This window comes from Siphateles boraxobius, unplaced genomic scaffold (assembly GCF_051911475.1).
Source record: "Siphateles boraxobius isolate OS27281-9 unplaced genomic scaffold, OSU_SipBor_1 41, whole genome shotgun sequence".
Classification (NCBI taxonomy): Eukaryota; Metazoa; Chordata; class Actinopteri; order Cypriniformes; family Leuciscidae; genus Siphateles; species Siphateles boraxobius.
In genome coordinates, this window is record NW_027509042.1 from 11480947 (window position 1) to 11532460 (window position 51514).

General features: G+C 37.7%; 3 protein-coding genes across 6 annotated transcripts; 1 reads left to right on the plus strand and 2 right to left on the minus strand.

Moving 5' to 3' along the window:
- Nucleotides 1–1230: 1230 nt before the first annotated feature.
- On the minus strand, nt 1231–18567 carry stk35l (serine/threonine kinase 35, like). The gene is made up of 3 exons (XM_077198421.1): nt 17899–18567; nt 10204–10959; nt 1231–3483 (listed from the first exon to the last, which is right to left on the minus strand). Exons 1-2 carry the CDS (start codon nt 18359–18361, stop codon nt 10235–10237), a joined length of 1188 nt encoding a protein of 395 aa, XP_077054536.1. The 5' UTR covers nt 18362–18567; the 3' UTR covers nt 1231–3483; nt 10204–10234.
- Nucleotides 18568–28869: 10302 nt separating this feature from the next.
- Nucleotides 28870–37933, plus strand: cnga3a (cyclic nucleotide gated channel subunit alpha 3a). 4 transcript variants are annotated; one of them, XM_077198432.1, is made up of 9 exons: nt 28877–29131; nt 30797–30929; nt 32669–32785; nt 33025–33201; nt 33609–33668; nt 34003–34209; nt 34349–34450; nt 34533–34639; nt 35625–37351. In XM_077198432.1, exons 2-9 carry the CDS (start codon nt 30829–30831, stop codon nt 37022–37024), a joined length of 2271 nt encoding a protein of 756 aa, XP_077054547.1. In that variant the 5' UTR covers nt 28877–29131; nt 30797–30828; the 3' UTR covers nt 37025–37351. The 4 variants fall into 4 exon arrangements, with proteins under 4 accessions (XP_077054550.1, XP_077054547.1, XP_077054548.1 ...); XM_077198433.1 differs by having other exon boundaries at nt 30811–30929; XM_077198434.1 differs by lacking the exon at nt 33025–33201.
- Nucleotides 37934–38393: 460 nt separating this feature from the next.
- ube3a (ubiquitin protein ligase E3A) lies at nt 38394–49007 on the minus strand. Its single transcript, XM_077198431.1, has 11 exons — nt 48563–49007; nt 47512–47594; nt 45431–45744; nt 44072–45318; nt 43794–43938; nt 42394–42599; nt 41428–41592; nt 41167–41322; nt 41001–41074; nt 40638–40781; nt 38394–39769 (listed from the first exon to the last, which is right to left on the minus strand). Coding segments are annotated over exons 2-11 (2574 nt in total). The 5' UTR covers nt 47514–47594; nt 48563–49007; the 3' UTR covers nt 38394–39648.
- Nucleotides 49008–51514: the final 2507 nt, after the last annotated feature.

The following is a 51514-nucleotide window of genomic DNA, read 5'->3' on the forward strand; positions in this document are numbered from 1 at the left end:
AGGTGTTTGGGTGTTAGTGTATGGGAACAAAATGTCCTCTCACGCATGACTGCCAAATACAATGGATAACAGCAGTCAGCAGAGGATTTATCTTGTCTGAACTGATTAGTAGAATGTGACTGTTTGTGGTATCAGGCGACAAAAATCAGACAAGCATTTAGTAGCCAGACCGTGGAAATCAAACTAAAGTCCGGTCACATCACCATGACTCTGGACTAAAGGATTACATTAGGATTTATGTTTTGTCTGTCAGGGCTTAAACAAGCACATATGCTGTTGCTCCTCCACATGCAGCCAAAACAGAGCCTACCCACTAAGTCATGGATTCTACAAGACTCCTGAAGGTGTTCTGTGGTTTCTGGCACGAATAAATTAGCAGCAGATCCTTCATGTCCTGTAGGTTGCGGATGGAGCCTCTGTGAATCTTACATTTTGATCCCACCGATGCTCAACTGAATTGAGATCTTGGGAATATTGAGGCCAGCGCAACACCTTGAACTCTTCATCATGTTCCTCAAACCATTCCTGAACAATGGGCGCAGTGTGGAAGGGTGCTTTATCCTGCTGAGAGAGGTCACTTCCACCAGGTAGGCGCTTTAGACAGAGTAGATGCACTGTGTGGTGCAACGCATTCCTCCCATAACATCATTAAAATTTGTGTGTGACTTGAGCAGCTCGGACCAGACAGGATAGCCTGCGCTGCCCTTGTGCATCAATGAGCATTGGGTCGCCCTGTCCCCGGTTTGATAAATTCTCACCACTGCTGACTGGTAGCAACCCACAAGACTTTCAGAGATGGTCTGACCTAGTCGCCTTGCCAAATAACAATTTGGCCCTTGTGGCTCAGATCTTTATTTCTGCATCCAACATGTTGATTACAATAACTGTTTGTTTGCTTAATTAATCTACCCAGATCTTAATATGTCATATGTGGTCTTATTAGGAGAAGATCAACGATATCCGCTTCACATGTGACTGGTCATAATGTTTTGGCTCATCACGGTATATTGTACAACATCTAATATTATGTTTCGACAACAAATAATCTTTAATCTATTCAGTGTAATTTATACCGGTTTGTCCTAACAATGGTAGACAGGACAGTGCTATTTTTGCAATTCCAACAATGCACCTTTAAAACAACTTCAAATGTAAATATGTTAGAAAAACTCCATAGTATTCGGTAAATTGTCATCTTAAAAAGTAACAAACATTAAAAACACACGTAAGTTATGCTTTTACATGGTTTATTGATCAAAAACATCAAAACAATAAGAGATGCCACCCTAAAAGAGTGAAGCTTTCAACACAGCTCTAGTGTGCTTTACACAAAGGAAAGTCCATAATAAAAAAAATCAGACTCTCACACAAAAAGCACAGTGCTCCACAAAAAGGTCATTAAATGAGCACAAAAGAGTAACAAAAACGTCAAGGTCTGAAGAGGCTATAGTTAAGCAGAGCAGCATCACACAGTGTCAGAGAAGGAAAGCTTGCATAGATGAGTGTGTTGGACAGTCAAAATTGGACCACAAAGAATACAAAGAAAAACATAATTTGAGCAAAAGAGAGGATACAACAGGAAGTGAACTTCTATTATGCTTGGTTCACTCTCCTCAGTGCAAGTGCAGTCTAATACTGTGATTCGTCTGACTGCTAGGACAAAATTCTGTTTCTGCCCTCTGAAACATCCAAACTGAAAAGAGGAGTAACTGAGTGAACAATAAAGAAAATGTAAAAACATTTACCAACTCTCACCAGGATTAACTGACCCTCATTAAACATACAATCATTTAAAATGCCGTTCGGGAAAATGAATGTGGATTTAAAAAAAGAAAAGAAAAGAAACAATGCGCCCATTAAAAACAAAGAGCCTTTCCTGATAAAATGAAAATGTAAGCGATAATTAGTAATAGACCCCTTTTGTTCCCAAGTGAAGGACCAGAATGTTACAACTCAAAACACCTTAAACCTGAGGGTGATTCAATCCCAAAAAAATTATTTAAAAATCTTGTTCTCACAAGCCTCAAGTTTCTTCTACAGCAGACAGCAATAAGCAGTAAAAAAAAGAAAAGGGAATAAAGTTACTAAAAGCTTGACATTATAGATTTATTACTCAAAAAATATATAAATAAATAAATCATCTGGAAAACATTAACCACCATTTTCTCCAAAAAACAAAACAAAGCACTGCTAGTCCATTTAGTGAAGTAGTTACTAAAACACAAGAGTGCTGAGGTAGAACTATAGCACACACAAACCGTCAAGCAAAATCACACTTGGAAACAGTCAAACACACACAGACACACCAACTTGTTCTCTATGAAGCATTTAGGAGGCAGATGAAAGAATCCAATGGAACCACTATGAAGATCCCATCCTGTTATTGAGAACAATTCCAAGTAATCAGCTAACAAAAAGGAAATATTCATAATCAATCCATAACCTTCTCTTCCAAGTCCAAAAACAACTAATCCTTGAAACTGTATAAGTGTATCTGTGCAGTAGGGATGTTTACATAGTTGACAGTGGCATTATAGATGGACACCAGAAACAATCAATCTTTTTGGGCAAAAAATAATCTCACACAATGTAAAACTGGCACCTAAATGGTTAAACTACACATGCCTAATATGTAAAGTGTTTAAATATTAACAACCTAAAAGAAAATCTCAATATCACTAGGCTTCAAGGCACCAGAATAAATCTGCATTCAAGGAGGGGAAAAAATCTCAATACTGGGCTTAGGCTAAAGATGAGCATTTTAATAATTTAAAATCAAGTTTTGAAAGTTAGTCTTTAATTATCAGAATTTCAGCTATTGCGATGCGACATAGCAAAGATAAATATGATCAAGTCCAGGAGTTTCATTTTTAACTCAAGAAAGAACAACTGGTTGGACAACTGTAAGACGTGTGAAGTTCGGTGACGTGATGAGCATATATATGTAGATGCTTGAGCTAATGTCTCTGTACTGCAATTGTTTTAAAATAAAATAAAAAACAAAAATCACTGGAACCTAACATCTGTGAATTGTTTGTGCACTAAAACTGAAGTCTTAAAAACTTGATAAAATAACTGAAATACTTCTGTTGACTGTTATTTATGGCAACATATTGTTTGGAGAACATGAGCAACTAGGGAAGCTACTAGGGAAACTGAAGAGTCCTAGCCCTTCAGTAAGACTAATAAAGAGCTTTCTGGTTTTAGCTTGATTGTACTCACTGTATCACATCATTGTTTTTAGCTTAACTTCACTTTAAGTGATGTAACTGATGATTGAGTTAGGCTGAACACTTCTGGGCTTGCTGAATGACTCGTTTAAAACACTACTGTAAACAAAAAAAAGTTAAAGGTCAGTTGAAAATCTATTTGTATTGATGTTCAAGTTGAGCACTTCGTACTCTTCACATTAAATCAGCAACGGAAGATTCACAGTTGTCCAAACACTGTGGCCCCTTCTGGATTGATATGGAAAGGGAAAACCTAAAAAGAATGAAAAGAAAAACACACAAAAACAAGTCATTAGAATTGGTACTTAAAATAGTCACACATTTGATTATAAGGGCTTTTACTAAGAAGATGAAAAAAATAATAATAAAAGATGAAGAAAAAACATGTTTTGACCAATTAATTAATTTTTCAGTCATTCATGATTACTACTGTATAGGGCTGCCCCCTAATAGTCGACTTGAAGAGCCTTGGTCGTCCAAAATTTTATTAGACGGTTAGTCACAGAAAGAAAAAAAACCTCCACAGGAAGTGGCAAAATCACACAGTCCGTGATGGACAGATTGTTAATGGCAGGAAATCCAAAATGCATACTATTCATCAACCTCAAATATGGCTTGTCACTGGACACATGCAAGCAGTAGCAACTTTACAAGTCCGCTCGCACTAATGTTAACCTAGATAAATGTGTGCTATTACTAGGCGCATATCTGTGTTTGTGTGGAGAGCGCGCTTACTGCATGACATACAGACATACATGAAATGTCTACTTTTAAATGAATCAATTCAAGTGGAAAACAAATATTCCGATTATGTAATCCGTATGAAACGTGCATATATGCATTTCCACTACTGCGGAGATGACGAGTCAGCATCATCCGACTTAATCTCTGCAGCCGAAAACACAGAAATTATATAGCTATAGGCAATTAAAGGCTCATTATTATGATTTATGTCTTTTTAATGTAAAAGTGTCATTAATTGACTAATCGCTTAAATGAACGACTACTAGTCAGGCCCCAAGGCCAGCCGTGCTACTGGGTAAGGATTTCAAACACAGCAATTCCCATCCAATTAAATGTCATACAAAAAATAAATACAAATAAATAAATAAAAAATTCACCCAACAAAAATCTATCAATCATGATTTTCTGATATTTCCAGGTTTTCCACTGACCACAGGAACCCAGATGAGAGAAAACGACTTTTCACAAAAAGAGAAAGAAAAAGAAAGAGAAAAAGAAAAGAGGGGCCATGCATTTTCTATATTTTGAGTGACAGGCTAAAAAAAACCCACAGGAGTGGTGATGTCATGATGGCGTTGCATAATGCCTCAAATGGGTTGCTTGTTGAATAACCAGATTTACAAGCATTCAAACACAACACAAATAATGTAAGTCTTTGCAGGCTATCTGTCATTACAGTCAGCACGAGCGCCTTGATCTTAGCTGCATACAGTGTAAAGACCTCACCCCTCCTCCTCATATCCTGCGGCTCAAACTATGTGCTGAGTCAGGAATAGCTATTAAAGCCCCGCTGCAGTCACTCGAACTACAAACCAGACGCTGTTTCGGGTGCAATCCCACCCTCTCTCACGTCCCACACATACACACCACTGTCTGAGAGCAAATTATGGCTCCATCATGCATGCAGTATTCTATTCCGCTTTGAATGTTGCAACGGTAGGAGAAGGAGAGGGGGGATGGTCAACAAAAGACGACTGGAGGTAGAAGCAGACAGCTGTAATGCCCTCATAATGGCTGGGGCCCTGCCTTTCATATTCATTTACACACAAACAATATTTAAGTGACTGATATTCAACCCTAAAATACATCATTTTAAAAACTATGTTGAGCCAATCCAACTTAAAAACAAAACATTTCACAGTTTTACTATGAAAATAAATGAATGATGTATAGATATTAAAAGTGTGGTCAATATCAATACACTGTTAATTATATTAATGCTATAGTTACTAAGCACTAAAAGATCGATATTTAAATCAAATACTACATATTGTGCATCCCTAATGCATCACTACCTGTCTAAATTCTGGTCTCTGCAAGGAACTGTCAGTTGTGTGTGGCATGTCGAAACAAAATTTTTTCCATCTTTGAACTAGGAACAACTCCCAGTCTCCTGGTCTGCCAGATGAGCACTGTCCCCTTGAGGCAAAGGGTATGGAATAGAGAGAGAGATGAAGGGATGGGGAGTGTTAGAGGACGGGTAGTGGTGAATTGGTGTGGTTGTATAACAGCTATTCCAGAATGCATTCATAAAAACAAAAGAGGCTCTTATAGTTAGGGATGGCGAAAACAAAAAAAAATTCTTGACCGACCACCGAGCCTCATTAGCCGATTGAAACCGGTTAACAGATTAGTTTGAAATATGCTACGCTATTTGAAATAACAGCCATTTCGAGCCGCGCCTGCAATTTCGCAACTCTGTCGCATCTCTCTCTGCCTCCCGCTCTCTCTCTCTCACACACACACACACACACACACACACACACACACACACACACACACACACACACCCGGCGCCGCGCTTCCACTCACGTCACTTTTTTTAAATCCCCTACAGCGCGAAACATTAATCCCGCAAAGTAGCCTACGCGGCCCCGAGGAGCTTGTATGTAATCGGAGGACAAATGGCTCCTTAGTTTCGAAATGGTTTGGGTACAAGGTGATCGCGTTGAAAATAAAGGCATTAGTCTAGCGTTAGGAGCTCATTTGAAACATTGCCCCGGCTCATTTAAGAAAATGACAGCTCCGAAGAGACGCCGCTTTAGTTTGAGGTAACGTTAGTAATAAAAATAATAAAGAAAGATGATGATCATCATCACCTTATCTGTAACCACTGAAATGTAGATATAATGTATTTCCAAATCTAAGCCCATCTTATGTGGAATGTTGCCTAATAGACTGCAACACGATAAAACCAATGGATAAAACCAGCACCTTCAGAATGCGTAAAAGACGCACCGGCCAAGGCAGGTCTGACTCACTGTGTGCCTTCTAATAACGGACAGAACAAGTCGCGTTTTCAGGTGATGCATCATAGATGATGTAGGCCTACTGTATTTAAGCACTGTATCACACAAGTTGCAACTTACATCGGTGTCATTCTTTTTGGTGAAATGGTCCCACACACTTCTTTTCTATGCATGCTCCATCCTGTCGTCTGCCCTGGCTCTAACCTCGAGTGTTTTAGCCTGTAGCCTTTACTTTTCGCAAACCTTGTGAGCGCGCGAACCCAAACGCTGTGACCTCGCGACAAATGTTTTTATTGGTTTCTTAAAGTACAAACAGGCGAGTTATGAAAAATTAAGGGTGAGGGATTTGTTCACTTCACACAAAAATATATTGGAATGAGATGGCTAACTGTAGTAGCGTTTAGTCCACTGTCTATAATAGCCTAATTTAGAGATAACTTTTTTTTTTAACCGACTACTAACAACTTTGATCGGTTAACGTTGATACGGTCAACCATCGGTCAAACGGTCATCGGTTAGCATCCCTACTTATAGTTAGGGCTGGGTACCGAGTTCGGTACTTTTTAGGTACCGACCGAATTGCCTCGATACTACCGAGAATCGAAACATGTCTTGTTTTTCGGTACCTAAGTGGTTAATCTCGTCAACGTCAGTGAAACAATAAGCATGCAGCATGATTGGCTGTGGCGGAAAAACACTAGTTTACGCGGCTGCCTAGAGACGTGGCTCGTCGCACGTGAGGCTGTAGTGTGTGTGTTTTTGTGTGTGTGTGTGTAAGCGTCTATCTATCCCAACCCAGATAGATAGAAAATATGTGGAAATGATCAAAAGTGTACCTACCTATGTCAGAAGGCAACACGGTAAATCATAAGGCACTTAAAAGCGCATAGAGTACACTTGAGTAGAAAGTTTATCCGTCTTCGACTGCAAGAACTGGAGCGCGTCACAAATGAACCGAAACTCAGCGTATAGGATACTTGCCTCACAGACTTGAGGAATAGTCCTATATACGGTAAAAATATATCTATTTTTAAACGAAACAATTCGAAATAAATAGTTTGATTATCTAATCCATATAGGCGCGCACGTGCGTTCACTACTGCAGGAATGACGAGTCAGCATCGCAATAATAATCTTTGCCGCCAACACACTGTAAACACTTGTTCATTAATAAACAATTCAAATATCTCCTTGCTATCGTTTCCCGAAACATCCATAATCATTAGGCTACTTTCGCCAGTGCTTTGCAGCAAGCTTCATGTGTGCTGAGCGCGAGGCATATATCCCGCCCCCAGTAGCCTATATATTTAATTAAATTCACATTTATTATAGCATTTTTCACAATACATATCGTTTCAAAGTAGCTTTAGAGAAAATGCATGTGTCTAAATTAGGGCTGGGAAAAGATTAATCGCATCCAAAATAAAAGTTTGTGTTTACATAATATATGTGTGTGCACTATGTATAATTATTTTGTGTGTATATATATATATATATATATACATATATAAATACACACACACATGCATGTATATATTTAAGAAATATTTGCATGTATATACTGTATATATTTATTTATAATTTATATTATATATAAATATTTTATATATAAATAATTTTTTTTTCTTATATGTATACATGCATGTGTGCATTTATATATACATAATAATTATACACAGTGCACACACATATATTAAGTAAAAAACAAACTTCTGTTTTGGATGCGATTAATCGCGATTAATGTTTTTCCAGCCCTAGCAATTTAGAGTGATCTGTTATCAGAGGTGACTGTGTATTGCATTTCAATTCATTTTCATTGTTAAACAATGCATTAAGAAAAATGAGCTAATTGAAGTAAAGAATACATGTTGTTAAATGATTAGGAAACAGAAAACTTTAGCATTGGTCCTTTTTTTACATACTCAAAATGTGTAAAAAAGTCTACAAACTGACTGAAAAAATAAAAGTTTTTTTTTTTAGGTAATGTTATATTGTTAAAACTGGTTTCATAAAATTGGTATTGAAAAAAGTATCGATCAGGAACCGGTATCGAAGTCAAGGTATCGGTATTGAAAATTTTGTTACGATACCCAGCCCTACTTATAGTACGCCAACAGGAGCTCTCTGAACGTCTGAGAAAGAATCACATCATGTGTCCTGTCAAAACGCATAACACTGGTAATATATAAAAAGAACAGAAACAACTGGCAATTTATCCCCCATTGCTGTGGAAAGACAATGATGATGTTATCCAAAATCAATAATACAACCAACTTAAAGGTGCAATGTGTAATAATTGAGGATGAAAATATCCAAAAAATGAGCTACACACATCAAAAGAATGAGAAGAAATAAGGGCGATGATGTCATTAAAAAAATGACAAGTTATAGTGCTGCAGAGATATCAACCTGAATAAGCATGTTAAATTACTAGCCACTGCCCGACGGGTGTCATAATACCAGTTTCGGCCATGGGAGGCGGTATGCGGGCAACGTAACCACCAGCCAAACTGCAATACACGAATAACTTGCACGGCTTGTGGGCGTACTTGAACCTGATGTGTTTGATAGTTAGCTCTACCCACAGATCCGATCCGGTTTTCACCTGTTATCTACCAGAGCCCGTCTCTACCAAGCTGATGATAAAATGTAACATTAGCTAATTATATTATGTTTATTAAATTGCTTTCCTGAGGTAAATGTGACATATTTGTTCTCCAGCTATGTTATTGACCTCTGCACGCTGATTAAAAAAAACGATTGGTCGATATTATGTATGAGGAATACATTTTGGTAACTTGTAGCCTACTGTATCTTTCAACAGTGTTCGTGTTTTTTTACTATTAGCTAGTAGAGATGATCGGTTCACCTGCGCTAGGGATCTGTCGTGTACGCCAAAACGGTATTTATTGTTTGAATTGCGTAATAAAATTGACAGAATCTGAGAGCTGAGATTTGTTTATATCATAACTAACCTGCTCTGTCTAGTCTGTCGGTCTCCGTGTCCTCTTTGCTTTGCGATTTTTCTGTGCGTGACAATATTGATATGTGGCGTGACTGACAGCGCGTGAAAAGTGTCAATTGTTTGTGTCTCACGGTGAATTCGTGAGAGTTGGCAGCTCTGAATGGCACTAGCTTGGTCAACATCAGCAAATGCTGTCTGTCAAATTAATGTAATTCAAACTAACAATAAAAATGTAATATGAACAAAACGAATATGAACATATTCACTGCTAAAGGTGAAGGGGAGTAGCTTGAAGATGTCATATTTAAAAATCACTTGACATCAACCAACGTTCCTCTGGAGTCAAACGTCCTCTATTAGGAGTTGGCTCGGCTTCGGCTATGGCTCTAGGGTCGTTGTGAAGGTAAGGGCGGAGCATAGAGACTATGCCGTTTCTCGTTTGTTACTCGAGAGTAATCAAAATAATCACACCCCTGGGACAGCCATGTGGAAAAACAGATGATGATGTTAAGGATGCATCAATATAAAAATTCTGGCTGATATCATCAATAAATTCCTTGCCAAATGTTATAAACTTAAACTAATTTGTTAAAAACAATGCCCTAAAAACCGTTACATGTGCGCACAGCACTCTTTTAATACACAATATAAACCATTATAGGTATTTGTGCTGGAAATAAGGTTATGATGCCAACTTTTTGGATGCCATTAAAATTTCACATCACCATTCATTTCACCATCACAAAAAAAATCAGCCTAACTAATGTAGGCCGAAGTAAAAAGTAAACAGTCAGTAATAAAATAGGAACTAGGACAAGTAAATGCAATAGAACAAAGATTTCTAATGGTATATCGCTCACCCCTGTGTGTAAATGTGTTTGTCTTTAAGAGAGATAATATAGTAATTGTTATTAGCTGTTATTACTGCATCTGGAAACAAGAATCTTCAAACAAAAACATGAAAGCCAAAAACTGTATCTGTACATTTATGGAAATTTCACTGGCAAAGACATACCTGTGTGTGCATTCAGGTCAAAGTTCAGATTTTACGCCGCACATGTGACCTTTCCCATTCTGCTGTGTAGCTCTAATGCGTCTGGTCGGTCCTGAGGATTGACGGCCAGCATGTCTTGCAAAAGTTTCCGGAGCGCCTCGGACATGTGTGAGCGTCTGCGCTGGGGAATACTCAACACCATCTTTGGATTCTCCAGAAGCGCCTCTCCAACCGGGACAATGTCAGAACCCTGCCGCACATACGTCCCGAGCAGTTCCCTCTTCGATTCAGCGTCAATAAACGTGATTCTCTCGATCATGGCCCAGATAATAATGCCCAGAGCAAAAATGTCTGCTTTGGCTGTGTAATGCCCTTCCCACACCTCCGGTGCCATGTAAAAGTCTGAGCCGCATGCCGATGAGAGCCAGAACTTGTTGATGTTAATACTATTCTTGTTTTTGTCTCGTCCCTCCTCTGGGTCCCGTACTCCGGCCGCAAGACCAGCACAAACTTTGCTCAGTCCAAAATCAGCCACTTTCAACACAGGTGTGCCAGAACGCTGGGAAATGAGGATATTATCTGGTTTAAGGTCTCTGTGAACAATGTTGTTTTGATGCAGGAATGCCACAGCGCTGCTCAGCTGCATCATGAAGCTGGCATTGGTGAGGGGATCGGGCCCACGAGACAGGATGAACTGATTCAGATCCCCTCCCTCGCAGAACTCCATTACAAACCAGAGGTAGCAGGGCTCATCAGGACATGACAATACACGCTCACCTGAAAGTACAAAAAAACAAACAAAAAAAACCTAGAGATTAAAATAATTGAGTGTGTTCAAATCAGTTAACATTTTCATAAAACAATGGGAATTCAACAACAATTATCATTTTCAATTTAAATTACTTCAGTTTCAAAATGAATGGTTTAAGCTAGAAATAGTTGGTTAATGACTTTCTGTGACTTAGTGCATGGTTTTTGGTTTTGATGTCATTGATGTTAATGCACACCAACAAGTTGCATTTAAAATTCTGGGAAAACAGACTAAAAATATTGATGAAATACTCTATAAAATGAGAATGTTCCTTTCCCTAATAAGCACATGCCTCTGCAGGCATTAAATTGTGGCTGTAACATAAACCAGAGACTGTATAAGGTAGAGAAGGTCCACTCATTAATGACTTTGAGAAATTGTAATGCTCAATATGGCAGCTGTAATTTCGCCTTACACTTTAAAGCACCAATCCTCTATTATGTCTTGTTGTGCAGTAAAAAGAGCCAATCTTTTTCTTTGTTTACTCTAATGCACATTAGCACAATTTATGACACCATTGTTGTCAAATTGTTGATTTGAAATGTAACTTGACAAATTATTACATAGGTTTTAATCTTTTCCCATTCAAGTAGTGTGAGCTGTACATGCATGTCTGGAAATGGCTGCCCAGGGTGTTATAAATATGGCCGTCAAGTGAACCGATTTGTCTTAAAGGGACTTTGATGTAAACTTTAGGCTTTTAAAGAAGGGTTTGGCCCTTCACTATGTAACGCACCAACCTTCTGCTTTAGGAAAAGAAAACAACCAAAAACACAGGAAAAAAAACTGTGGGAAAACCTTGCACATAACATTAAAGTAAACATTTTAAGAGGTGAGAGAATAAGAGCACCAGACAACAGGAGGAGTTAATGCAATGGAAAGAGGTAATGGAAGAATTGCTCAGTTTCATAGGCTGAATTGTTGTGCAACCAGTTTGAAGCCATTTTGGTTTCTTCTCACAGGACTGGACTAGCTCCCATATGAACAACAAAGACTGACTTGTATTTCCTGATACAAGCCAAAGTGCCTTAGTGTAAATGTGGCCCTGTGCTTTCATGGGTTTTATTTTAATCGCTTCCCGTGTCTGTTGAGCAAGCATTACCTGAATCTGCACATGCTGCAGTAAATATAAATAAAACACATTTGTGAATCACACAGTTCTTTTTCCAGGGTAAGGGTGCTATCATCACAACACCACAAAAAAAAGAGTCTAAAGCCAGGCATACACTGTGGGATTTCAGCAATATTTTTGTTAAATACCATCTCTCAATGTACGAGTAAATCACATGCAATGTAAAGCCAAAGCTCACGATTTATGTGCTCACACTATATGGTACGATCGTCGAGCTGCGATCTGACCGTTGACAATATACATGTGAACTAAACATGTGGGACCCGTTCGCTTGTGCCGTGAGTAGGGCTGGGTATCGTAACAAAATTTTCAATACCGGTACCGATACCGATACCTTGACTTCGATACCGGTTCCTGAACGATACTTTTTTCGATATCAATTTTATCAATATAACATTACCTAAAAAAAAACTTTTATTTTTTCAGTTTGTTGACTTTTTTTACACTATTATTTTGAGTCTGTAAAAAAGCACCAATGCTAAAGTTTTCTATGTTTCCTAATCATTTAACAACATGTATTCTTTACTTCAATGAGCTCATTGTTTCTGCCTTAACTTAATGCATTGTTTAACAATGAAACTGAATGAAAATTAATTGAAATGCATTACACACAGTCACCCCTGATAACAGATCACTCTAAATTGTAATTTAGACACATGCCTTTTCTGTAAAGCTCCATTGAAACGATATGTATTGTGAAAAATGCTATACAAATAAATGTGAATTGAATTAAATATAGTCTACTGGGGTGCGGGATATATGCCTCGGGCTCAGCACACGTGAAGCTTGCGCAAAGCACTGGCAAAAGTAGCCTAATGATTATGGATGTGTCGGGAAACGATAGCAAGGAGATATTTTAATTGTTTATTAATGAACAAGTGTTTACTAAACGTGTTGGCTGCAAAGATGATTATTGCGAATTTGCGATGCTGACTCGTCATCCCTGCAGTAGTGAACGCGCGCGCGCATATATGGATTAGGTAATCAAACTATTCATTTCGTATTTGTTTCGTTTAAAAGTAGACATATTTTGAACATATATAGAACTATTTCTCATGTCTGTGAGGCAAGTATCCTATACGCTGAGTTTTGGTTTATATGTGACGCGCTCCAGTTCTTGTAGTCGAAGGCGGATAAACTTTCTACTCTCGAGTGTATTCTGTGCGCTTTTAAGTGTAGATTTACTGTGTTACCGGTCTTGGCAGCAATTATCTTGTCGAAAATATTGCATTGCGTGCTTATGTCATCGAGTCGGGTACATAGGTACACTTTTGATTATTTCCACATATTTTCTATCTATCTGGGTTGGACGCTTACGCTTGCACACACTACAGCCTCACGTGCGACGAGGCACGTCTCTGGGCAGCCGCGTAAACTAGTGTTTTTCCGCCACAGCCAATCATGCTGCATGTTTATTGTTTCACTGACGTTGACGAGATTAACCACTTAGGTACCGAAACTTGGTACCGAAAAACAAGACATGTTTCGATACTCGGTAGTATCGAGGCAATTCGGTCGGTACCTAAAAAGTACCGAACTCGGTACCCAGCCCTAGCCGTGAGAAGTGGTTCCACTCGCATAGTTACAAAAATGCTTCGCGAAAGTGAAACCTGAGCAGTGAACAATGAGAGGCAGCATTTATTTTAGGCTTTTTTTCTCTTTCTCTGTTATATATATATTAGTGCTGGAAAACAATTAATTTCATCCAAAATAAATGTTTGTGTTTACATAATATATGCGTGTACTGTGTATAATTATTTTGTATGTATAAATACACACATGCCTGTTTATATTTAAGAAAAAAATCTTATTTATATATAAAATATTTTGTATACAGCCTACATGCAAATATTTCTTAAAAATATACACACATATGTGTGTATTTATATATACAAAATAATTATACAAAGTATACACAAATATAGGATTTAAACACAAACTTTTATTTTGGATGCGATTAATCACGGTTAATCGTTGCCCAGCACATATAAGCTAGTATATAGCTATTTCATGCCGCCATGGTTTAATTTCTGTTAAGGCCGGGAGACACTAACCTGACGCTCGGCCGTCGAGACCATTGATGTCGAGACGGCACAGACAGAAGACTGATCTAATGTAATGTTATCCTACCTGAGCATTCCAAAATGGGAATATTTCCATCATAACATGGGCCACTTAAAATGAAGAAAGTTATCAACATAACTGATAGGCTATTCAAAATGGTAAGCAAGCACTGCTTTGTTAACTTTCTGTGTACTTCTTCCTTGTTTCGGTTTCACCTTTTGAATGACGAATATAGACTATTGACACCTGCTGATATATTAACTGCTGACAGTTAATTCCTTACACACAGAACGCACGTGATAGTTTGCAGTTGGCTGTAGTCTGTGCTGTGTGTTCAAGCGTAGCTTTTTGGTCCAGACGCAGGCGACAAAACCGTCGGTTTCCGTCGCCACTGGTTCTTTGAAGTCGGCTTGGTGTGTCCCAGGCTCTAAACATGACTTAGAAATCTGCTCAAATTTGTACGAAATTCAGTGTATGCTTGGCTTAAAGCAGTGGTTCCCAACCCTGGTCCTGGAGTACCCTCAACTCTGCACATTTTGTATGTCTCCCTAATCAAACACACATACATGTTTCAACTCATCAGCTAGAGACTTTATTGCTAAAGTTATTCCTAAAACATTGTTTACTACTTATATATATATATATATTAGAGCCCGACCGATATATCCGATATATGACCTACATATAATATTATGCATTTTCCTAACTAGCGGTATCGGCATTTATAATGGCCGATAAATTAATAGCCTATTTTAAAAAATGCGGGTGCGGTGATTCATGTAAGGGTGGCGCTGCCAATAAAGCACCTAAAAGCTGTCACAAAGAACTGGCAAAAGTAATGATTGTGAATACATCAAATATAGCAAGGATACATTTTAATTGTTTATTAATAAACAGGTGTTTTCAGTCAGTGTCGCTGCAAAGTTGACAACGCTGACTCGTGATCTTTAGTGAACACGCCAGAGAGAAATGCACATTTCATACGGATTACAGTAGAGAGCTGCAGTCTGTCTTTCGCTTTGAATTGTTCTGTTTAAAAGTAGACATTTCAATATAAATATATTTCTCAGGTTTATACACTGAGTTTCGGTTCATTTATGCATGAGGCGACCTCCAGTTCACGCGCCGACGCCTCCGTGTCGAGATTATCCATTGTCCGCTATATTTACTTCTTATTTATTAAATCCAGGCAATTGGTTAATGAAACATTGATTAAAATTAAGATACAATTAATACAACACGAAATTCACCTTAATGAAAGGCTTTGTGCTTTCGGTTTGAGGTCTATGTTAAAGTTTTAAAGCACTTTAGTGCCACTTTCAGAGCTTGTCACGTCCGTAACACTGTTTTTTCCTCATAAATGCGAACATGAAAAATAAAATAAAATGAATATTTTATGTTCTATTGAGAGCCAACCCTTCTTTATCCGGTGGGTAGTAGCCTATTACTTTTGATTTGCGCAGTGTAATTCACAGAATTGATTTCTCTGCTACCAGCCTCTATCACGTATTGTGTGAGCTTGTGACTATTGCAAGCGCGCAGCTGAGAAGTCCTGATTATTGTCTGCTATATTTACTTGTTATTTATTAAATCCAGGCAATTGGTTGATGAAACGTTGATTAAAATGCGTTGCGTGAGCGACAAATCTCCGACAGTAAAATGATGCCCCATTCTGCTTTGTAACAGGTCGCGGGTAAGCAGCTGTTGCAACGCGAGCGATAACGGCCGCGTCCGGTGTACACAGTGTTAAAGCTCATTCTGCCTATAACGCTACGTTACAACATCAAGCAATATTCCAATAATTTATATAATTATAAGACTTTATGTTTCACGTTTAGTGCATTTAGCTTACTACTTATTTAAAATAGTATAAAAGTACTGTAGCCTACATATGTAATTAAAAACGTTTTAATTATGATATTATTGATTTTACTTTAGTAAAAAGATCTGAGTTCTTCCTCCACTGGTAGAGATTAGAGTAATTAAGACTAAAAATAGAAGATAATAAGGTTTTGTCAGTGACACTTTTGATATATTTATTGATACAAGTTAAGTTATAGCCTATATAACGTGACTAAATTAAAAGACAAAGTCGTTAGTGAAGATTATGCAACAGTATTTAGAATATAATATAATATAACATGCAATGCAAACTAGTTTGGTTACAGCTCAAATGTATCATTCTCATTCTATCATTCACCCAGCCTCCATTACATATCTTTGTTACACAAGTGTTTGATCACCACATTTGAGTGGTCATTGCAGAACTTTTATATTTATTCTGTTTATACTGTGTATTCTATATACAGTACCCATCAAAAGTTTAAATACACCAATAGGAAAGTGTACAAACTTTTGACTGGTACTGTACTATAATACACATAATATTGCTACTGTATTATAATAAATAATATCGGCCGATATATCGGTATCTGGCTTTTTTTATCGGCATCGGCCCCCAAAAATCCATATCGGTCGGGTTCTAATATATATATATATATATATATATATATATATATATATATATTAGTAGTAAACAATGTTTTAGTAATAACTTCAGCATGAAGGTGGATTGTCTCAATATTGCGTTGTCCTGTTGAGAAGATTTAATTTTGTGTTTTATGGTCTCAAATTCCATACACTGTGGTGCACCAGAAGTTGCAGTGATTCAAAATAGCCTACATCAAAATATATTTGAGTAAAACAAAAATACTGACTGCATCTGTAACAAAACACCTGTTATTTAAGCAAGAGGTAAAACTCAAAGGGTCGGGAGTGGGACTTTCAGTTATTTTCACATAACCAGTTGCTTTTAACCCATCATTTTAAGCCATATACAATAATTTAAACAAAAACTGTTCACTACAGCAATACTTGACAAGACCACCATAATCACTTTGCTATATTTAAGACTGAAAACTTCATCTAAAACAAGTCTAAATCAATGCCTACTGTCTTGTTTTCCCATCAGAGACTACACTTTTGAAGCACTTAAAATCATTTATTTATTCATAACATATAGCCCAAACATCTCTTCCTACTTTCACTTCCATGTACACTAAATATAGACTAGACCAACAACTTCCAAGCAAATGCCTCTAGAAACACTAGTATTATACAGTACAAAAACCTGCATCATAATTCAGATCTACACGTGAAAGCAGTCACACAAAGACAGCCCAACACATTACGATTAATGAGATCGAATTGGCCTCGATTATCTGACCTAAATCACCACTGCCTCTTTTTCATTTGTAAGATAATTTACAGTTGTCATGTAAGGAATCAAACTTCCTGCATTGTTCTAACCCGGGATAGCGTGTGGAGAAGGTTTGACCACCAGCACCTCCCCCACTTCAAAACTCAAGAGTTTCATAACCGAGAGGAAGGTGGGGGAGGGCAAATTTGACCGACATTTGCCACATTCTTACATAAAATGTAAATAATCTTAATATAGAACAAAGACATGCGATATAAAAAAGGTATAAACGTCATCAGCCGAACCCCATATGACTCACTGAAAAACAATGGATTCTAAACGGGTTTCTTTCAGATTACAATAAAAAATGAATCAAAATTGACATGATTCAGATTTTGAATGGCCAAAATGTAATTACTACCAAATAAGTGCACTGTCACAACCAAAAGCTACTGTTAGCTCGTGACAAACCATTCTTCAACCGCTGACCTTCTAGAACAAACATCTTACCTTTCAACGAGGTCTCCACCAACCTCAAATACTGCTTTGAACGCTTATTGCCATGGCTCATTTTCTGGGCCACCCCGTTCCTCTGGAGCACACACTCCTCCAGCTGCACCACATTCTCATGGCGTTTCTCCAGGCTGGTCAAAGCCCAAAACTCCGCCAGTGCTAACTCCACATTCTCAGGCGCGTCACAGCGCAGCTTCTTCACCGCCACTCTCGCACCTGATTTACGAGCAATGGCCTCGTACACAACGCCATAACTGCCCCTGCCAACTTCACGAAGCAAGCTGTACCGCGGTGCAAAAAGCCGCCGTTCAAGACCACAGTGTTTACCCCGGTCCAACACGTCTCCCATTGTCTCATTGTTGTCTATGTTGTCGACGCTGAGCGAGCGCAGGACACTGGCGCTTTCGGTTCTGTTGCAAGCGTTCCGTGTCCGTTGCCGCTCTCTGTTCTTTGCATCCATCCCGCCTCCTCACGTTTTGTACGTGCGTTTGGAAATATCTTTCGCGTTCATATTTCTAGATCAAGAGAACGTTCAGCAGCTCTTAAATATTCTTTGACATCTGCATTTTAGTCTTAAAGTAAAAGTGGGGTATCGTGATTCGATCGCAGTCGAGCTTCTAGTCTGAACTGAATGAACCTTGAATGAAGTGAGAACTTGACTGGATCATCACACTTTGCTGTACAGGGGGGATTACTGACCTATGAGAACACACGTGCAATGCAAACTAAATACATACGTGGACTGCTATCACCCTTGTTGTGGACTAGATTTGGTTTAGTCCTTCCAGCATGTGCTCTACTACAGCTCAGCGCACACACGTGGTCAGACACGATGGGGAGCATTATGAGGCTTCCCATCAGTCGAACATAAATAAGAAATATTGTCACAAGTTTATGAATCAAACGGATAGCAGAATGAACAATTAAAATGTAAAAATTATTTGTAAATGTATTATCATTAAATTAAAAAAGTTACAAATGTGTGAATAGTTAGGGAAAGTCTACTGGATAACACATTTTTAAAGTTTATAATTTTGTTGAACTTAAATTTATATTTAATAATAATAATAATATTTGTAGGTTATTATAAGACGATAAGCTTTGCGGATAAAGTAAATCAACGTTCAGATATTAATGGACAGGATTTACATGCATGGATTACATAAGATGACAACATTATGAGGTGGCAGATTGCTCATTCTCCTTTTAGAATAAACGAACATTGTCTTTGTTCCTTTTTTTATGTTGTTAACTATTTATGTGCATCGGCATATAACAGTGATTTCATTTAAAAAAGTGGACGACCCAGACCTAAAAAATGACCTCAAATGTCATCACTTATCCACATTCACATACAGGCGTGAGGGCATGTCTGAAAACACTGCCAACATCAATGCCTCACTGCTTACATGGGTCAATGTTTTGTTTGTCAGTGAGGAAATCTGAAGCACTTTATATAGGTTAGAGCAAAACTGTTTCTTTTGGAAACTTCCAGCTTGCTCCAAAAGGATTTTTATTAAACATTTTAATTTAAATGTTGTGAGTGTTCTTTTAACACACTCAAAGACACACACACACACACGCACGCACGCACGCACACACACACACACACACACACACACACACACTATGGGTTGGGTGAGGGACAGTTTCGTCCATCAACTGATCCAAAAATACATTTAAGTTGAACATGTCATTCACAATAACAACCAATTTTACTTCCATAATAGGTAGATTTAATTGTATCCATTTGCAATTAAATTGACTGTAAAAGTTCAAGTTAACAATGGACTGGTGAAAGAAAACACGATTAAAGAAATGCATTGTGGAACATCTCCCAAAGTTATAGGGGTAAATCATTGGGAAAAACTGATGGTCTCTTGCACCACCTACTGGTTTTAAATGATATTATCATTGAGTTGCATCCTGCATGAATGCATTTTGCTCCAGATTTACTAAACAGGGCAAATTAGCGTGATTCCGCAATCCTATAAAATTGTTGATGGGCGTGGACAGTTCTGCGGGTAATGAGTACTTTTTATACAGTAGGCCTATCCAAACATATACAATTTGGAAAATCCTGACTATAAAGTTAAATTGTTTTTTAAATGAGCGGCAGTAATTCAGTGATGTTAACTACTCAACTTTTTTGTCAAATTTTGCCATTTTGAATTTTTAAAAAAATGCCACTGAAATGTTGTTCCATTAGGGAAGTCCTCCAATGCCTCTGGGCCGCCTAGACAGTTCCCCTTTCCCCCACCAGCCACGCCCCAACCGGAAACTCTGCTAACATTTATATTTTATACTGGGATGTTTCTGGGGTGCAAATGCTTTTTCTTAGGATAGCAGTTGCCACCCCATGCCACCCCGTTAAGCACTAACAGTGCTCGTCAATGTCAAAATGATTGAGATGGCCACTGAGACATTTAGATGGCTATATTTTTAATTGAAAATAGCAATAGGTCAGGTCAGGATTGGTCAGCTGGCAAATTGGGAGCCTTCCAAGATGCCAAGACATGGACAGGCCATCGATCTCAGCACACCAGACACTAAGCTGAGGAATGAAGAGATAGGAACCTCTGTGGAGGCTGTGGTATGAACAGCCTTCACATGAACCTATTAGCCTGCCATGAGAGTAGCTTCTGGGACCGTGACAGGCAGAGTTGCCAAGTCTGTTTATAATAGCCAACGCGACTTTGGGCTTCTTTTTTTTAGTAAGTCGCATTAAAAAAATCACGGGTCGCAGGTTGCGGTTTGTAGGGGCTTATTTAAAAGCACACAAACACACACACACACACACACACACACACACACACACACACACACACACACACACACACACACACACGGTAATGCCGTGTGGCCTATCCAACTCACTCTCCATATTCCAAAGCTACATGAATGAGGTGTTGCGGGAGTACCTCCAATGCTTCGTCATCGTCTACATCGATGATATCCTGATCTACTCCCGGAACCTGGCCGAACATCGTCACCGCTTGACGCAGGCCTTCAAGAAGCTGAGAGAACACCACCTCTATCTAAAGTTGGAGAAGTGCGAGTTCCACACACCATCTGTCCAGTTCCTTGGGTACATCATCGACCAACAAGGTATCCAGATGGACCAGAGGAAGGTGGACACCAGCCCCAACCTGTCTCCGTCAAGGAACTCCAACGCTTCCTAGGCTTCGCCAACTTCTATTGCAGATTCATCCAGCATTACAGTCTCCTCAGCTCACCTCACTCCTCAGGAACCGGCCCAAGTCTCTGTCCTGGAACCCCTTGGCCACCGAAACCTTCCAACACCTGAATGATGCCTTCACGACTGCTCCAATCCTGGTGCACCCCAATCCATAACTCCCATTCGTGGTCAAAGTTGATACGTCTACCACCGGGGTTGGAGCAGTGCTATCCCAGCGGCAGTGTGAGCCTCCTCGACTCCATCCATGCGCCTTCTATTCTATTCTTCTATTCCATTCTTCTATTCTATTCTTCTATTCTTCATGCACATTTGAAGCCGCAGAACTCCTGTTCCATCAAGTATTCCGTCATTATGGTCTAACAGAAGACATTGTATCGGATAGTAGATCGGATAGTAGATAGTAGATAGACATTGTATCCTTTTTCAAGGCCGTTTTCAAACTCCTCGGCATCTCAGTGGATCTATCATCAGGTTACCATCTGCAAACCAACAGCCAGACTGAGCGCCAGATCCTACCCATACTGCCACCAGCTCCAAGACAGCTGGAGCCGCTACCTCCCCTGGGTGGAGGATGCCCAGAAATCCTTGCACCAATGCACCACTGGGCTTACTCCGTTCCAATGTATCCTCAGCTACCAACCTCCTCTCTTCCCCTGGTCTGGAAAACCCTCTGAGGTTCCAGCTGTCAAACACTGGTTCGAAGAGAGCGAGAGGGTATGGGACTCAGCGCACATGCATCTCCAGCGGGCAGTGTGAAGACACCAACTCTAAGCGGATGTCCGTAGAGCTGAAGCCACCCAATACCAGCCGGGACAAAGGGTTTGGCTGTCCACCTGCGATATCCGTTTTCGCTTGCACTGCCGTAAGCTGAGCCCCCGCTACATAGGTCCCTTCACTGTGCAGAGGCAGGTCAACGAGGTGACCTACAGGCTCAACCTTCTACCTCACTACTGTATTTCACCTTCATTTCATATCTCCCTCCTGAAACCCTTCACTGAACCTCTATCCTCTTGTCCTACAGAACCTACCAAGGACCAAGTATACCTCCTCCTCCAGATGTCGCTGACGAGGACCTCATGTACCGAGTCCATACCATCCCCGACTCACTGCGGTGGGGTGGCCGCCTCCGTCTACAGAGGATGCGATAAACACACGCCCTTCATACTGCACTTAACCATCTTGAGCAGCAAGGGACCTATGTAAGAATGATCTTCGTAGACTACAGTTCAGCGTTCAATGCAATTATTCCAATCTCTCTTTTGTCTATACTGCTGTCTTATGTAATGTGCAGTATGTCAACGTGCAATATCACCACTTGAACACTTTAATTATTAGGACTTAAAACAAATGCACTAAATAAGAGGTTAATGTGAATAAGTCTGTAAACCATACTGCATAGTCTAGAGTTTATTTCTTGTGTTGGTTATATGGTTGTCAAGTTATAAGGTTATATGTATGTCTTTCAAACATCATTCAGGAGCAGTGCTCATAATTTCTTTGTATGCAAACACAATGACAATAAATGCTTTCAGTTCAATTCAATTCAATTCAATTCAATTCAATTCAATTCAATTCAATTCAATTCAATAGACATAAAGAGAGAGAAGTAGCTCCGGCTGCAATGTTCTTCAGGACGCATGCAGTTCTGTTTATTATCCGCTAGCGCCAAAAGTTACAGACTGCAGCTTTAACATAGAAGAAGAGATGTAAATAAATAGGGAAACATTTTATACAACTTTTATGATAGAAATGTCAAACCACCGACAGAAACATCCATTGATGCAAACTACTCAACTTTTTTCTCAAATATGGCAGTTTTTAATAAAAAATGTACTTGATTCATGTAAGTCCTGAGCGGGACGAGACAAGAAACATTTTATGTTTTGATATCAGGCATACAAATAAAAGTGCATGTGTTAATATTTTAATGCAAAATTATTATTTCCTAACTAGAAATAGATCTAGAATTTCATTGACTGTTCCATTTCTTTATGCTTTCTAAAAAATTGGTCCCCCAATTTATTCAAGACATGGTTATAACCTTGCAGGAGCCATCGAATGCAGTAGCCTTTCAGCATACAGAATTGAGTTACTGGTACTGTAAAAAGACCCCTCCCAACCAATTACACGAATCACACTAATAACCTATTTGGGATTCAAAATCCCGAATTTCGCCGAAAGGTGACGAGATTAAATCCCTGTGAATAAACTTTGTGCCTCTGTGTCATCTTATTCAGTTTCAAAACAAGGTTTATAGATGATAGGGAATTGCTGTTAGAAAATGTGGTCCTTATGTTTCCATTTATGTCTAATATAGATTTAGTCTGAATAAAATGAAATTAGTTTAGATTTTGGCATAATGGGGAAAAAAACATGAATTATTAACAAATTTATAATAATTTACTATAACTAAATACTACTAAAGGCAACATTGTATCATTTAATTGTTGGATACATTTAAAAGGTTTATATCAGCTTTATAGTCAGGTTTTAATTAAATATGTTAACCTTTTATAGAGAGGGGTAATGTAAAATGGCTTAAAAAATCTATCTTTTTATTATTTTGCAGAGCATCCTGTAGATGGCAGTGATGTTATTTTAGTACACCGGTTTCTTCTGAAGTGCATTTGCAGTAATTGATGAATGAACCTAATCTTTACATATAAATAATAAATTTTTGTAAGATTACAGCAAACATTTTTGAAGTGAGTTTTAAACGTCCAGCCTTAAAAGCAGACTTAAATGATATAGTCAAAGGTATTCATTGGGACTTCCCTGCTCAGTGAACCTGAAAGTGCTTGGAAGATATTTTTTTTCACTAACAAAGGATCCAAGGTATTTGTAATTATGCAAAACGATGCAAGTAAAAATTTGGTGTAACCTCAATGCTTTGCATCGGAAAGAACATAAATTATGTGTGACACATTAAAATGAAAAGACATTGGAAACATTTGTCTGCTGTGTGTGTAGTGTAGCCTTGAAGACAGAAACCAGAGAACCAGTGGCGTAGGGAATGAGTGTGTTGTACAATAGGCTGGTATGTGCAGCTCTGAAGTGGGCAGTAGTGTGCCACACTCCTTGGTTTTGTGTGGCTGCCATGGCAACTTAACAATTACAAAGGCTAGCTACATTTATGCATGTTTTTATGTTTGGTTGTTGTTGTTTTTAAATACCAACCTCCTGAGTAAAAATAAAGTAAAAAATAAAATAAAATTGTCTAATGACATAGATTAGAATTATTACTGAACCAATAGGTTTTACCTTCATTGTTGGGGGGTGCACATCGGGCCCAAAATCGGGCTTAAAATCTTCAAGAAGTGTGTAGCCAGCATTAAAAAAATAACAATTTTTTCTAGTATGAAGAATATTTTAATAATAAAGAACTTTTTTGTACTATAAAGAACATTTTATGGAATGGAAAGATTCCATGGAGGTTAAAGTTTCTGCATAACCATAGATGCCAATAAAGAACCTTTATGGCTAGAGTTTTTTAAGCTTGTGCTGATGATCAAACATTTACTCATTTTAGTTAATTGTTAACAACATACTGAACTGTCAGTCAGGAAAAGAGTCAATCATTTTCCCATCCTTTGTTTGAGATTGCTGTGATAATGGAAAGACGTGATGCTGTGTGCATGTTGAGGGATCTGACATTGCTTTTGCCTCTGTCCACCACTTCAGTTTGAGAGGTTGTTGAAAAACGCAATCACTGCAGGAGTGATCAGGACACAAGGAGAAGAGAAAGGCTTGATGCTGATGGAGGATTAGGCTTACACACACACACACCTCCACACACACATATCACTTCACTGCAATTACTCTCTCCTTGAATTTGAAATGCAGAGTGATTGGCATGATTACATTAATCTCTTCATTGTTTTTTCCTATATCATTACCAGATACTTGTTGGCCTCAAAAAGAGTCAAAAACCACTTTGCGACAGGACATCTTTATAGGTCATTTTATTACTCCCTTGGGATCTAATTATATTGTGTAGTTTGAGTGTATAAATACAAAAGTAGACAAAGTTTTTTTTAGTTTTTTTTTTAGAAGTTCCAATCTCAACTCAACTCAATTCATGCTAAGGTCTCCTAAATCTAATTTTAATCGAAATGTTGTGAAATTCAATATATTTTCAAAGCCTTCTAATCAGCCTGGCTAAAATGAATTCCTGTGATGGGTTCATGTTTGCTGCTGTGGGAAGGTTGAGGCAGGTGAGTGTACAAGCATTATGGTTGCCATAGCAACCTCTCATCACCCTAAGAACACTTGTCATAATCAGCACGTCTGTCAAAAGAGGGAAATCTGTCACATGGTCTGATTTGAAACACACAGATGTCCCATGCACTGCAAAAAAACTGATCTCCTAATTCAAAGAAAGATTCAGAGATAAATAACCATTAATTTTTTTTATTAACTTAATTATCAGTGATATATTGGGCACACTTTAGGTCTCATAAGGATTTTATTGTATACATGCTGATATTAGAATTTGGTCATATATGTAAGCCAATATTGAATTTTCAAGAAATCTGAAGAAAAACATTCACTGTAATAAAAAAGAATAAAATTAAATCCGTGCATACATAAATTAGTTTGTATTATTTGAAATAAATGGAAACTGTGAGCTAATCAATCATTTCCACCAGCAAACAACATGTATAGCAATATTCTAGTCTTTTTGGGAATAATAAAGGTTTAACTAGAATATAGCCTAGATGTTAATTGGAAAATGATGTGCACGTCTATAAAAATAGAGAGCTGTGTTCTTAGTTAGAAACTGGAGGATTATTTAACAGGTTGTTGAGCTGATTCTGTAGGTTGGAGATGTAGAGCAGAAAGGGATAACAGCGTTTAATGCTCCGGGTCAAAGCTCTTCTCTTCAAAGGAACAGCAAAACTGCGCTGTAAAACTCCATCTAGCCAGCCTTCTTCCTAGCGTTATTCCCGCTCATTTGCAGGGTCCGCTTTCCACACATTTGATTTGGCACAGGTTTTTACGCCGGATGCCCTGGGACAGATACAAACATATAGTACATATTGGTTGTTTTATGGGACTAAACATACAACTCCTAAAGCAAGTACAATTTATATCCAAGTACTTTGAAATGTATATGCTAGTGACTACAGCAGACTGACTTTCTAATTAAGCATGTGTTTTACAGCATTCCGAAATGTACAATGGTATTAAACAGATCCACTGCGCAGCTGTTTTATTGTTCTATTTTTTTTATCAGTTCTGGCTGTGAGAGAGTGAGCTAAATAAAAAAATCCAAAAGAGAGCAAATCAAATGAATACGTATATCGGGTCAGTCAAGGACCTCCTGCTGACCTTAAGTGAATGACAGTTGCAGTGATTATAAAAGAAGCATTTTTTCCCTCTGTATGGGAAATGCAGGATTTCCAAAGACCTTCTGCAAACACAATACAATAGCATTCTGCTCACTTCATAGTTCTATAGCACGGAAAATCAAAGGCATTATCTCAGTTTCCACAAATGCATTATCAAACTTTCTACACAGGTTCAGTTCACATGAGGTTTTAAAAAACAGGCATGTGTGTGAATTGGAGTCATTTGATTTTGGGTGAAACAACATGGATGGAGCACACTGGCAAAAAGTTTCAGTTTATGTCGAATGCAGTCTTGAAACTATTATAGAGTGAGTGAATGCGAGTGAGCAAGAGAGAGAGACACAGATAGGCAGACAGGCGGCTGTGTTTAGAGATAGTGATTACCTTTACCTTCTGGCTGCTTGAGCTATAAGAGGCTTTTAATTGATCTGAATGTGTCTGTACGAGATTCCAAACAAACACCATGAGACTCGCTGATAGTTTTATTATCATAACTGAATACTCAATTATTACCTTAATTTTCATTCAGTAAGTATATATTTTTAAGTTAATGACCATATCTGTTCATTCAGTCCACAGTATAAGCTGCATTTTAGATCAGTTACACACAAGAGTTAATCAGTATGTCCCAAGTTCATTACTGGTTGGAATAGGTGCCTTAATCTGAGTGAAAATTGAGGCCACAGTAGCACAACACTTGCGCCCACAAATGCTAGTCAGATGTGGCTGCATCACTAAATGACTCCAGTATATAGGGTCTATTTAGAGACAAAACCTAGATAATTACCCAGCTAATCATGGAACCTGTGTGAAAAGCAAATCTGGATCAGCTCACCAACACACTATAGAAAAATATTTCTTACGGTGTACTACATCATAGCTTTTCCCCTAAAGGCTGCAGCAGTGATGTGCTGCCTCTGTCACTCAGTGTCCTCGTGACATGAAAAGCTTTGCAGCAGCTGAGCTGAAGACACTTAGCTTCCTCTGAGATGAAAGAGGACTGCTGATAAGGGTAGCACTGCAGTAAATCAGATTGGTGGAATCTAAGAGAAACGTTTGGCTGAAAATTGACTTGTTTCTGATCAAAGTTTGAGCATAATTATTCATATCTACACTCAGAAAAAAGGTACAAAAGTTGTCACTGGGGCGGTATCCAAAGGTACATATTGGTACCAAAAGTGCACATATTAGTACCTAAATGGTACATATTGGAATCTTTTGAAAGGATACCACCACAGTGACAGCTTTTGTACCTTTTTTTCTTAGAGTGTATATGGCTACCCTTGAGGGAAGTGTAAAAAATAAAGTGTACCGTTTACTTGTTTGAACGATTAATGTGTCATGGTCTGCATTACAAATATAAATATTAAATGAATGAATAAATAAATAAATAAATAAATAAATAAATAAAGGGGGAAATAAGAATACTATCATTCAGAGCTCAAAAATATCTTCCTAGATTTCCATCAGGTTAGAACAAAGATTGATATCGATTCTATTCTTTATAATTCATAGTTACGAATTACAAGGCTCTATAGTGCTGCTTCTGATATAACAAAATGTATGTATTACATATATGAATTCTTTAGTGTCATTTTTAAGAGTGCAAATGAGGCAAAGCAAACTTGCAAACATGTGAGGCTCACAATCACATCTAGGCCTATCTTAGCCATCAAAAAAGTAATTACAATAGGGTATTTCCTTGAGATCTGTGAGACTGTGACAGATGGCAGATGTTAAGGGGCGAATTAGTCCTTATTAGGGGAACCTAATGTCACATTGGCAGGTGACATGCTATTAAAAGTTATGTCTTTGCAAATGTTTCAATATAGTATATATTCATTTCACTCACTCACTCGCATGTGCTGTAAGGTCAGCTCAGTTTAACTGATGCTCACACAGTATTTCAAGGACTGAGGCCAAGAAAGAGTATTAGGTGGCTCAGATAGGCACTCAGGCCTAATCTGGGATTACCAATACAGCTCCGCAGATTGCCTTAAGGATTTCTCAGGTCTCATTAGCATGGCTGGGATGACCATGTTGATGCCAGAGCTGGTGATATCGGTATAGTGCCACAAATGCCTGCCACTTTTTTCAGTCGATCTCTAATCTCTCAAAGTGCTGGTTCATCAGGACAAAAACACTGCTTGGCAGCGTAGAAAAATTTGTTTTTTTCTGACAATGCAATTATACAAACATAAATAAACTAAGATAAAAAAGCAACACATTTTCTGAAAAAAGTCAAATGTGTCGATTCAAATAAATCATAAAAAAAGGGAAAGAAGATTTACAAACATTAACGTTACGTTTCAGTTTGTTGTAAAAAAGAAAGAAAGAAAGAAAGAAAGAAAGAAAGAAAGAAAAGGCATTGCTAATGAATATTAATTAGAAGACGAGCCTTACTCTCCGCCCACGATCACATCGAACGGTCATCGGAGGAGCTGAAGAGCGCATCATTTAGTCTATTCAAAATGTGGACATTTAGGAGACACACATTAGAACAAGTGGGTGAAAACTGATGTCCAAAAATGCAAACTCGAATTAGTTCTTTAAAAATGGGATTTTACATAACATTAAGCAGGATCACCAACTGCTTCAACCAAAGAGCAACTTGAACAGGATTTCTGGCTGAATCTGGTGCCCTAAATCTGTTGGACTACTAAATATTGTTTCTTCACAGGTAAGATGAATCTATTACACGTTTACTAGACTGTTGTAAATGTTAAAAAATTGCTTTGAACGTGTTGTAAATGTACCATACTATGCTGTCTTCGTTGTTCGTTAGTGTTTCCAACAGCAATTGTTGACGAGTCGACGAGAAGTCACTAACATATTGAATAATGTATCAATAAGGCAAGCAACAAATGGATATGAGTTAACAGGATTCCTTTTAAGAGCGTTTTGGCGCACGTGCAGCAGTGCGCAGCTTTCCAACAAAACCGTTTAGTGACAATAAACCAGTCCAGGTTTTCACTTGTCGATTGGGGAAAGAATCATAGGCAATAAAGACGTAGGCTATTACATTACAATGTCAATTTTACATATACTGTAAAAAAACAGTCACCTTTACCATAAGGTAAAATGATATCTTAAATATGTAATTCTACTGTAATATGAAAACGTTTTTGTAGAAGGAAAATACTGAATTATGTAATCATTTACATATAACATAAATTATTACTTTATATAAAATACTTAATATTCGAACATTATACAGCTAAATTACTAACATACAAAGTTAGGAACTGTAAATATACAGTAACCCCAAAATGCTTGTGATGATCATCAATGTAATTTTACAGTGAAATTCTAGCAACCCCAAATTTAGGTAGGCCTACTGTAAATTTAACAAGAAATACATTAATAATAATAATGTATTTACTCTGTTTAGTTTACTCTGTAAGTTTATGATTTAACATAATCACTGACTAAGCATTTAAAACAAACGAATCAAGAGAGCTGGTTTTCCCTTTTAAATTCATGATGACAGTACAACGAATGGACCCAAGGACCACCCTGGGCTTGTCAAAGTTTTGATGTATTGTTTAGGGTGGGTAGCGGGGACTTCAGATGCTCAGATGACAAGAACCCTGGTGGATGGAAATCAGGACTGCTGACAAGAAGTTGCTGAGTGTCCTCAGCATTAGAATCATTCTGGATTTGGAATAGATTACACGAATAGCATTGGTGGTGTTAGTCTAATTAGACTAATCTTCCCACAACGATACAATAAAACTAAACGTCACTAGATGGAGAAAGCCCAGCATCGTTCTTTTGGTTAAAGCCCCTGAAACCACAAAGCAAAATTTTGGCGAAAAACCAGTTTGGGAAATTTTCAGTCATTTTCTTTTTGAATATGAAAAAGATGCTGTTTTTAATAAATGTATCACTCAGTTTAACCAAAAAACAATTTTCAACCAATTTTTGCTATATGCAGTCACACTTTCCAAGACGTCTATATACATGGTGGCTTAATATCAAGTGGCTTTAAAGTACATCTGGGTCATGATCTAGCATAGAGATGGGTCGCTGATCTTGTTTAGTGTTTAAGCAGTAAGTATTTTTAGGTGATGTGTGTTTAGATGGCATTGCTGTCAGAGTAAAAAGGGGTTTGCAGAGATCAAGTCAATAACAGGTTCTTGTAATCTCTTCAGATTTTAATTCCACTGAACGTTGGGTTGACCCGATACAACGTTACTATCTGCAATGATTTAATTAATGACAGCCTTATTGCACTATGCTTTTGAGCATAATTTATTTTCTAAGATCAAAAACATGCTTTAAATGTTTAATAAATCATGCTTTTTTGTTATGGTGTTTTCCTTTGTTTGTCCTTATTATCAAGCACTGGATGCCTAGAATAGGCAAAGAAAAAAAATGGCGAAGATTTGTACAGAGCAATCGTTCCCATCCCAACACAAGCTCTCGGTCCGAGCCTCTAAAGATGACCTGGATCAGACTGAAAATGGCATAAGCAGGTTAGAATAACAAGGCATGACCTAAAAGGGTTAGTTCAGCCAGAACATTTTATTCTGTCATTAATTACTTACTCTCATGTCATTCCAAAACCGTAAAACTTTCATTCATCTTTGAAACAAAAAATTATATTTTTGATGAAATCTGAGAGCTTTCTGTCCCTCCATTAACAGTCTACGCAACTACCACTAGCAAGCCCCAGAATGGTAGTAAATACATCTTTAGAGTATTCCAATTGACTCCAGTGGTTTAACCTCAACTTTATGAATCGATGCAAGTGCTTTGTGTGTGCAAAAAAACCCCAACAACACAATTTACCACTTTATTTACAAAATATTAATCTACAACATGCATTCTCCTATTAACGTCTGCTCTCGTGAACACAACACGCATCCGTCGTGGTCCTCTTGTGAACGTGCGTTTGAGATTAATATTTTGTATATAAAGTGGAAAATATTTATGCGCAAAAAACTGTTCATAAAATTGAGGTTAAACCACTGGAGTCGCATGGAATGCTTTAAAGATGTCTTTACTACCGTTCTGGGGCTTGAATGTGGTAGTTGCGTAGGCTGTCAATGAAGGAACAGAAAGCTCTCAGATTTAATCAAAAAGATTAAAAAAATTTGTTCCAAAGATAAATGAAAGTCTCATAGGTTTGGAACGACATTAGGGTAATTGATGACAGCATTTTCATTTTTGGGTGAACTATCCCTTTAAAAAGGTCATATAGTACTTTTTTAATCCTTTTTGTGCATCACTTACAATATAAATCTTTTTGCGCCAAAAAGAGTTTTAAATGGACAGTGAAATGGATTGAGTGAATTTTATGACTTAAATTTTGGTTTTACCAGACTGTTTTAGTAAAGTCGTTTTTTTTAAATAATGACCTCTTCGCATATGAAACATGAAGGTCTTAACCGAAGGATGCAGGTTTGTCATTAGGTCAAATGTAGTTTGGACTCCTCCATCCTTTAATAACAGCTATTTTTCTGCTATTTTTAGCAGCTAAAATCTGCATAACATTGTGAAAAGTTCACAAAACAATATATGCTGAAAACTGCTGGAATTAGACTGAAATGATCTGGGATCTTGTTAATAATAAACTCTAAAAAGTCGCTCTATCGGAACATTTGGATTCTTCAGGAAGATACAATACCATTCAAAAGTTTGGGTTCAGTAAGATTAGTTAATGGTTTTATTCAGCAAGGATGCATTAAATTGATCAAAAGTGACTGTAAAGACATTTATAATTACAAAAGATTTATAAATGCTGTTCTTTTGAACTTTACATTCTTCAAAGAATATCTTAAAAAAAAAATATTATCATTGTTTCCCCAAAAATATGAATCAGCACAACTGTTTTCAACATTGATAAGAAATTAGTTTCTTGAGCAGCAAATCAGCATATCAGAATGATTTCTGAAGGATCATGTGACACTGAAGACTGGAATAATGATGCTGAAAATTCAGATTAGAGTCACAGGAATAAATTACATTTTAAAATATATTAAAATATATGTCACAATAGTAGCCTACTGTTTTTGCTGTAAAATATGCAGCCTTGCTGAGCATAGAAGACGTATTTCAAAAACATCAAAAATCTTACAAACCCCTACATTTTGTGCTTTTTATGATTGAACAGAAATAAAACTAAGTTTGGATAAAGTTCTCACATTTTATTTTTGCTGCTTAATAGTTTTCTTTTTGGAAAAATTGTTGAGTTCTGAAACATAATTCCCAGGGCACATTCTCTATGTGAGGACACCTCCTCTGACATGCAAGGGATCATTTCTACTGGAACCAGCCAGTTTGAGGAGTCCAGGAGAAGCTCTTTCACAGGTGCTGGTGCTATGGCAAGGTAACATCCGAACTAAAGCTTGAACCCCTGATTACCACTAAACATAGTCAAATGCACACTGAGCAGTAGATCTGTAGTAGTGAATTCTGATTTTACCATTAAAAGAAGTGAACCTCTCATCAACCAAGCCAACAAAATTTGAATGTGTTAAGTGTGCATTTGAAATGGTTGAAACAGAAAGCTACATACTGTATAAAGAGCTTGGAAGTGTTTCTGTTTGACATCTTACGGTCTCCCAGGCTCACCCAATTTCTGGTAATGCTGAGGAACTGGGGTTCACACAGGCTTCACAGAGAGGTTGAGCGTCCTGACTCCTTCTTGGAGCGATTCCGTGGACCTGACCTCCAAGACTTGTCTAGCCGAGGAAGTAATGCCCGATCCTCTATAGGCCTTCCTGACAAGCCTCATAAGAGGAAGTAAGTCAAGATTTTCTGTACAGTTTCTTTGTACAGACAAAGATGTCTTTTGTATAACGTGAAGTCCTTGAAAATGAAAGATTCGTGTGGAGAATCAGGCTGGATCTGTGTGGAAAAATATCCGTATTATGTGCAGATGATTCATAAAACAGATCACAGAGCTGAGGATTCATTTCTTTACTTATTGGACCAGAGGTTATAAAATGAAAACAGTATGTAGATTTCCATGTAGAAATGTCCTTTAGGATAAAACAGTTTGCAATAAATTGTAGAATAGAAACAGATTTTGACCGTAGATATAGATTCTAAATCAGAAGTAGTAATGGTCTATAGTTATCCTAGAATCAGATCCCTCAGAATTGAATCCACAATAATAACACCAAAATGAATGCCTTTTGCTCCTTAAGAAAAGCCAGTCATTGGCCTCTGGCAGTTTACAATATCAACAACTGCAACAACACAGATGAGTAAGTACCCTGTAGAAACAGCTCCACAAGATATAAACCCCTATTTAATACATTATAAATATTAATTAAAATATTTTATATGGTACTAGATTGTAGAATCCTTAATAATGAATGAATGCTAATAGTGTTGTATCTCAAATATGCAATTTTTAACAACAGATGATAGTCTGCCATGCTTTGTATGAAGTTAGTACATTGCCTTCACAATGTTAATGGTAATGGTGCCCTCTGCAGGTTAAGATGAGAGATTACTAGTGGTAGTTCGTAGTAGTGACCTGTAGATTTCGGACTAGTTGCTAATTCAAATAAAAACAACCCAAAATGTTACCTTCAGCAAAAAGGAGGACAAAAAGGAAGAAATAAAAAAAGATGAGAAAAAGGATGGAGACAAAAAGGAAGAGAAAAAAGATGAGAAGGAAGAGAAAAAAGATGAAAAAAAGGATGAGAAGGAAGAGAAAAAAGATGAAAAAAAGGATGAGAAAAAAGATGAAAAGAAGGATGATAAGAAAGATGATAAAAAGAAAGATGCTCCTCCTCCGCCGTGAGTATGCCATTTTAGTTTTAGTAGTCCGATATTGGCACAGTCTCGTCTAACAGTAATATCTAAAGATGAATGCTGTGATTTAGTATACGTGTACATCTTTGCAAGTGGCCAGACGATAATCTAATATGTGTTTTAGGAAAGAAGTGTGGATCATGGACCCAGCTTCAGACAAGTATTACAGATGGCTTTCAGTCATTGCAGCCCCAGTGTTTTACAACCTGATGATGCTGGTGACAAGGTCTGTTCATGTTCATGCAGGATCTCTCATGACATCGATCAATTTAGATGTGGCATATGCTTCATTTTTCATATTTCTTCAGGGCCTGTTTTAATGAGCTTCAGAACACTTACACAATACTTTGGATCATCCTGGACTATACGTCAGATGTAATCTACTACGCAGACACATTTGTCAGAGCAAGAACAGGTATGGTGGTTACTCATTCAAAGAATAATATTGATGGAATATCTATTAAATAGGATTAATATTAAATAAATTAAAACACTACCATTTAATAGTTTGGGGTCAGTTAGTTTATTTATGATAGAAAATAATACTGTTATTTAGCAAAGACACATTAAATTGATCTAAAGTGACAAAAAAGGCTTTTACATTGTTACAGAAAAATCAGAGAAATGCTGTTCTTTTAAAAGTATTCTAAAAGAATATTCCAGAAAAAATATTAATGAGGTCATTAGGAGTCTAATGAGGTTTAGACATGTCTGTGGAGGGCATGAATGCAGTGATCTCGTTTATTTCTGCACCTTCATAAATGCTTTTGTCATAAGTAACAGTGACTGACAGCTCCAGCGATTGTAAAGGTTCATTGACCGCTTTCTGTATATCATTTAATCACAAATTAAATAACATCATTTTCATACTAAGAGAAACAATGTGAAGTTGACCATTTAGTCACTGGCTTTATTTACTGATGCATAAACAGCAGAAAAATGATTTTGAGACAAAGCGTTTTCTGATATGTAATGATTCATGTACAGTCAGACGTTCTGATCACAGATTTAAGCATTAGAATTTAACATGGTTATTTACATATTGTGGCATTACTGCCAAGGTCCATATCTTACAGTAAAAGTCTGTTTGCAAAGCCTGCACCAAAATTGCAGCCGATTTATCAAAGAATCCAGTTAAACGTACCGAACAAACAAATAATATTTCACAATATTACTGTTCTACTGTATTTGTAAACAAATACTATTATAAACAAATAGCAGCTTTAGTTAGCATAAGAGACTTTCAAAAACATTATGAAATCTTACCCATCTTAAAAACCTTGCCAATTTTTTAATTAATGTGTATATTTGATATTAACAAGCATTACAACTAGATATTACACTAAGTTACACAAAGTTTGTTACATTTTTATTTTTAACATTTTTAATGTCATTTTCAGGGTTCTTGGAGCAGGGTCTTCTCGTCAAAGACGGCAAGAAGTTGATGGATCATTACAAGACAATCCCACAGTATAAATATGACATGATCTCAATGATCCCGACAGATTTATTAATGCTGAAAGTGGGATTCAACAATCCTGAACTTCGCTTTAACCGCCTCTTCAAAATGGCACGCCTCTTCGAGTTCTTTGACCGCACAGAAACACGAACAAACTTTCCGAACATTTTCCGTATTAGCAACCTCGTACTTTACATCCTGATTATTATTCACTGGAACGCTTGTATTTTCTTTGCAATTTCAAAAACGATCGGTTTTGGAACTGACACATGGGTATATCCTAACATCAGTCACCCTGAATACGGACGCTTGGCCAGAAAATACATCTACTGTCTGTACTGGTCCACTCTCACTCTCACCACCATTGGAGAAACACCACCTCCCGTGAGAGATATTGAATACTTGTTTGTCGTTATGGACTTCCTCATTGGAGTGTTGATTTTCGCTACCATCGTCGGTAACGTCGGCGCCATGATCTCTAACATGAATGCTTCTCGTGCTGAATTTCAGGCTAAGATCGACTCCATCAAGCAGTACATGCAGTTCCGTAAGGTCAGCAAGGACCTGGAGGCCAGGGTCATCAAATGGTTTGACTACCTTTGGACGGAGAAGAAAACATGTGATGAGAAGGAAGTCTTAAAGAATCTCCCAGACAAGCTCAAAGCTGAGATAGCCATCAATGTCCATTTAGACACGCTTAAGAAGGTGCGAATCTTCCAGGATTGTGAAGCGGGACTTCTTATAGAGTTGGTGTTGAAGCTGCAACCTCAGGTGTTCAGTCCTGGAGATTACATATGTAAGAAGGGCGACATCGGCCGAGAAATGTACATCATCAAAGAAGGAAAGCTTGCCGTAGTGGCCGATGATGGCGTCACGCAGTTCGTGGTGCTCAGTGACGGTGCTTACTTCGGAGAAATCAGTATCCTTGGAATCAAAGGCAGTAAAGCCGGTAACAGAAGAACGGCAAACATTCGTAGTGTCGGCTATTCTGACCTCTTCGCCCTGTCTAAAGATGATCTCGTGGAAGCGCTTACGGAGTACCCAGATGCCAAAAAAGCCCTGGAGGAGAAAGGAAAGGCTATTTTAAGAAAAGACAACCTTCTTGACGAGGCGGTGGCAAGCGCAGGTGCTGATCCCAAAGATCTGGACGAGAAGATTCAACGCCTAGAGGGCAACCTTGAAATCATGACTGGCAAATTTGCCAAGCTCATGGCAGAGTACATGTCCTACCAGGGAAAGATCAAACAGAGGATAACCAACATGGAGAGCAAAGTGAAAACACTACGAGTCGAAGATCTCTCTGAGGTTGTTGAGGACAAAAAAGAAGAGAAGACAAAATAGTCAACAGCATAGACATTGGGGTTAAAGGGGTTTTCTTTCTATGTACATATTCCTTAACATAGTACATTACTTTTAAACTGTTTATACTTATCTATTTATACATTTTACATATGACAACATTGTACTAATTGCCACATATATGTGTTAAAATGGAACACTTGTTCAATATATGCAGTATGGAACAACTCTGATGGCATAAAATGCAGGATTTTGTTTATATGCCCATAGGAGAGCGATACACTATCATTCAAAAGTTTAGGGTTGGCAAGATTGTTTCGTTGTATTTTTTCAAAGAAGTCCCTTATGCTCACCCAGGCTGCATTTTTTAAATTTAAAACATGCTGATTTGGTGCTCAAGAAACATTTCTTATGATCAATGTTGAAAAAAGGTGTGCAGTTTAATATTTTTCTGAAAACAATATTTTTTTTCAGGATCCTTTGACAAATAGAAAGGTAAAAAGAAAAGTATTGATTTCAAATAGATTTTTTTTGTAATATTATACATGTTTACTGTCAATTTCATTCTTAATAAAAGTATTAATTTCTTAAGAATTTCTTAAAAAAAACTTTTAAAACCCAAACTTTTGAATGGTAGCATATTTTTATGGTGCATCCCAAAAACAAGTAAAAAGAGTAATTCAGACTATCAGGGCTACACTTGCAGACAAGGCATTAATAATCTAATTGTTAATTTGGCAGAAGCGTGAGAATATATAATTTATTCCTTTGATGATGTTCTGATTAAGCTCATTAAACAATTACATTATTTCAATAATATTACTAATAGAGTTGCTCAAAAAGAAACAACCACATGGACCAAGATAAAAACAAATCCCAAACACAAACCATAACATTTTAGTGTATAAACCAAAATACCCCAATGTGTTCTTTAATAAACGTTCTAACAAATGTTGTTTGTTTAATAAAAGTTGTTTGTTTCATTTAAAAGTAATGTAAAACAGAAGATGGACTTCTCAACAGACAACGTATTTACAGTAATCCGTGTTTAGTACATGAATGGGTCATATTAAGCATCAGAAACTGTACTTGGAGAGATGACCTGGTATAGAAAAGGACAAGGTGACTATATATATATATATAGAGAGACATGTAGGTCTACATTTACCTTTTTTAAATTATCTATCTAAATTAAATAGCTTTTTATAAGTACCAGTCTGACGCCAAACACCAGGTGACTGAATCCTAAATTTCTAAAATCTTAGTTTAATAATAACTATGCAGTATTTTGACTTTGATATGGTGTTGGATATGTTAAAACAGACATTTAATTTGTGTATTTTCAACTATAAACTGGGAACACGTCAAAAGACCCAAAGGCTGAATCTCATCATCACATTTCCACACTTGGTTTGTTTTTTCAGTTTTGAATTTATTTAAGAATAACTTGAAACAATCAAATGTTGTCATTCTCAATATCAAGTTCTGTTTCCCCCTTTTATGTTAGCGCCATCAGCAGTGGAACAAACCAGTCACATTTAATATGCAAGAGGGGGAAATGGGAAAAAAACAAAAAAAAAAATTGTAGAGGACATTCCGGCTATGCATGTAGAAACCGGAGCGGCAATTCTCAGGATAAATGTTTGGCACGACAAGACAGTGGTACAATTTGTGCCAATTTCACCTCATTTTTATCCAACAGTATAGGGCCAGACACTGTGCAGAGCAAGAAAAAAAGCAACTAAAACAAAAACAGTTTCTTCACGGGGCACTGTCAATTAGCATTCGACTAAAAGTCTGAATTTTGAATTAACAGAAGATGGATAACAAAACGAAACACTTGTAGAAAACCATTGAGAGAGTTTTATGGGAAGCTTGGATCTCTCTTTTGTAACACTACGTGTTTTTGTCAGGAGTGCACCGTAAACGTAGATTAATTTTAGCAAACAGATCAATTCTGTGCGAAACAAGCAAAATGCAGAACACTGGCCATAAAAGAGCAGCACAGCTTGTTCAAGCGGCATTACAAACAACGCAGTTCCTCAATAAATACAGATTCCTGGACATGAAATTGAGACTAGAGCTGCTCTGTACCTTTGAAAACATTGCTGCAAATGCGAATGGACTAGAGAAGACCTATGAAACACGAGGCAAAAAAAGTCTAAGGGCAGACCAAAAAAAGAAAAAACTAAGAGACATTCTGAATATTAAGTGCACTTTCACAGTTCAACCATAATACATCAATAAAGTTCCACTTCCTCCCTTTGATCTTGCGGTTTTATTAAGTTTAGATGGTGATCAGTCCTTCAGGTGTTGAAAACTTTTAACCGTCCCTCCTTTTTTATGACTACGAAAGCAAAAAGTGAGTAGATTTCCTGGCAGACTTGACAGAAGAGATTTCATCCCTTAAAATAAATAACGCAATATCTCAGTGCATACAAAAAGGGAACCTTAACACTTACATAAGAGGGAGAGAGAGCCAAGAGTCCAGTGTGGTTTAATCAACTATTTAGGCACAGGCACACGGCCATCAGAACTTTCCATTTTAACCCATTTCACGTTGCCTTACATTTAAACTTGATATTTACTTTTAGTTGTCGATGTAGCTGAATTCTCCTTTGACGCACAAATGAAACCTCTGAGGGCGAGTGAGTTCTTTTGCAGTCTCAGAGCATGCCGAAGCCTTTGGCGTAAGTGATGGCTTTAAGGAGTCTCTCTCTAAGTTTCTCTATGGTGGAGTATTCAGGGAGGAGCAGCACATTGAAGCAAGTATGAGAGGTGGGTAACCTGATCATAAAAGGAGGGAAAGAAGAAGAAGAAGAGTGTATTACTTTATTTAATACTTCTACTGCATGTTTATTGCTGTGAAAAGAAATGTATCCAATGTCATTAACGTGATTTAAAAAAAAAACTGGTGAGAATGTAATGCATTACTAGCATTACTAGTGTTATTCCAGCATTCGTTTTTGATCATGCATAATATGTAAGCAAGTCTGGAGTGGTAAAGGTGAGAGGAAAAATATTCTGATGCATTACGGTTCTTTCTTCAGCGATTCTGAATCGATTCAGCTGTATGGTGGCACTTATGTGTGCGCGAGAGAGACATATTCTGTCTAAAGTCACCCTGAGGTGAAAATCCAGCTTTTGTTTTTGTTTATATGCCTGTGGTGTTTTTAAAATGCTATAAGACAAACCATGTGCAAATTCACAAGTCAACACCATAGCGGAGTATTTTCTTCTTAAAACCGCAGTAAACAAAAAACAGTCTCAAAAACCCGGTTTAGAATCGCTGGTGTTTCTGACGTCACAAACTACCTTGTCACCAATCACGGCAACGTGTGATCATCAGTGGATTTCTTAGCTGGTGTGAGTGAGTGGAGGTGGAGCTAATTAGCATATTAATCGAACCACATATACTAAATGAGGCCAAGGTGTAGAATTACATTCAAGCTATTTTAAGGTATGAAAAAAAAATCAAGGAAAAAAAGTGTAAATATGTAATTTTGAGTTTAAAGGGATACAATTATTGACTACAGGGGGACTTTAAGATTCAACTTATCGAACACATGATCATGCAACTATTTGAATACGGTATGGTGTCAAAAACTGTACTCATTATTGTCCGAAAGTGTAGAGCGGCAGTGTTTGAGTTTACCTGTCTGAGTCAGGACCATTTTTGGCAATAATCATCTTGAGTTTGCCTAAGCCTCCAACTGGAGCTCTATCTGTGCCAGTGGTAAACTGAAGAAATAGCCTCTTCTGCTCCTGTCCAAATGAGTGCACAGTCTCCCAGAAATCCCTGATGAGAGACAAAAATATCCTTTTTCATCATTTTTATACCACATAGGAAGTAGTTTTTAAAATTAGTGGTTCACTGATATCATGAAAAAGGCCAGGAAATTTCAGTTTTGACAATATGGGACCTTTAAATAATATTAATAATATATATATATATATATATATACACACACACACACACACAAACATATATATATAATTTTATTAAGCATCCACATACTTAATAATGCGACAGTCTTTGTTGTATCCTCCATCATATTCTGTACTCTCTTCAAGTGCTTGGAAGTCAAGATTCTGCATGAGAAAGAATCAAATGGGTTTATATGTATGGATGTGCCACATGTGAGAACATCCTGGAGGTAGTTAACAATCTGTAGCTAACTTACCCTGCTGCCACATATAAGCAGCTCAATTTCCTCTGGTCGAAACAGATACTTCAGTGGAGACTCATTAGTGACCATGTGGAATCCTCTTCTGAAGGCCTTGAACTGTTTCTCCACACTTTTGTTCAGCATGTACTCTGCATAGAGTGCCACAAAATCCTGCAGAGACCCACTTCATGTTATGCGTACACTTGCAGATATGAACATGTTTGTGGGTTTTAAAAGTTGAATGAATGAATGTAATGCTTGTAAAAGTGAACTCACCTTTCGGTTCTCATTGGTAACTGGGATTTTATCACCGGCTTCCTTTAAATCATACATTAGTGGGTTTCCAAACAGGTCTGTTTGTGAGATCTGGAAGGTAATCATCATGTCTTCTTCCACATTACCTTCATATTCCTGTAGGTCCTTCAGACTCTGATAAAGAACCTGCAGAAACACACAATCAGCACCATTTTGACAGAACATATATAATTATTCTCTCTGCACTGATACTACAAGCTTTTTTTTGGCTAATCCAGTCCATTATATAATTGCTATGTGACAGAGCAAGAATCAACTCGCCCCAAATATTCTGATGAGCAGTCACTGTGTGCTAAAATCATAATGACTGAAACGCTGATGTACCTGCTCAAATCTCCTCTCAGCATGCCATTAAAAAGAATGAGGACAGGACAGGCACAAACCTCACTGTCAAATTACAACATTTCAAGGAAGCCAAAAATCCAAGGCCATGTTTACATTATTATTATTAATTATATTTGTTTGTGTAATTACATACTGTCTTCTTGGATTTTTTAAGTTTTAATTTACATTTAAGTCTGCCTGCATGTGAAAAAAGTAAAAAGTATGCACCACTTTTTCTAAAATGTAGTTTAAATCGGTTTAGATGTAAACTTTAAAACTGCACACTACTGTTCAAAAGTTTGGGATCAGACACAGACAAAAAAGAGAAAAGTTTATTCAGCAAAGACCCATTAAATTGATCAAAAGTGACGGTTAAAGACTTTTACAAAAAAAGATGAATGGTTTCCACAAAAATATTAAGCAGCACAGCTGCTTTCAACATTAATAATAATAATAAGTATTGATTCTTGTAAACCAAATCAGCATATTAGAATGATTTCTGAAGGGCCGTGCGACACTGAGGACTGGCATTCAAATAAATGCAGCCTTGGTGAGCATAAGACACTTCAAGAAAACAAAGAAATGTAACCAACCAAGTATTACCGGACGCGAGTCTGCAAGGTCACGAAAAGTTCCTTTCTTTCCCATTAATTTTCTGTAAACCACCATAGGGAAGTGCACATCGAGAATGCAATTATTGTAGATAGCTAGGCCCAGGACGATGCCTATCAAGGTGAATTGGCCTTCATTTTCAAACGATGAAGGGTTGAACCAGAAAAGCTTTGTGCTTTCATCATAGGTAAACATGCCTGTGGATAAAACAGAAAGAGAAAGCGTAAGATGGGGGCACAACAAATGTCAACCACCTCAACCTTAATGAATCAAGATGACAACGAGACAGATCTGAATCAACAGTGTAAAATAAGTTCTGAGTGGAACGTTAAGGCCTGGTTTCTCAAACGGGGCTTAGATTAAGCCAGGATTAGGCCTTAGTTCAATTAGGAAATTTAAGTAACTTTTTCAAACATGCCTTAAAAAAAACTACTGGTGTGCATCTTGAGACAAAACAATGGCATTGACATTTTAAGGTATCTCAGTGCAAGTTGCTTTCGGTTAAAACAGCTCAAACATGCATTTTAGTCTGGGACTAGCTTAAGCCTTGTCTGAAACTGGGGGAAACCTACCAGCCATACAAACAGCAACCTCACAAACATTCTATCATATGTCTCTATCATGCGTGTTGACAGATTTAAAAATAAAATAAAAATTCAACAGCAGTAAGGGCTGTGCAATGAACCGAATTTTGGCTTCCAAGATCATAAAAACATGATAATCACGATAAAATAATCATTGTGCCGCATGCCGTTCCTTTCCTTTAAAGCGGTGTGCTTTCGCCCCTCCTTAAAAGCTTAAACTTAACGTCCAAATCAGTCAAATCATGTAACGTGACTGTCGTAAAATGTCTACTGCGGGACATGCTTTATTTTAAAAAGAGTTATTAAAAGCACATTAAACTGTGAAAGAGACTGATTTGCGCATAAACGGTCAAATATACACAAAAATATGTAAAAATGTCTGTCTTGGCGAGAATTTACATAATGACAGTCTTATGTAAATAAACAGTTGGGAAAGAAATAGGATGAGTGTCATTATATTAGATCCATGCATTCGGTCTTAAAGCCTAATGCAAATATGTGCTGCTGTCTGTCATTAATGTTAAACAACAGACAAAGACAAAATCACTCACTGCTCCTGACTGAATAAAAAATCAATGTATATTTAATTCATACAGTTAAGACAATGCAGTGTTTTAAAGTTTAACTCAGGGTTTAATGACTATTCTAGTCAATTGGCTTGTTCCAGTCTGGATATTCTCAATAGTACATCTCAAAATTGAGAAGGTCGCGATTCAGATCGTGGATCATGACTGTTTGTTGTAAGATCATGATATAAAATATTGGGAAGATCGCCCACCCCTAGTAGGAATTATTATTGATAATTACCTATATCTGGGTTAAAGATCTCCTCTACGACCAGTTGAAAGAACTCTTTGGATACTCCTCCTTCATCCACTCCTTGCTCACCCTCAAACTCCACATACAGCTGCTTCTTCAGGTCTGCTGGGTTTTCCATGGCAATCATCTCCAACTAAAATCAATCACACATTCATTTTACATCCACAAATCATCTTCAAAAAGGATAAACTATACACAACAAACCATTCAGATATCTTACTTCAAAACAAATATATATATATCTTTTTGAGCTCATTGGGACCTACCCTGACAAGAGCATCATCAATGACATGGTCTCTGCGCACTTTGAGTCGCAGATAGGGGTTCAGCTGTTGTCCCTGCACCAAACTGTAGAGGGCAGTAATCCTGCGCTCGCTGTACATGCGGATCCGGTTGTCATAGTACAGGCCGAGATTCTTAGTCACCGGGTTAAGAATGAACGGGCAGGTCATAAAGGAGAACTTGCTCTCGGTCTCCACTTTGAAGAAAGTGTAGTCTTTGTCCATTTCCAGCACATCATTGAGCGGTTCATTGATGAACTCCTCGAAAGGGATGAGGGGTTTTCGACAGTCCGAGGCACGAATGCCTAGTTCCGTCTCCAGCGGATCCACCCGAGGGCCTTTCTTATTGCGTCGTTCCTCGCCCAGCAGCTCCTGCAGAGTCAATTCACTCGACTCCGGGAGCGGCTCGTCGTCCTCCTCCTCGTTGTGACCTGTGTCTAGGTCGCCGCCCAACACGTTTGCATAGTAGACGATTTTCAAGCACTTGGTGGCTGCCACCACTCCATCATCCTCGTTGACCAGGTTTTCGCTACTGAACTCGTTGCTGATGACTGTGTAGGTAATAAGCTGTTGGAAAGTCTCGACCAGACGTCGGATCTGGTCTGTGCCGTACTGCGACCACAACCACGCAAGCTTAGCCAGAGCCGGAAGAGGTAGCTTGCTCATTGCCTTGCAGAATTGCGGAAGTGCGATTTCTAAGTATTCTGGACTGTGGAGGTTACTGTTCTCCATGACGATAATGAAGACGTTCAGGTAATTAGGGTCGGTGGCGTACACGTTGTGATAGGTGAGATCACACTCTACGTTGGGTGACAGGTAGACTAACGCGTTGAGGAATGCTGCTTCAATCTTCTCGTTCGATAATAGTCTGTCGTACACTCTTCTAACTGCCTCAATGTCTACAGAAACTTCTACAGGATCAAATTTTTGGATGTTGTTCTCCCCGTGAGAGAGCCCATCTCCACCTGACGCTGAGGCTTCGGGTTCCACCTCCATCGGCATGGACGAACCAGAGGCCGTTTCTTTCTCATCTTCATCTTTGTCCTCATCCTTGGCCTGAAGGGACTTGAGCTCTTCCTTGGTGTGTTGCTTCGCCTTGCGGAAACTCTGGACCAGACTCTCCGCACTTGAGAAAACCCTACCGATGACACGAATTAGAGGAGAATAATCCTCAGTCTCACTGCAGAGGCTCAGGATTTCATACACCTTCTCCTCCGTCAGAAAATTCAGATCTGCCAAAGAACAGAGTAACGCACATTTAAACATTTGCGAAGTTTCCATTATTGAAAATGTCAATACTATTGTTATTGACAGATGTTCTGCTATCATGACAACGTTATTCACCTCTGAAGTCTTCCCTTGCGGGTTGTAGGTCCTTATGGTTCATCTTCCCGTTGCTGCAAGCAGAGAAGTTGTGGGCTCCTTTGGCACTGTTCTCCGGGAAGGCTGAACTGGCTCCTTTCTTAGAGGGATGAGGATCACACAGTTTGGCATTATTCTTATATAACTCCAGGGCCTTGATGGCAGCTGCATTGTTATCCATGCGCTGGAAACCCGGAGAAGAGCCACAAGCATCATTCGTGCAGGCCTCATTTCCACAGCCTTCTGTTAACTGGTGGTAGTAGCGCTCAATTAAATGCTTTGCAGCCGCTCGCTTCCTGCATCAGACATTCAAACAGGACAGCAGGGGGGATTAGTATGGTTCCCGAAATAAGTGCAGAATAGTGCAAATACTTCTATGCTAAATCAAACAAAGAAAACCATCCATTTAAATTCTCTAACAGCCATCAAAACATGACTGTTGCATGTGCACATGACTGGCCTACTCTCAAAATAAAGGAAAAAGCAAGCATTATATCTTAAAATCTTTAAGAGAATTATTAATCTGAAACTGAATGATACGAGTCAAAAAAGGGGTGAATAAATGCAACAATTTTTTTTATTTCTTCGAATAATGGACTTCAATGACAACCACTGCCAGGCGCCGGCGACATGGACATGTCCTTTCAACGTGATGACGTAGCTCCCGGCGCGTTGTAGATCAGCTCAATCCGCACAATTGTGGTTAAAAAGTTATATATATATATATATATATATATATATATATTATTTTTTTTGAAAATGACCTATCGTTTCACATTGTCAATGCAAGATCTTGACCAAAAATTGATGCACCTCTTGACATAAATTAATGTTTGATGTTATTGTGATGTTATTGCAGATTTTGCTGCTACTCATGCAAAATGCTTTTTGCACTGACACCAAAATATCATGCATTGATCAGTCACAATGTGTTAAAAAAACATTTAATTGACATTTATGTCTTCATATCATCATTAATTTTATGCCATTTTAATATAAAGTTTGGGGTTCAACAAGTCTATCTATTGACAGCATTTGTGGCTTAATATTAAACAAAAAATAACTGACTCCTTCAGATACAAAAAAATAATAAGCAATAAATAATAAGCATTGATCAGTCACAATGTGTTAAAAAAACATTTAATTGACATTTATGTCTTCATATCATCATTAATTTTATGCCATTTTAATATAAAGTTTGGGGTTCAACAAGTTGATCTATTGACAGCATTTGTGGCTTAATATTAAATAAAAAATAACTGACTCCTTCAGATACAAAAAAATAATAAGCAAATAAAAATCAGCAACAGTAACAATTTACAATGGAAGTAAATGGAGGCAGATTTCCTGGGGGTTTAAAAGCATACATGAAGCTTGTATTTTTATTAGAGCTTTTAAAAAAAAAATCTTTATTTGATCTGTAATGCCCTAAATTATGCTTTCTGGAATGACACTTTTCTAAGTGAATAAACCTCTGGTTATGTGGCATCAAAGTAATTCATGCCAATATAATTTCGAGGTCTTGTGGCTTATACTTTTAAAACACTGCAATAATGCAATAATGTTTATTATTGCTTGGCCTCGTGCACAAGTTTATTACTGTAAGCATTACTTTTTTAAAAAGCCACCAGTGCGGTCAATAGTGCTTTTTCAACCAACCCACAAGGTGCAGACACATTAGTGAAATTTCAGAAAAAATAATGAGGGGAAAAAAAGAGACTAACTGTCGATAAAGTAGCGATGCATAAAACACCGCTCACACAGACAGAAGTCACTTACTTTCAAAACCAAGCAGCTTTCTGTTGGTCAACATGGTGAATTCACAGGAGCAAAATAGTTCCCTAAATCTGCTTAGGGAACTTTTTTGCCCGCACACGAAAAACACTTAATCGTGCAGATTCCTGTTGAACAACAGTTTCGCCCAGAAAGTGTAAATGTGACCACACCTTAAGGATAATGAAGAGTTTGCTTATTCTTAATGCAAACTGTAAAATAGAGACAGTAATTTGGAAACTGACTATGTATGTTGATTAAAAATAAATGGTATAAACAAAGACACTTACATTAGACTTGCTTAAAGTTTCCAATATCACACTCTTCTTCAGCTCTGAACTCAAAGAGACCAAAAGGTGGTCAGGTAGCAATCCTGCAGATTAACAGAGAGAACAGTCACTCACTCACATCAGTAACTTTACTGCTATATTACAGACAGATATCCACAGATGACTTGGTATATTGTTCACTTAATTATGACTGACGAAAGAGATTAAAACTACCTCATTTACAACTGATAGAGACTGCTCAGGGTGTTTGAGAAACATTTTACTGTTGGTAAACACGAACTAAGGTGCATCAAGGGGCAGAATATCACAATAGACAGTGTGTTAATACCTATCGAACTACCTACCTAGACAGTAATTTTGGGACCCTATGATGTCCAAACATACTGCCTAGGTAGTCAGCTCACCAGTATTTGACACGCACACATGTGTCTGCAAGAACAGCAGCAACATAAACCTAAAAAGAGGCCAGAACTAATAACACACCGTGTGCTTTGGCATTAGTATCAGCCTGTGTACCGGTAAACAGTCGTTTACCCCGAGCAGGAGGAGGAGAGGCCGCAGAGGGGCAGGCAGGGGGTATGACAGTGCACAAACAACTTCAACCTTGCACACACACGGTCAGTCTGCTACAGATCATTTTAAAACAAACGAACACACACCAAATAGTCACGAATAAAGTGTACTGATGATGATCGTTGGGCTTAAGGCAGAGTGAGAGCAGCAGATCTTGTAACCTTGCAGTAACTGTCATGGGGAGTAATGGCAGGAAAGAGCTGAGTAACTAGTTAGCCTAGCTGCAGCTAACGTTAACCACAGTCTTGACAGTTAGACGCAACGTATGGACTTTACTTAACGGTTATTGTTGCATAATCAAAAACGATGAAGTAATAAGGATATCGACACTAAACAGATTTCGCTTGTTTATCAGAAACTCCATCCGTCCCTCCCCGGAGCGGGTTAGCAGCGCGGCTAACTGGCCTAACAGAGCTTATTACGGCTTCGCGAGAGCGATCGGAATGGTAAAAGGGGGATTCATGTTTTGACAGCTTACTTCTGAAGATGTTCTGATGCAGACGAAAGAATCGGGTCTTTCAACATCACAATCGCTCGGTGTGCGGCGTGTATTCAACTCCAACCCCTCCACAAAATATTCGCGGCCATCTTGATCAACTGAGGCAAACACGGAGAGCGATCCCACAATGCACCGAGGCACGAAGACGACCATCAGTGTAAAACACGGCACAGACCTCTGGCAGTCAGTCAAGATCTGACTGAGAATGGTAGAAACGTTTCATACGGTATAGGCTACATGTGCTTACAGTACAAACTAACTTTTAAAACATGACACAAGTGTCTTTGAAAAAGTCACTATACATTTATCAAAACCGAAACTATTGTAATAATAAGATTCATCAGCAGATGGCAGAATCCGAAAGGAAATTATGGAAATACCAGGAGGAGCCTATCGATACAGCTGAACTTATCGTACGTGTAGTGGGATTTTGATTTATCGCAGTGATTCGAATCTTTTGAGTCGGTTTACCAAATATATTTATGGTTCATTGACGCTGTTTACAGAGGAACAATATCCTTGGATCCAATATCCTCGTCAACATAAATTATATCTATAGTTATTTGTCATAAATGCAGTTTACCTTATATGACGCGGTAGCAATTGTTTGTCAAAAAAGTTTCCCATCCACTGTAAAATCTGAGCTTGCTTGCTTATTTATTTATTTATTTGTTTCCTTTCATCTAAATGGCATGAGTCTTTGGGACTTTTCGTACTCTTGATATACTTAATACTTAAATGCAAAAAACAAAAACAAAAAACAACCTAAAATTGGTTTTAAAATTAATTTTTATAATAAATCAACCGAAAAAAGCGAGTGGAAGTGGCAAATAAACCAATGAGTGGCCCTCTGCAGCTATCTACTGGTTACAGTGGTAATCTCATGTAATTTTCATGTTAAAAGTGTGTTTGTTTTCCACCAGGTGACAGAAATCCTCCACTAAAGCATGGTACATTTTTTCATGTTATCTCCTTGAATGAAAATGATAAATGAAGATCTTCTTTAAAGTTAATTTTTCTGCAAAAATGTAGTTAAAAAAGTAAATGTTTAAAAACATTACGTGTTGAAAAAAACATTTTTCAACATATCAACAAAGACAATTACAGTAGGCTAATATAAAGTTTGTCTATATTCTTAATGTATATTTGCTGGTTATTTATAATGATTAGAGATTAATTCAATATTCAGGGATTGACTTTCAACCTACTGTATTGTTCATGCTACCTTATAGTATACTGTACAAACAATATATAGTATATATATATATGTATATATATATATATATATATATATATATATATATATATGTGTATATATATATATATATATATATATATATATATATATATATATATATATATATATATATACACACACACACACAATCACCTAAAGGATTAATTAGGAACACCTGTTCAATTTCTCATTAATGCAATTATCTAATCAACCAATCACATGGCAGTTGCTTCTTCAATGCATTTAGGGGTGTGGTCCAGGTCAAGACAATCTCCTGAACTCCAAACTGAATCTCAGAATGGGAAAGAAAGGTGATTTAAGCAATTTTTGAGCGTGGCATGGTTGTTGGTGCCAGACGGGTCGGTCTGAGTATTTCACAATCTGCTCAATTACTGGGATTTTTAGGGTTTACAAAGAATGGTGTGAAAATGGAAAAACATCCAGTATGCGGCAGTCCTGTGGGCGAAAATGCCTTGTTGATGCTAGAGGTCAGAGGAGAATGGGCCGACTGATTCAAGCTGATAGAAGAGCAACTTTGACTGAAATAACCACTCGTTACAACCGCGGTATGCAGCAAAGCATTTGTGAAGCCACAACACGCACAACCTTGAGGCGGATGGGTAACAACAGCAGAAGACCCCACCGGGTACCACTCATCTCCACTACAAATAGGAAAAAGAGGTTAAAATTGGCAAGAGCTCACCAAAATTGGACAGTTGAAGACTGGAAAAATGTTGCCTGGTATGATGAGTCTCGATTTCTGATGAGACATTCAGATGGTAGAGTCAGAATTTGGCGTAAACTGAATGAGAACATGGATCCATCATGCCTTGTTACCACTGTGCAGGCTGGTGTGGTGGTGTAATGGTGTGGGGGATGTTTTCTTGGCACACTTTAGGCCCCTAAGTGCCAATTGGGCATCGTTTAAATGTCACGGCCAACCTGAGCATTGTTTCTGACCATGTCCATCCCTTTATGGCCACCATGTACCCATTCTCTAATGGCTACTTCCAGCAGGATAATGCACCATGTCACAAAGCTCGAATCTTTTCAAATTGGTTTCTTTAACATGACAATGAGTTCACTGTACTAAAATGGCCCGCACAGTCACCAGATCTCAACCCAGTAGAGCATCTTTGGGATGTGGTGGAATGGGAGCTTCATGCCCTGGATGTGCATCCCACAAATCTCCATCAACTGCAAGATGCTATCCTATCAATATGGGCCAACAATTCTTAAGAATACTTTCAGCACCTTGTTGAATCAATGCCACGTAGAATTAAGGCAGTACTGAAGGCGAAAGGGGGTCAAACACATTATTAGTATGGTGTTCCTAATAATCCTTTAGGTGAGTATATATATATATATATATATATATATATATATATATATATATATATTAGGGCTGGGAAAAGATTAATCGCGATTAATCGCATCCAAAATAAAACTTTGTGTTTACATAATATATGTGTGCACTGTGTATAATTATTTTGTATATATATAAATACACACACATGCATGTATATATTTAAGAAATATTTGCATGTATATACTGTATATATTTATTTATAATTTATATTATATATAAATATAATTTTTTTATATATAATGTATATAAATATGTATACATGCATGTGTGTGTATTTATATATACAAAATAATTATACACAGTGCACACACATATATTATGTAAA

What these genes read in the sequence shown, in the direction of transcription:
- ube3a (XM_077198431.1), bottom strand. An exon ending in TTGATGATGCTCTTGTCAGG is followed by an intron (nt 43,939 to 44,071) that starts GTAGGTCCCAAT and finishes GATTGATTTTAG; the next exon opens with TTGGAGATGATTGCCATGGA. An exon ending in AAAGACTGTCGCATTATTAA is followed by an intron (nt 40,782 to 41,000) that starts GTATGTGGATGC and finishes GTCTCTCATCAG; the next exon opens with GGATTTCTGGGAGACTGTGC.
- stk35l (XM_077198421.1), bottom strand. Translation starts at nt 18,361, where the DNA reads ATGGATGCAAAGAACAGAGAGCGGCAACGGACACGGAACGCTTGCAAC. An exon ending in GGTGGAGACCTCGTTGAAAG is followed by an intron (nt 10,960 to 17,898) that starts GTAAGATGTTTG and finishes TTGTACTTTCAG; the next exon opens with GTGAGCGTGTATTGTCATGT.
- cnga3a (XM_077198432.1), top strand. Translation starts at nt 30,829, where the DNA reads ATGGCGAAGATTTGTACAGAGCAATCGTTCCCATCCCAACACAAGCTC. An exon ending in AACTGCAACAACACAGATGA is followed by an intron (nt 33,669 to 34,002) that starts GTAAGTACCCTG and finishes TGTTACCTTCAG; the next exon opens with CAAAAAGGAGGACAAAAAGG. An exon ending in CTGATGATGCTGGTGACAAG is followed by an intron (nt 34,451 to 34,532) that starts GTCTGTTCATGT and finishes ATATTTCTTCAG; the next exon opens with GGCCTGTTTTAATGAGCTTC.